Genomic DNA, 58,748 nt, shown 5'->3' on the forward strand with positions numbered 1-58,748 from the left:
GGTAATTCTTTCAGCACAGTTTCTTATTGCCATACAGATTAAAGTTGTGATTTGGTGAATTGGGTTGGTTGTTTTGAGCTTACATTTCATATTATGTATCTCTACACAATTCGAGTATCACCAGAAGGAAGATATCCGGTTCGTTGGAAGGCTTTTTTGGAGACACAGGTCCAACACGCTGAGGGCTGAGGCCCTTAAGAGAACTTTAATGTAATGTCAGTTATCAGTATCATGATAATTTGTTGCTTTGAAAATAGCCATATATAATATAAACTTGGACTAACAAAGAGATAAAATAATATTCCTCGAAGACCTTGAAAGCACTATCAAGAGCGGAAGTATGGTATGAATTGCGCCGGCGCCGGTTCCGAAATTATATATCAATAAAACATTTTTAGATTTTGGCGTGTGACGGCCATATTCGCATTCTTTTATCTACTTTTTACTTAATACTAGTTGCGCTTCGCGGTTTCACCCGCTTTGCTTCGCTCCTGTTGCTCTTAGTGAGATAATATATAGCCTATAGCCTTCCTCGATAAATGATCTATCCAACACCGATAGAATTTTTCAAATCGGACCAGTAGTTTTTGAGATAAGCGCGTTCAAACAAACAAACTCTTCAGCTTTATAATACATATATCTATAGTATGGTATAGATTGCGCGGGAATTTATTGATATGATTTTTTTTTGTTTTATTATTACGTTATTTGTTTGAACTGGAAAGTGGAAATATACTGGAAATACATATGTTGTGAATTTGTCATTTGTTTTTCTTAAACACATGCTTTAATTATAATCTATTTATGTTCTGTTTACTGTGTTATCTACGCGAATACCTACGTTATACTAATCACTACATAGTATAAAACAAAGTCGCTTTCTCTGTCCATATGTTCCTTTGTATGCTTAATTCTTTAAAACTACGCAACGGATTTTGATGCGGTTTTTTTTAATAGATAGAGGAAGTTTTAATATATAATTTATTAAGTTTTAGACAAAGCGGGCGAAGCTGCGGGCGGAAAATCTAGTGTAATACTCAAACTCAATAAGTATAGTTTTGTGGAAAAACAAAACAAGTAGAAAAAAGTCTGCTGCCGACTGAGGCTAGAATGAGCACAATAAAGGGAGTTTTCCATTTTATGTCTATTTCTAAGCAGTAAAAAGAAGTCTCTATGTGTACTGTGTAGTGTGTACCTCTAATTAGTTTTCCTTATTTCGTTTTCACGTGACATGTAAATCTTGAATTCATACTCCTAACAATATGTTTAAAAATCAAGTTGCTAATTTCAATCAAGGTAAAGAAATATTATAAATACAAACAAAAATATTTGTATGAGAACCTGCATTTTTTTTATTTATTTTTTAGTTCGATAGAATAGCAAAATGTGTTGGTATGCGAGAACTAACTAACTCGAGAACGGCTGAACCGATTCCGTTAATTCTTTTTTTATAATATACCTTGAAGTACGAGGATGGTTCTTATAGTGAGAAAACGTTAACATGTACCACGGGCGAAGCCGGCGCAGACCGCTAGCTTAATATATAAGTTTACACCCTGTTTTGTAGGGTGCATATCTATACTAATATTATAAAGATGAAGAGTTTGTTTGTTTAAACGCGCTAATCTCAGGAACTACTGGTCCGATTTGAAAAATTATTTCGGTGTTAGATAGCCCATTCAACGAGGAAGGCTATATGTACATCATCACGCTAAGACCAATAGGAGCGGAGCAATGCGGGTGAAACCGCGGAGCACAGCTAGTGTTTATTTATATGGCCAGAATTAATTGTCTACACAATAGAAAGGAAACATGAAATAACTTATCGTAATGTAAATAGGAATAAGTAGTTTTACATAACAACGTTCGCGTTACTTCGCATCAATTACATAAATCACCAAAGGACAGATAAATGTAAACAGTATTAGCACAATGTAAGAAGCCTTTTAATTAAACGACTTTTAAAAGCATGCTTAATAGTCTATTTTTCCACGACATGTTAAGTATAGATAATGAGTAAAAAAGAATATTAGATTTATAGCCATTTATTATTCAATTGTAGCCATAGGTATTAGGTACATTAAAAAATCGACATCTATACGAATATTATAAAGCTGAAGAGTTTGTTTGCTTGAACCCGCTAATCTCTGAAACCATGGGTCCGATTTGAAAAAATATTTCAGTGTTAGATAGCTCATTTACTGAGGAAGGCTGGCTCTATAATTATAGCATCACGCTAAGACTAATAAGACGGTACCAATGCGGGTAAAACCGCAGGGCATAGCTTGTTTATTATATAATGACTCTACCATATTTATTGTCATAAAAATAATAACATATATTTTAACAGTAAATAAACTAAAACGAACTTGTTTTGAACGCCTGGTTGTTTTTATCTGTGCCCAATCATTATCCATTAAAATGTCATCAGCTTTGACATTCTTATCATCGTTAATAAATAATTAATATGAAAAACAATTGACATATTATTTTGTATGATATTATTTAGATTTGTAATGGTGGTTTTACTAATCTATATAGTTACATACTTCAAAACATCTGAACATCAGTACGTTAATATTAAATTTAAAATATAGTAGAGTCGACTTTATTATAGAGTCGACAAAAAACCTTTTTGCCCTTTATTTTTTAGGCTTACGTATCGGTAATGTTCATAATATTTTTTGTTTTTCGGTAAATAAAACGTATTTTTACGTAAACTCGCTCTGATTCACCTAGAAATTTATAGATTTTTTTGTAAACAACAACAGATCCGACCATTCAACCTCCATGGTACGCCTTTTCGCTTATTCACGTTAATTTCGTTCACCATTCATTACTCGGCTAAAAGATTAACCCCCGCAAATAAAGAAAAATAAACACCTAATGATATTGCGTTCTGACGAAGCAACATACACAATAGGATAATAATCAATCACAGGTGACCTACTTACCGGCAATCGATGTCAGGCAATAAAAACACTTGTAAAGGCACTGTATTATTTTAATAAAAAAACACTAAGACGCTCCGAGATTGACTTTATATTAAAATAGGGTATGGAAATCAATATGTCTGAAAGGACGAGCGTTCTAACAAAATCGCGCTTAACGCGACGGCGTCCATTCAATACTGGAGAGAGACATGCGTATAAACGACGAGCGCGGATGTTACGTGGAGCGCGGGAAAAGTGACGTTTTATGTTTTTTTTTATCAATTGCAGGCATAGGTCTAGTTATCATTCAGGAGATTATGTATGACGATGGAATGGATCGAACCTCTTTATGTAAATGGGCTCTACCTATGATGCTTTTAAGGTTACGTCATAGAGTCATAGGTAGTCAATAGGTATCTCACCTTTTTTTTATAGTGGGGAAATCTTCCAAAGATACCCACGGCCCCCGGGGAAGGAGCCGTGGGTTATGTCGGATTCTTACCGACTAAAACCCCACTGTGTTCCGTCGAGCCGCTTTAATGATGGGGCCGCGGGTATTGATTAGAATTCTTCCGCGACCAATAGGTATCTCACCTGGGAATACATAATATTATGTCATCCCGTGTTTTATTTAATGCAACATACACAATATAGCGATAAAAATTACTTTACTTTCTATTTTTATTTGTAACACTACGATTTTTAAAATTAACGAAAGCTTCATAAAATTAACGTATAACGATATATAATCGAAGACCCAAAAACCGACTTTCCTTTCAAAATAAACTCTTGACAGTTTTCAAATTTTCAGACCAAAAAAATTAGTACCTAAGTAGTTAGTAGTTAGCGAGTAAGATTTTACCGTATGCAATGCAGATATTTATATTTTGTCTTTTCGCCCGCTTTGTCAATATCGAACCGGGATAAAAATATCCTATTCTACCCAATTAGAATCCAATCCACTTGGAAACCCAAAAAACGTTAGTCTATTCTTCTGAAGAAAGCTTCAATAATAAAACATTCGGAATAATAAATATTGTAGGTATACTAATTAATAATATTGAGAACTTTCTGCCGAATATATACTATAACAATGAGAAATAATAATTTTACCTCTACATTTTACGTGTTATGGGTAATAAATAACTTTTCCACAAATCCTACTAATATTATAAATGCGAAAGTTTGTGAGGATGTGTGTGTGTGTTTGTTACTCTTTCACGCAAATACTACTGAACCAATTACAATGAAATTTAGCACACATATAGAGGGTAATTTATTAACACATAGGATATGTTTTATCTCGGAAATCCCACGGGAACCGTAACCGTAACCCGCATAGGGTTTTCCCTTGAAAACGCGGGCGAAGCCGCGGGCGGAAATCTACTAATTTCATATATGATTATATTATAATGAACAAACAATAAGTGATCGTACTATTGGTGTTAGTATTTGAATCCTTACAAGTGATATTAATAGCATTGATCGTGCTACAATAATAGGTGTTACATATATTATTAGTGGATATTGGTAGACAAGGTTATTTCGGCTAGTTTTTAAACGAAGTAAACACCATAACCTAAAAATAAATACTAGACGTAGCCGATAGTAGATGTACCTAAGAAGTAACATAATTAGGTAATAGGCATAAACTATCTCAGTTTCAAAATTTATCCTTTACAAATCAACCGTTTTTGAGTAAAAGAATTACAAATATAGGTACTCTCATACCAACTCTATGAGATAGAATACTTAATGATGATCAACACAAAGTACCGATTTGATAATAAATACAAAGCTTTAGTAAGTAGGTACTTACATTACTTAAATTACATTAAGTAAGTACTTAGATTTACATTCTTAAATCATGCGAATAATAGTTTCACTTGCAGAACCGAACACCATGAAAGAAAACTACTTTTTTTTTTTTTTTTACTTAGGATAGGGAAGCGCTTGACCACAATCTCGCCTGATGGAAAGCTGAGATGCGGTCTAAGATGGTACGCGCTTCCCTAGTAGGTACCGGTTCACTCTTCGCTTGAAGACCCCCATATTGTACTCGTCGGGGAACACAGATTCAGGAAGCGCGTTCCCGAAAAATATTGTAAATTGTACTTTAAACAAATATCGACCGGTCCTTAAATATTCACGCTCAAAGCTCTTGCTTTCCAATCGCTGTCTTTAGTGAAGCGAAGTAGGTAGTATTATTTAATGAAAACAATAAAAAGGATCCCTGATCTTTTTTCAATCCATCTTTTCCACTTTTTAATTAGGGCCCCATTGAAAAGTAATGAGCGTCAATGTTGGCATGAAGGATCTCTACATGTTACCCAAGATACGTGACACGTCCACCCTGGTTGTGACATGCCTCTCTATTGGTATCAGTAAATGTAAAACAATGTACTTAACTGTAAACACATTTGCGGGAATCAGAAGCGTAACTACAAATAACATTTTTTAAAATTTCAAATCTCTAGAAAGCTCTATGTCTGCTTTTTTTCGAAAACGTAGTTAATTCGCGTCTAAAAAATATATAATAGCACAGACTAATAATAATATACTACGTAATACGTATACAAATAATAGTTTAAGTAAAATTTCCTAAATTTTCTTTTTTTTTTTTTGGTTTTACGTGAACGAAGTCTGGATCAGTAGGTAAGTAGTATAACAAACACTCAATTCAAAACACACTCAACTTTAAGTAGCCCTCTAAGCACGTAAGTCAATGTCCTTTCCATCCCTTTTCCATCAGTGTAAATAAAAGATAACGAGTTCACTTACCCTACAAAGGACAATATATTACCAGATGTGGTGCAGAATTATTTGCGATTTTAACCGACCTCGAAAACGAAGGCTATCTGATCTCAAAGAATATCGTACTAATATTATAAATACGAAAGTATGTGAAGATGGATGGATGTTTGTTACTCATTCACGCAAATACTACTTAATCGATTACAATGAAATTTTGTATGTAGGTAGCTGAAGATATAGAATAAGATTATAGGCTACTTTTTATTTCGGAAATCCCACAGGAACGGGAACTATGCGAATGTTTCTTTGAAAACGCGGGCGAAGCCGCGGGCGGGAAACTAGTATAAATATTTTAAGTAATATACAGTAGCACACTTCACCAGTCACTACATATTATTATAATATGTAACATACAAAGTTTATCTTAATATATATAAATCTCGTGTCACAATGTTTGTCCTCAATGGACTCCTACACCACTTAACCGATTATAATAAAATTCGCACACCATGTGCAGTTCGATCCAACTTGAGAGATAGGATAGTTTAAATCTCAAATCGTTTTAGAGAAAGCGAGCAAAGCCGCGGGCGGTAAGCTAGTCTTAATATATATAAATCTCGTGTCACAATGTTTGTCCTCAATGGACTCCTACACCACTTAACCGATTATAATAAAATTCGCACACCATGTGCAGTTCGATCCAACTTGAGAGATAGGATAGTTTAAATCTCAAATCGTTTTAGAGAAAGCGAGCAAAGCCGCGGGCGGTAAGCTAGTATTTTATATATTCTGTAAAAATATTAGGTACAGACAATGGCTTAGCAAATTGCAATTTTAAAACGTCTTCGAAGTTAGACTTTAAAATGTAAGTCAGATCTAGTCGATACCAGACAGCCTAGGGCACGACGTAACCTAGATAGTTTTTAAAAACATTTGCTATGCCAAAAGAACTAGGTAGGTAGGCTATTGCCCCCATTTATAATATTATCTATTTTATATTTGAAATTATACTACAACACAATTCATCTTGTTCATTATTTTATTGTAATGCGAATAAAGTCTTCGGTTTCAGTCAGTTACTAATAATACTATATCCTTATTATCCTTTCTTATATTAGTTATATGTATATATCTTTACAAATAGTATTCTTTTAAAATTAAAAAAAAATCTTAATTAGTTAAGATACTTATGTGAATTTTTTGTAGAAAGTTAGTACTTAGTCTGTGTAATGAATGCAATAATTTAAAAACTTGTAATAAATAGAAAAGTAGGTACTTTTCTTAATAATTGTCGTAATGTGAAAAATCATATCTACCTCAGTAGGTATCAAACAGTTTTGACGCAAAGCCAAGTAGCAAAGGATTGGCTGGTTTAGATATACCTACCTATGTAGGTACTAAGATTTTTAAGACACTTCTTTAAGTGAATTCCCGTGTCCCCTTGTATTGGAGTATGGGGCAGATGCATTATGTATCTTTTTCGCTGATTTATTCGATACGGATAAGTAGGTGATCAGCCTTCTGTGTCCTGCAAGACGACTTTTATAGTACCCTTCTGGATCTGGAATTCCCCATTCTACATTCACGCGTTAACATCGTACCAAGGAGGTGATCGATGAAGCTTCAATAGACTAAAAAAAATATCTAAAGTCTAAACTAATATGTAATAGGCCTTCTTCACAATCAAGAGCGTTGGCCCAACAAACATCGTCGATGTTTACGACCATTACGACGATTACGAATAAACATTTAGGTCCTCTCATTGAGTTACTATGTACTACGTACTAAAGAGGACATCGCTACTACACTATTTGTAACACGAGTTAGAGTCAATCGTCTGAAACCATTTATTTTTATTTTTTTTACATTGGATGGTTTTAATTTATCAGTAAAATTAAGAGGCAGAAACAAAGTGTATGACTCACTAGCCGCCACGCGCCATCCACCGCGCTTGTCGCACAAATTTTGATCGTGGTGTCCTCTCTATACGTAGTAATAATACCTCAATGGGTCCTCTACACTTTCGCGATTGCTTCTATTCGCCCAACGCTGCCCATAGTGAAGAGAGCCCATAATGCTGAAGAGTCTGTCCGTTTGCATGATCGCGCTAATCACTGGATCTACAGTTCCGATTAAAAAAAATCCTTCTGTGTTACATAGCCCATTTATCAAGGATGCTTTAGGCTATATTATATGGTATGGCATTATCATTATTCATCATGATAACGCTAAGCAAAATAGGTAAAACCGCGGGGCAGAGCTAGTCAAAACATATAATTGCGGGCACACCTCGGTCAATCAGATCGATAAATATCAATAAATTTTACGACTGACTACCGGGAACTTGTTTTTATTGCCTAAATTGATATTTTATTGAAGATCATTTTGGCGATGCTATTGCAAAACAAATAAAAAGTAGTTGAGTGCCTATAGTAGGTATGTACTATATAAAAAAGAGTTCTGTAAATGTGTAGATTGCAATAAAAACATTTAAATTTTAATCAAAATAGTAACTAATCTGCAGGCTACGGCAATCTCTCTTATTGAGCCAGCTCACAAGTCACATCGAAGACAACCAAACCCCTACGGAAAATTGGCAAAATAGTACATGCTCTACCTCTGCAATTGCATACGGTGTTTGCGATGGCTAACCATCAGGCGAGCTACCAGCTCGGTTTCCCGCGTCTCGCTCTAACGCTCAAACATTAAAAAAAACAAAAGCCCTGCTTAGATTAAAAATGATATAAAAAAAATACGTGCGGCACTCGAGGAATGCCGCGGTAAAGCTTTGCATAGCATCCCATCGCTGTGCCGGTTGGAGTGGGGGGTGTTAGGTTTTTTCGTTACGGAATTTTTACATTCGGTCGCCGTGCTCAAAGTCTGAGATAAAAGCTATGCAATAGCTTAATAAGTACCTATAAACTATTTTCATTCCAAATTTCATAAAACTCGGTGCTGTTTTATCTTATAAAGCGCAAGACACAGACAGATTTAAATATTACCTATTATGACTATGGATCTAACATATATTATAGTCTAACTGCTAACACATTTGCTGTTGACTGTCGACTATTTTTAAAACAAACATCTCAATTTATCCATTAGCTGCCGTATCATGTTCGACGATTATCCAATAAAAGGATGCAATTGCCGTCAAGGGTAAATACCGCGTGCATTCGCGAAGCATAACATCATTCTATGTTATAAGTAGTTACACTAATGCTTTAATTTTTGAATTTATCGGTTTGCTATTTAATTATGCAGTATTTTTTTAATAAAAAAATTAAAAATGTGAAAATCTGCTACTGAAAGAATATTATGAAATTATCTAATAAATTAAAATACTTAATGCAAATTCGTCTCTTCGGTACAAACATGAAATAACTACATGGCCACAAGCCTATTTTGCAATTGCTTAGGGCTACCTCTCACAAAAAAAGCATGCTATTTATAAATTTCTCAGTCTATATTTTCCTAGACAACTAAAGTCTAAATATGTAGTAAAAATACAAGTAAATACTCCCTTTGTTGAATGGGAATGGTAAAAGTGTTTTTAATGCTAATTGCACAAAAATAAAGGAAGCTTTTATTGTGCAGCAAACAAGGGCAAAAATTAAACATAATATGTATGCCTTATAATAATTTATTTTCATAAATACTTAAAAACTAAACTTCAATAACAGTTCATTCGGCAAGAAATATTTCAAAGGTTGACTTAGATTAATTATTATGATGTAAAAAATTATTAAAAAATAAATTCGAATACGAATTTAATCCTAATTTAAAAAAAAATGTATAAAATTAAGTACATTAGTAAAAAACTTAACTAATGGTTTGGTAATTATTGTTATTATCTTTTTGGTTTAGAAAATTAAGACATATTAAGTACTTTAAAGTTTTTGGTTACATAGAAGTTATAGAAATATGTATTTGGTGGATTTTTCTTATATCTAGAAAATAAATAAAAATAATTCACAATAGTGAACATAGTATAAAAAAACCTATTTTAGTTTGTACAGAAAACCTAAATCTATTATTATAGAAAATTACATATTTTGCTGAATAAATTTCCTTTCATTTATGCAGTTTTCCAACTCATCATGGTATTTGTCAATTTTGGAATCAAACCCTGGACTTTGTATATCACAGTCAAAACTATCTCCAGTTATTATTTTTTCCCTATTTAATGTTGAATCAAATCTGACTTTCTTTCCTGGTGTATATGTTTTGTTATGAGACAAATCATTGTCATTTGATCTTTCTTTTAAAGGTGTTACATTACCATTTAATCTAGTATTTCTTATCGTCTTTATAGTTTCGTACTGTTCATCTTCATTCTCAATCAGTTCTTCTATTTCTATGTCATCAGAATTATCAAGTTTCAAAGCTGGGTTTTCGATACCAGAGTCTTTTTTCTCTACTTTTTCTTTCGGCGGTTTTCTCGGCACTTCATATGGATTTAGAGTCGTGTTGTGTTCAATTTTGTCACCTTTGAATGTCTTTTTTAATGTTTTGAACACTTTCTTTGATAGTTTGTTACTAGCTTTTAGTATGTGATGTTTCAAATCCTTTTTACTGTCTGTTGATTCATTTGATGTGTTTGATTGGAGCATTTTGTTTAAGTTCATGATGTCTAACGCGCTAAATTTCGAGACATCGTGTCCGAGTATTTTGCTTTGCTTATTGTAGAGTGGATCTTCCATGTATTGTATATCATCAATATTTTCGTAAATAGGACTTTCTGGTCTGTATTCTACATTCTCATATTCTGGACAATCTGTGTTCAATGATGACTCATTTACAGTAGATATTGTGCTATTTGTATCATTGACAAATAATCTTCTGGGCATCAGATTTAGTGGTGCAGGCATTTCTATTGGCCTTGTTAATACTTCTTCGTTATATTCCATCTCATGTGTATTAGAATTTTCATTCAAAAATGGATTTTCTCCAATTGTTTCTACATTTACATCTAAATTCGGATCTAGGAACGGATTTGTATTCTTCTTTGGCACAATTTTCTTCTTAGTTATTATTGTTATAGTTTTTATTTCCATTATGTTGCTTTCATTTAAATCATCATCAAAATATAATGACTTGTTGGATGTTTGTGGAGAATCTAGAGCGAGTCTGTCGATGAAACTTAAATTGAGATTTGCTGAATTATTAACAAATAGTTGATTTGTAATATTTGTTTGTATGTTTGTTGTGTTATTTATAACAGAGAGATCATTGTTTTCAAGTTCGTTGTTGGATTTTTGTTCTAAGATTGATATTCCAGAATCAACTTCCGCTACACTGTCATTGAGGCTACAGTGATCCATATCAGGCATTGTATTTTGATCAATAACTTCAGAAGAGTAATTTCTTGGCGGTACGGGTGGTGTATTTATTAAATTTGCATAAATAGGCTCGTCTATTTCAGCACTGCTCTCAGCACTAGTCTTTTTAGGTGTTTCATATGCTCTTATATTCTTATTGACGTTCTGAAGTTCTCTAACTAGAAACTCGTTTACAGCTGCCTTGCTGATTCCCAGGTCTAAAGCGGTGTTCTCAAATGCAGCTATATCACAGCTCATAGTTCTTTTGCGTCTCTTATTAGGTGTTACTTCCATGGCTGTGTTACACATAGGGTCCTCATTGGCGAGCAAGTCCAGGGCAGGGTTCAAGTATACATTGGGTCCGGTTTTGATCTTTCGTTTTGCTGATCTAACTTCAAACTGGTTGTTGTCGACTGGGTTCATTATTTACTGGAATAAATATAATTGAAATGTGAGAATAGAAATTTAATATAGAAAAACTTAGGTCAATCTGTAACTAACATTTAACTGAAAGAGATATTTGCATGTTTCAATTGCTATAAATACACGAACAATGAATATTACATCAAAATCAAATATGTATTTGTAATTCTTTCAAAAACATTACAGGAAAAGTAAACAGTCTAATAAATGTAAAATTTATATTAACTAACAAAGATAGCACAGCCGTATAAAATTGTGTCGATGGTAAGTACGTAATAAGGAAATTGAACACCAAAAGCTTTCGAAGCGAAAGCCTACAAGTGCAATCGATTCACATTAATTAAATTATCTTGATGCATGAAATTCGCACATCAATCTCTTGTATAGTTTATATTTATCAAGTAAAACGTTATAAATAAACAGATTTCATTCATATATTATGCTAAATTTATTTTTTATTTTACGCTCCACTACACTTACCCATTTAAAAAGTTTTGTCCTGTTTTTAAGCCAGAATTCACTTTACAAATAATATAAACACTTTATTCGTATCAAATATTATACCATGCACTTTATTAACCACACTTTTCATTCATAATTTTATACTTGATAGCTTGTTAACAATAAACTTCCTATTTCATGCAATGTTTGCGGCAGGTGTTCAGTGACGGTTATTTTATCGACATGTTTTTATGGAGTTATATCGAGTTTGGATACGAGTACTTTTGACGGGGTCATGTCATCTATCTGATTCAAATAATTATCAAATTCCTACTTTTTGAAAATTAAATCGTAAAGAATATAGTATATTTATGTTTATAAATATATATTGTAATTATTGTTTATCTCGATATTGCTCTTTTTTATCGTTATAGAGTTGCCGTTTACGAAACGGTGAATATATTGCTTTCTAGATATGTTTTTAAATAAAGTGTATGAATGTATCTCAATAAATAATCTATTAATCAACAATTTTTTTTTGTTTCTCACATAAGAATAGGTACCTGTTTTTTATATTAGTTTCATTCCCATTTGAATATTGTGGCAAACCTTCACATGCTTAAATCTGTTATTGTTAACTATTGCATTCAAGAAATAAATAAATGGATTGGGATTTTTACAACTGTCAATCAGTTTAAATAGAGTAAGTTTGTAAAAAATGATATCATATTAATCCAACATCAATAAAAAATGGAACAATAAAACACATGTTTAACGGCAAATAAAAATAATTTATTTTGACTACTATAAATCACAAACTGGTTCCCGGAACCTCTTCCTATGTTGTACAAATTTGATAAAGAAATACCTTCACCGTTTTATTATCTATTAAGTACATTGATATTACAATTAGTAAAATGGTATAGATAGGTTACCAACATTACATTCGAACTTCAATAAATTACGCACACAATTAGACATCAAAGTGAGATGGCATGATTCAACTATCGTGAGCAAAAAAGAGACAGCCAATGCAAGTTGCGGCTAATTAGCCACATTTAATAACTCCCTGAACGATGATAACATAACTACACCTTTTTATTTATAATTTTATTTCACTACAAATTTACGTCTATCTATCATATGTATCGAATTTTATCACAATGTATGTTGATTTTTTCTCTCTTTAAATGCAGAATTTGCATACAATTTATAGAGATGATCTAACAAATAATTTGTATATATATAAAAACAACACAAAACAAGCAAATAAACTTTTTCTTTTGACAAACGCAGTATTTCGAAAGAAACAATTTTTTTAAATCTCCTCTATTATGTACAGTATAGCGATTTCTGAATATTATATCTATTTCATTCCTCGACAAATACTGGCCAAAAAAAATCAAAACAAATATACAATTCACATTGTTTTAACTTGTCTAAAATCACTAACAAAAGAATCACAAAATATGTTATTTTGAGATTGACCGCACTTAACCGTAAGAAGTCCCTTCAAGTCAATTTATAATATTTTTCATATTGTTTTATTTCTTTCTTATACTAAGTACATATGATTCAAAATTGACATTAAAATACTAAAATACACATCAATTTTTCGATATAATAATAATTTTAATGGAATGTTTAAAATTCTGTGCCTCCAGTGAATAAGGGAATAACTCAAAAACAGCACTTTTCAGGAGAGACAAAAAACTATATATCAACACTAAATCTTTATAACTTCAAATTTTTAAGCTTGTATGGGTAAGATATGATGTTAGACTTTAGTTTTACATATAAACAGATATTGTAACAACCCCATAAATATACTTTTTTCGTGTTTTTTTGTAGTTGTGGCCTTATGAACGAGTACTCCATGGAATAACTCAATGTATTCACATAATTTTTTTTTTGCTCTTTGCAATATAACGACTTATGCCCTAAAGCACTATGTTCATAGTCGCATAACACGACTTATATTATTGCCAGTTTTGGTTTTATAGAAATGATGCGACTTATTATGCTTGAAATTTGTGTACTTTATGACTCAATTGAGGCCTTTTAGTGGAACAACCATGCATGTAGTTTGAAAAACGAATAAAATCAACGGATTTTTTATCGTTACTAGATATAATAAAAACAAAACAACATGTAGGTGTTTATGCATTTAACCCTAGAAGTCCAATCTATGTAAATTTAATGTACACCGCGGCGAAATAACTTTGTCTTTTCTATATTTACCATCGAATCGCTTCGAAATCCAGAAACAACTCATTAGCCGTCGAGACCTAGCAGTACATAGTTGGCTCATCCCGGTAAATTCCGCCATTTTATAGTAAAGAGGATGTTGTACGTCATTTTGACGTATAATTGGGCTTTTCGTAACTTTTACGATTGTTTAAATAAAATATCTTGTGATTTATTTGAATATTTTTTTTTCCGAGTCACGTTTTACATATTATATACTATATATTGAGTATAAAATAGGATCCAGAAAACTTTAACACTAGGACGAAAAACCTTCAATTTTAGTAAATGACGATTATTGTCCTCCGCTGGATTTGGTCTCCAAGCAAGAGGATTGGGTGGCTGAAGATGTTGTCTGGAGAAAAACCGAATATGTCATGGTGGTTATACATTGAGGATACAAGCACTATAAAGAGATAAGAGAAGCTCGAAAACCATATTCCTGTATGTTCAGTTATCTTACAGGGAAAGTTATAGGTGGTCAGTGGCGATATTTTACGGCATGATATGGAATTTTAACAATTTCTATATCTTATAATATCAAAATAATATAGATAAATAAAGAAAAAAACAATGAGCCGCAGAGATTTTATGAAAAAATTAAGCACATATTTGAAGGTGCCTTGGATGCAATTAACAGATTTGAAGGTGCCTTGGATGCAAATACCTACGACTTGAAGAGACTACGTGACAATATCCCAATTTTTTCAAAATATATGGTACCAGAGTATCCATAATATGTTTACGATAATGCAGGACCAAAATAGTATCGATATTGCGGATTTTTTTCCTATAAAAAAGGCAAATTACAGTGGCTAAAACGCGATATGAGAGAGAACACAATATTCATAATTGTCAAGACTGGTTATAATTTTTTTTCTATGCGTCTATAATTATAGTATTATTGGTTAGATTAAATTAAAAAAAAAGATTAAAAACTAGTTATTTTTTTTTTATAAAACTTACCCAATTATAAGAAGAAAATATAACATTTTTGTTGGCTTTAGATGATTCAATTATTGTTCTGTATTTATATAAACAAAGAGTATAATATCATATGCACTTATTGTGTTAATTAAAACTGTATTTTTATCTATTGCAAAAAATAGTTAATTTCCATAGAAATATTATTAGTATTTATCCCAAGTTAACTGATAAATACCTTTTTTTTAATATAAAGATTTATTGTTGCAGATTTATTGAAAAAACGATTGAAAAATATTATTATGCAAAAAGGAATACTGTCCGTTGTTTCCGTGCAGTATTCAAATAGACCAATAGCAACACGGCATTAATGCGAAACTGTCTCATGTCGTCACTTAAACCAATGACACTAAGAGTTGTTCCTTTATGCTCATGTTAGAAAAATGACACAAATGCGATTATACTAAAATAATGTTAGCACGGATGGAACAAAATGAATTAAGTCTTTATTCAAAAAGTATAACTACACATACGTCCTTGTGTTCGTGGGTTATTTTGACTCGAGACGAATAGTTCCTTTGCGATTGCCTAAAATGATGGATAAGGTAACTTATACCGTTAATCACACCCTACTTATACCGTTTGGGTCATTCGAAAAAATGGGTTAGGATGCAGCTAGAGATATGACCTTTTGATATGTTGTGTATTTTGACGAGCTGAATCCAATGGTGCAATAAAAACCAAAGGGAATAACTCGTCTTACTCCCTTATTCACTGGAGGCACAGAATTGTAAATAATTACATTTTCAATACTTCACACGCCATCTAGTGTCAAATTTAGTAAAGCTTGTATTATGGAAACTAGCCACGTACAATACACATTCTTTTGCTATTATCGAGCCCATATCTTTTAGTCTAATAATATTCAAACAGTTATGGTCTTACCACAAAACAATTTAAACAGTTAATTTAAACTTCAAACCAGAGATCTGTCACTTTAATATTTGTCTTTGTGAAATACGACAAAAACAGATTTATAAAAAGGGACAGATCCCTGTTTTAAAGTAAGACTGTGTTTAAATTGTTTTGTGGTAATACCATAAATGTTCTATACACCCATCGACCCCCATATAGACCTTCTAGGCTTCTATTATTTATATTTGATACCCATGCATGTTATACTAGAAATAGAGTCTATTATAGTGCATTGGAATTTCGGAAGTGAGTTGTTTCGGAATTTTTTTATTGTGAACTGTGAAGATATTGAAATCTTTAGGTTTGATAACAATAGCATTCATATTTGTTTTATCAATGATAGTTGCGAATTAATTTCACATTATTTTATTTATCCCGTAATTCAGAATTACCGCAATGCACCTAATCATTATCAAGACTTTTAAAACGGTTTACTAAATGGAATGCTATTTTATAGTAACACATAAAAAGGGCAAATGCACATCTGTTTCACTGATCAATATCAGCCAAGAATATCAGTCATCAAATGTTTAACAGTGGTAACTTCTATGCTACCAATATGAAACATTTTTGACAATTGCAAGGGATTCAACTCGCACTCTATAATATAAAATATAAATTAATAACATAACCACTTAATAAGTTTTAAAACAGCATCAAACCCTTAAGTAGACCAAAGTGATGTCACATAAATTGTATATTACTTAAAATTAAGTACATAGCTGCTATATCAGGCTATCTAGCGGGAATAAAAAATATATATTTTATTTAATATATCATATTTTATGATTTTTATGATAAAATTTGTACAACTGCCACTTTTACTTTTCTTTACATAATTATGTCATGTAATTTTTGTATAAAAATATGTATAATGTATAGGATGACGTACCTGACTAGCAAACGAACGGACAAATACACATTTTATGAATTTCTAAACACACTTATGTAATCTATAGTGCAGATCGTAATAATTGTACTCTATGCGTGTATTTTAGCCTATAATTAACATCTAACACAGCGCTATGGCAACATTAGCATTAATTGACTTTGTTTCGAAATTGGAATCCTGAATATTATTATGACGTCATATTTCTTTCCCGCGTAAATAGAACACTGTTTGAATTTTGAGTGACAACAAACATGAAAGACGGTTATTTTTATAGTTTAAGAGCTAGCGCGCAAGAGCAACTTTTGTCTCCGCGACTATTTTGTCTCTCCCATCAACTCTATGGGCTAGTAAGAAAGTGTACGCACGTAGTGACGCAACTTCCTATGGAGTTGATGGGAGAGACAAAATAGTTGCGGAGACAAAAGTTGCTCTTGCGCGCTAGCTCTTAATGAATAATAAAAGAAAATAAATAAATTACATTTTAGTTGATTAATAAAACAAAATGGTAATTACAAACACAAATGTACCAAATGGAAGACCTTTGAGCAATAGAGAGCATCTGATATAACAAAATACTAAATAAATTAGTAAATAAAACTGTTCTGTCAATAAAGTTTAAATTTGCCTTTGAATAAATAAATTTCTTGAGTTTTACCGCCTGCTTATAGCCGTACATACCACAACTTAGCTAAAAACGCACTTTCAGCGCCAGACACTAACAAGCACTACTATATAATTAGGAATATATATATCTATGTCATCATCACATACAACAACCGCCGCGTTTGAAACGCCGCGATCCAAACGCTGCGTTCCAACCGTCGCGTTTCAAACTAATCAATATCCAAATTCTTGAACGCCTTTTCCATATGTTTTTCCCGTTTCTTATCAGGTAGGGCGTTGACCCTTTGCTGTTCTTCGGCTGTGAAGTAATTTTCCATATCTTTAAGTTGTTGTATGCACTTCATATGCAGCGTCCTCGTGTCCGGGAGTAAGCCCCCGTAGTCTGGAGGGAGGGAGGTACGGGGGATGACTGTTTCATAGAAACTTTCTAGGTCCTCGTTCTTGTGGTGGAATTTTATCTGTGAATGTGAAAAAAAGGGGGTAAAACGCGCGTTTTTATGTGTAAGTATGTGGTTTGTATGTATGTAGTATGTATTTGTTTACGGGCAAGTTCACAATTTTTAAAGGGAATTTTAGCGGATCTTGTGAAAATCGCGCTTAGGTATACTAAGTACAAATGTTGCATTGTCAGGTAGAATTTATGTCACTCATAATATGTGACCATGCCTTATGGCCTGATAATCTGTACTGGGATATTATAACCTAATGAACTTTTTAATTCATAAAAATATTTTTCTAGGAACATAGTGAAAAAAGATTCATTTCCTTTTTATTCTCCTTAAGCCATCTATTATTACCAATCTAATTTCCTTATGTTTTAAAATTAAATACATTAAGTTACCCTTCACCGACATACTAGATAAATAGAGATATGTCCAACAATTGTACTTAAAGCCACATTGTGAATTTTCACACCTATAACGCATACGTTATAAAACACGTGTGCAAACCTTGTCATATGAGTATGCAAATAATCACAATATTGTAGAATGAATTGAGAAAAACACAACTGTGTCTTCATTTCCATACATATTTGAAATATTTTGAATGGTATATAAATATGTGTTCTCTTGTACTTTGAGTGATTTTTCAAAGGTGCTCTTATATTATCTATGTTATCGGGAATGTTAATTCTATTAATTAAGATTATAGTGGTTAAATACTAAATAGTAATTGTTTTTAATTTTAATGATGTTGATGTTTGATTGATGAGATTTGTTTTTGTTAATTTATAAAAGAACACTGTCGAATAAGGTTAGAATCCTGTAATGATTGTAAGTTCTATGTGATGCAAATAAATAATTAATAAATAAAATATCTTGTATATGGTAAGAATGAATCTTACTAATAAAAGAAACGGGTCATGTAAATATTTATTTACAAGCATATAAACATATACTTATGTGCTTTTTTGTGAAAGCATTATCTGTTTAAAAATACGTTGTCTTTGTTTATTGTATTCTTATCGCTTCAATAAACTATGGCATTCCATCAAGAAAAAACAAATTCGTTCACCCATAATATTGTATGTGGATTTGCAGAGCTATTTTTAGCTAGTATTTTAGTAATAACTAAGGATCATATATTATTATAATTAATTAAGAATCTTATTATATTACCATTGAGGTATTATTACTACGTATAGAGAGGACACCACGAACAAAATTTGTGCGCGGCGCGGGGCGCCTAGTGAGTCATACACTTTGTATTCTGCCTCTTATTACTTATAAATTCAAACCAATAAATGTAACAAATAAATATTGTTTATATTATTAAAAAATATGAATAAACTTATCAATTAAAACCAATCAATGCAACAAAAAAAAATTGGTTTGAGGCGATTGACTCTACCTTGTGTCACAAATAGTGTAGTAGCGATGTCCTCTCTAGTACGTAGTACATAGTAACTCAATGTATATTACTTAGGAACATATAAGTCGTATATTAATGGGTATCTAATATCAGCTAATAATTCATAATCTTCCAAACGGAAACAGTGCCTACATTATAATTTAACACTCCCCTTACCATATCAAAGAACTTCTTATCCAAGAAAGGTCGAATTAGCATCATCAGCTTATCGACCACGGGCTCAGTGTTCAACACATGTATCTCCTTCATTCGGACCGGCATCGCTTCTTGCACGTATTGAAAGAATTTACGTAGCGACCTGAAAAATAAAATTGTACAATTCAAATAACTGTGGTATAGGACTTGACAATGGAGTATCCCCGTGGCGGAGAGACGCCCTTGCGCATGTCGCTACCAGGGTGAACCTTCAGTTCAGCCCCGCGTCCGCGTTAAAATGTAGTAGCCCTTCTGGCTAACATTGAGAAACACCACACAAAAAAAAATTGACAATGGAAAATAGTAGTGATGCAACGAATACTACTTTTACGAATACGAATACGATTATCAAACCTACTATTCGGCGAATACGAATAAGAATACGAATATCTCGCCTTGGTATTAAAAGGCTTATTTATTTAATGAATGTTTACTCTTCTAATAATTAAAAATTACAATAGGCAAATTTTTATTTAAAAAACATAAAATTCGTAGATTTTCTGGTTTTAGGCGATTTTTTTTTCAGTCTGGATGTTTCCTGCCGTTGAAAAAAGTCTTTCCGAAGCGACTGTACTGGCTAGTGGCTTCAGTGAAAAATATTTTTTGCAAGTTTTTTCTGACTTGGAAAATGGACATCTTCTCGCCAAAAGGCCATTGGATCAGCAGTCTCTGCACACGTTATATTTTTACGAGCGATTTTTAAATATGTAGTAAATAGAGTTGCGTACAAAAATATTCTTTTTTAAATAATCGTATATTCGCCGAATACGAATATTCGTTAAATGTCTACTATTCAGCGAATACGAATATTCGTATTCGTTGCATCACTAGAAAATAGTCATATCGTCTTGACATCAGCCATGAAGAAAGGAATATAGAAAAAAAACTGTGATACATCAAATTTCCCGCGGAAATTCTTGACATTAAACGTCAGTGTTTCTTGTGTTAATATATAAGTTAAATATAGTACAGTAAACACGACGTGTGGCACTCGGGGACTGCCGCCGTAAAGCTTATTGCATGCTATGCCTTCAAGCCACACCTCCGCCCGTCGGAGTGGGGAGCGTGAGGTTTTTTCGTTACGGAATTTCTCGATTCGGTCCCCGCGCCAGAGGCCCGCGATAGAAACTATGCAATAGCTTAAAAAAATAGTGTTGCCATTACTCAGTTCTATTCTAGCTTTGATATCGTTTATTTCTTGTGTTAAATATAGTATCTACGTACAGTAAAAATCAAATATTATGCAATTTTTCATATTCATAACAATTTTTTCAACAAAACACGGAATTTTAGCAAAACCTAATAACTAAAAAAAATACCATTTTGATATGATTTTGATAAATGTTTAACGTAATAATTTGATGTTTATCGCATACAAAACGATGGAAAATTCTGACATGCCGCTATAAAATTTTATGTTATTTGATATGAAGCTCATAAACGGTTTCCAATTTAACCAAGGGTGTGATTTTTCACACTCATAAAAGTAGGTTTGCTGCAAAATGTCATTAGAACATGTTTTTAATATGATTTTATACTTCGATAGGAAACATTACATTATATGTTACGTAAAAAGAACTATATGTAAGTTTTGGGTGATTATTTACATTCATGAATATTACTTTTTATTCTAGCGATATTATCTAAAATATTGTAACATATACTGAATATAAAAACATGAACGCATAATATAGTAACAACATAATATTTCGAAAGCAAAATATTAAAGTAAGAAGAAGTACCTACATAAGTGGTAAAAAAAATTACGTTTCAACTTTCAGTGGCATAATGAAAAAAAAAGCTGTAGCATTTAAAAAAAAAGCAAAAATACATTTAATTTATGAATATTACACACATGCGTGCCACAGACTACATAAATGATTTGACATTGACAGTTGGCGGAAATTTTTTCCGTGTCGGTGTGGATTTAAAAGCTAAGCACTTTTTGATGGTGTTTACCTTTGTCTATCCTTTTGAAAGCTAGAATAATATTATAAATGAATTCATAAATACATACTATACATAATAATTATTAAACATTATATAATACTTTTAATACATAAAATAATCATAATATTAAAAAAGCATGGTGCGTTAGGGTATTTCAAAACAGTTACTCTTATGCTGTCACTACATAGTATAAAACAAAGTCGCTTTCTCTGTCCCTATGTCCCTTTGTATGCTTAAATCTTTAAAACTACGCAACGGATTTTGATGCGGTTTTTTTTAATAGATAGAGTGATTCAAAAGGACGGTTTTAGTATATAATTTATTAGGTTTTAGACAAAGCGGGAGAAGCCGCGGGCGGTAAGCTAGTATGAAATAAAAATAATGCAGAATAGCTCTTATATATTAAAAAATCTACATCCTAAAAAAGTCCTTGTTTAAAGACCGATAAAATCCTTGTTAAAAGACCGATCGTAATATCATCAAGATGTAAGCGTTATCCTTTTAACGTTTTCACACCTGAACGGCTGACCGGATTTGGATGAAACAAAGTATACCTATTGATCAGGAAAACTTACAAGGGTAACATAATAGTGATATAAATTTATATGCAGATTAACTTTTCCGCAGTTAAGTGATCCCATACAAAATCACTTTTATTTTTAAACAAAACATTTAGAACATTCGCAAAACAAATGGCTGGTCTATTTATAAATGATAGATACACCCAAAATATGATTAGGCTGGTTGCAGAGCTTGACCGACCGTCAGTGCGTGCCGTCGGTCCTGACAATACGCATCAACAATTGTATGACTATGACACTAATGCGCATGACAATACGCGTGCGTATGGTCGGTCTAGCTATGAACGGTTTTATGAATTTCCATACATAATATGACAAGCGCGACTGACGTACGCACTGACGGTCGGTCAAGCTCTGCAACCAGCCTTAACTATTTCGAGTGACGCTGATCATTACCTGGCCTAGATATAATATACAGCAGTATTATTGCCATTGTGGGGCAGCGACGGCTTATCGACGTAATTTTTCCATGCTGGAAATAATACTGCTACTTCCATTTAAGATATCATGGTATGGAGTCTTGTCATATATTATACTAGCTGTGCCTCGCGGTTTTACCCGCTCCTGTTGGACTTAGCGTGATGATATATAGCCTCCTTCTTCTTCTTATAATATTACCCTTGTAAGTTTTCCAGCCTTCCTCGATAAATGGGCTATCTAACACCGAAAGAATTTTTCAAATCGGACCAGTAGTTCCTGAGATTAGCGCGTTCAAACAAATAAACAGCTTTATAATATTAGTATAGATTTTGAACTGATTCCATATTAAATGTCTAAATAATATAAATGAACTTACGACAAGCTTATCCTCGTCAAATGCGCCAGTCTGACCCCTTGCATATCAAACAGGAATATATAACCAGGCTGTGGACCTCTCTTATATAAACAGGCATCTGAAAACATACAATTTAAATGAGTTCCTTTTGAAAATCACCTGATTTGTTGTTATATTTATATAGCATTTGGTTACGATATAAATTATAAATAAATTGTTTTATTTCAGGACATATTGTGTTCCCAGGAAATTACAATGTAATATAAGTGTACAAAATTAAAATTAAAATTAAAAATAATTAGAGCATCATTTATATTCCCTTGGCTTCATAGGTTTATCCCTAACATAATGTGATGCATGAACAAAGGATTGACACAATAGTTACAGACAGCCACCAGAATACCATTACTGGAGCGTCTAATTCTATCCCAAAAACTTGCGATTTAAGATCGCATTATGGCCCTGAAAGTTACTTAATGGGAACGCAACAATATAAATCCAGTCAATCCATACTAATATTATAAATGCGAAAGTAACTCTGTCTGTCTGTCTGTCTGTTACTCAATCACGCCTAAACTACTGAAGCAATTTGCATGAAATTTGGTATGGAGATATTCTGATACCCGAGAAAGGACATAAGCTACTTTTTATTGCGAAATATGTACCACGGGCGAAGCCGGGGCGGACCGCTAGTAATATAATAAGGTGTCGATAGGTTATCAACAACATTCGATCTTCAAAAGCGACACCGCAGACATAAACAGACAACTAAAGTGACAACATATAGCTGGAATAGAGCATCATGACCATTATCACGACCTCTCTGTCAAGAGAGCACGACTAAGAAGAAGAAAGTGAATAAAGTAAATTCTGGCTAATTAGTTGACGTGCGTTGAACCAAAGAACAAAACACCCTTGTAAACCCTAAGCACTTTTTATAATAGTGGGGAAATCTCGCATAGCGGCACAGATATTGGATACACCCGGATGGAACTGTGTTTATGGAATTTCTTGCCAGTTCTTCTCCATAGATACTTACTGCTTTCCGAATCGGTGGTAATTGTTAAAAATATGGAATGACGATACGAAAGTGCTTCTAAAAGAAGTCTAATTGAATAAATAAATGTTTGAGTTTGTTTATTGTTATTTCGGATTCCTACTGAGTAAAATCCCACACTATTCGTCATTACATAAAGGTAATGCGCACTCATGATTGTGCATCATGCATGTGACCAAATCTTTTCTAGGTTTACACGTAGATCCACGCCTACACTACGTCGCGTCGGTTGAGTATCCCAACGTTTTAAGCGAACATGTTAAAACTCCCTTGAGAGTTTCTATGTTGTCTTAAAGCAGTATTATTTAGTGTAGGAAAGGGATGGCATTAAACAACCTATATAGCTCTGTCACTTTTACATAGTGGATTAATACCGCTTTAAGACATCGTATGCAGGCTGTATACGGACCCGAGGGGTCGGCTGTTTGTGCAACCGTGTTAAAAATTTAAGGAATGTATATTTAATTGAAACGACAGTTACAAGGAAAGAAACGTATTATTTGCAATGGCCATTATATTATTATACAGATATTCGCATTGATAACAAGTTTTGACATTACGCCATGCATTGCACAAAAATTACAGTGAAAAATTGGGTCAGGTATGTATCCACCTTGATCATCTTCCACGGAAGGTCACATCTTATATACTGTAAATATAATATCTTATATGATAGGGTTGTCAACCCTATATTCAAAAGAGATATTTTTACAAAGATTAGGGGTTGTTAAAATTAATAGTTTGAGCTTTGTTGAAAACGAAGTAAGTCAAGGATAATTCGATATTAGAAATATCAGCAAATTTGTAAATAATTGTATTAGTAGTTATTCTTGAAACGAACATGTCTTAGAAGCAAAACTTTTGAAACCTTTATTATAGGAGACCTGTGTGCACAAAATTTGGTGCAAAATCATGATTGTATTTTTGTCAAAATCTCTTCAAATGCCCAGAACAACACTCCCCTTAATTGCTTGATTAATAAAGGAAAAAGGTTTTTTCAAAAACCCCGCTTTGCAAATTGCAATTTTATTAGCAAACTCAAAAGTAGCAACCCTATAGGGCTACATCGACCGGTTAAGCATTCATGTGAAACCCGTCGACCTTGCTAATCGATCTCGCTAGATTCAATGGTTATAGTATTTAAGTATAGTAATAAATAAAACTTTTCAGGGTTCCGTAGCAACAAAAACATTTTTTTTCTCGATACGTTATGTCTATTAATGAAACGCCAATCAAAAGTATAATTATAATGAATGCAATAGTAATGCAATAGTTGTAATTATTCAAACTCAAATGCCAATCAAATTATACATTTTTGTAAATCGGATGACAGCCTCATCAAAAGTAATCTGGGCAAATCAGTTTTACAACAGTAAAAATGATTAAATCCATCATACCCTTATCAAAAATTAACGTTAATTTATAATCAAATTTAAAAAGTTGCAATAATTGCAACGTGTTAAATATATTATTAAATTAATGGTTTTAGCTATTAATTATTGGTTCTTACAACTTATAAATTATAATACAAGTTGCTATACAGATGTTAGGCATAGCAGACGAAAATCTATTTCGAAAATTCCGTTATTTAGAGCATCCTTATTCCTTAAAATATTTTAATAGGTATGTGTATGAATAAAAATAGAACCGAATACAATAAATTAATATTTATTAACATAAATAGGTATGATACATTGGGTTGTTTTACATATTTTTTTTAATTCAGATGACCTTAACCCGAGTTTATAAAAACGACAATCAGGTTTGCGACCTTTTTTGCAGAACTCATATCGTATTGTATGTAATTTATCTATACTAATATTATAAAGCTGAAGAGTTTGTTTGTTTGTTTGTTTGTTTGAACGCGCTAATCTCAGGAACTACTGGTGGATTTGAAAAATTCTTTCGGTGTTAGATAGCCCATTCATCGAGGAAGGCTATAGGCTATCATCATGCTATGACCAACAGGAGCGGAGCCACGTGGGTGACACCGCGGAACGCAGCTAGTAATTACCCAACTCAAAGGAAAACTATGGGAAAGAGATATTTCTCTGCGGTAAGAAGAAGCTTACTGCTTATAACATAGTATGAAGTTTATCCTATGCTTATAATGTCACTCTCTATAGCATGATGCAAAAATCATATCATAAAATCACTCCATTGCGACGTAAAATAATAAAACAATATTGTCCCTACTAAAATTATAAACTCTGTCTGTCTGACTTTCTGTTACGCTTTCCCGCTTAAACCTCTCAACCGATTTTGATTAAATTTGGCACAGACAATCTTTAGACTCTGAGAAAGTACCTTTTATTGCGAAATATGTACCACAGGCGAAGCCGGGGCAGACCGCTTATTTATAATATTAGTAAATTGATATAACGTTGGATATAACTGAGGAATATATGCTATTATTATTATCTATTGTAGTATTGAATTTATTATTGTAACTGATCACATTTGTACGTATCATTTTCATAAACACGTTTAACTTGTTTTGTTTTATATTTATGACGTTATCCTTGTTTAAAATTATAATTTTTAAAAGAATGGTAGCCGGTAGGGCATCACAAAGTTCCCTCTCTTATTATGTACCTATGTTAATCACGCACTAGCGGTTAACCGCGGGGGCGGCTAACCGCGCGGTTAGCCGTTTTCCCATTTTAATATGCAACCGCTTTTATGATTAGTGCGTACAATCATAAGCGGTTGCATATTAAAATGGGAAAGCGGCTAACCGCGCGGTTAGCCGCCCCCGCGGTTAACCGCTAGTGCGTAAGGGCACTAAGGGCACTTTAATGCCATATCGTAAAGAAAGTTGTCAAATTATTAGTAAGTATAATAAGTAATAAGGTTGGATTTCACCAAATATTTATATAATATAATATTTTCACAGCTATAATAAATACACTAATTAAAATAATGAAACCATTATATAAAATGTAAAATAAAATCTTTAACAATTAAAAAGAAGTTGGCAAAAGCTGGTTATAAAAAATTGTTAATTTAATTAGATATCTTAAATGAGTACTTATAATAATTTAAAAAGAACATCTTGGCGAAAGTTGGCTTTTAAAAAATTATAATAATTAATATTTTATAAAATTATATTCTTAACATGCAGCCAAAAGATGAAAGAAAGAAAGTTGAATTAAATTAAAACTACAGTGTTCATTGCGGTCATAATTATAATTTAGTAGCCAACTTCTGGCGAATTTTCAAGATTTTTCTTTATGAAAATCTTATATATATATAAAATTCTCGTGTCACAATGTTAGTCTGCATACTCCTCCGAAACGGCTGGACCGATTCTCATGAAATTTTCTGTGCATATCTGGTAAGTCTGAGAATCGGCCAACATCTATTGTTCATATGTACCACGGGCGAAGCCGGGGCGGACCGCTAGTATTATTGTAATTTTTTTTTTATATTATTTATAATATAACCGACGTTTAATACTATAAAAGAACAAGAGAAGACATTTTTTTTAATTTGAAATTACAAATTTACACTGCATAATCTATACCTACTAATATTATTAAGCTGAAGAGTTTGTTTGTATGAACGCGTTAATCTCAAGAACTATTGTCCGGTTTGAAAAATTCTTTCGGTGTTAGATAACTCATTTATCGAGGAAGGCTATAGGCTTTATACCATCACGCTACGACCAACAGGAGTGAAGCCACGCGGGTGAAACCGCGTGGCGCAGCTAGTATAAGAACATGTATATTGTATGTAACCAACTCCTGTCTCGATTATATCCCACAGTAAACAGACAGATTTAATTCAAACTTTGTACACTTATCAATAATCGGTGGCAAATGGCTATACAATAATTTCATGAGTTGATTTTTTATAAACTATATATTTTTTCATGTGTTTGATGGGATTTTTTATCATTTGGTCCCTTTTTAAAGCTCTGGGGTGGTACTTCCCTCCCCAGGAATGCTAACCTTTTTAAAGAAAAGCCTTATAAAAGCATTATGTAGATTTTCTACTCCTACACAACTGCGTGAGATACTCGGATATTAGCTACCTACTCTTTTAAATCAGCTGATCGATTCTAAATAAAGTTTGACACTAATTATAGTATAATCTTTTTATATACGCCGACAACTAGGGCAAATACGGTGACGTCAGTTCGCATATTTAAACCAGTTAGTATTTAAGCTCATAATTAAATACCTACTAATAAAGGAATAACAAAGTAGTGCTAAATTTTTATTAGGTTTTTTTATGAAGTGATAATGAACGTGCGCATATATATTTAATTAATAGCTTCCGCCCGCGGCTTCGCTCGCGCAGTAAAAGAAAAAACCGCATACCTAGTTCCCGTTCCCGTAGGATTTCCGGAATAAAACTTTCCTATGTTCTTTCTCAGATCTCAAGCTATCTCTGAAATCCAAATTTGATGTAAATCCATGCAGTACTTTTTGAGCCCAGTCATACATACAGACAAAGAGACAAACAGACAAAAATTATAAAAAAAAAAAACTAAATTTTTGGATTCAGTAGGTAGATAGATATCTATTGTAGATCATGATTCAAGTATTGACTTAAAAAAATATTCTATGTACAGTTTTGACTTTCCTACGATTTTATTATATACTAGCGGTCCGCCCCGGCTTCGCCCGTGGTACATCAGTACATGTTTACGTATTCTCGCAATAAGAACCATCCTCGTACTTCAAGGAATGTTATAAAAAAAGAATTAACGAAATCGGTTTAGCCGTTCTCGAGTTATGCGCTTACCAACACATTTTGCGATTCATTTTTATAGTATAGAAAATGTTAAGATTCTTCTAAGAACTATATACATATATACTAATATAGGTATATAGTTCTTAGAAGAATCTTAAATTAAACTATTAATTGTTCATGATTTAATTATCATAGTTCGGGATACATCGCCCATTTTTGCAAGTGACTACTATCAAGCTGATTTTCCGTTTGTAGCTTTATTTTGATGAGACACCGAATAATTTCGTGTACGAAACTCTCGATTGTGGTAGCTAACAGAGATAACAAGGATAAAATTTTTTGATTTGATGGTTCTCAAATATTTATTAAGGTTTATAAAGTTAAAATATTCAGTATTAAAAACTACAATAAATCAAACTTGACTACAAAAATGTGAATAAAATATGAAAATGTTGCTATTTCATATTTAATTTAGTACGAGGAGACATATTATTACATTTATTTTACCTTAGCAACAATTTATTTTAAAACTATATTAATTAATATAGTTACTTACTTACCTAGTTTAATAAACTAAAAAACGACCATATGCTCGTGAAATCATTGTAAGTATTAGGTATATTATTATGTATTGTCTCCCATTCTTGATAAGTGTAAAAAGTTAAAAAAAAAATCTTTATTTCACCTTTAGATTAGGTATACAATATTGAATATGAGGCTCTGGCTCTCTTGCCTGGTATTGCCTGTGTTATGAGAGCCAGTAAGGGACTGGCTAATAAAGAAGTTTGAATTATCTGTCCGCAAGTGGGTCAAAATCGAGTCTAAAAGAGTCGGTTACATACAAACATACAGAAGGAGCTAATCTCTTATTCGTGTTAAAAATACTAAAGGATTCGATCATAAGGTGGTATTGGAACCGGTTTTTTAATACTTACTAACTGCGCTCCGCAGTTTCACCCGAGTGCTGATGTAGCCTGCCTTCCTTGATGAATGGGCTATCTAACACCGAATAAAAAAAAAATTTAAATCAGCGCGTTCAAACAAACAAACAGACTATTCATCTTTATAATATTAGATTTTGAAGTTATTTTGAAACAGATAAATATACAAACAGACAACAGGTTACTATGAAAAGCCACAACCGACCTTCCGATTTCTCCGTAGACCGTTACGTAGTCGGGTACCTAATAGGATAAAATTCCATATAGGTACGTCATAGTTCATTAATATTGGTTTTATTACGCACAAGACTAGTTTTATGAATAAATTACTGTAACACTAAAGATACAAAGAAAATATATTTCACATAAGTACGAACAGAATAGGTATGTTATATGTATCTAAAGTCTAAACAATCTCTAAAGTCTATTCACTCTATAAATAATAGGTATACTAATCCACACTTTAATATTATAAATGCGAAAGTAACTCTGTCTGTCTGTCTGTTACTCAATCACCCCTTAACTACTGAACCAATTTGCATGAAATTTGGTATAGAGATATTTTTATACCCGGGAAAGGACATAGGATAGGTTTTATCCCGGAAATCCCATGGGAACGGGAACTATGCGGGTTTTTTTCTTTGACTGCGCGGGCGATGCCGCGGGTGGAAAGCTAGTTAACAATAATTATTGAAATATTCAATTTCGACATCAACATAACGAATTTTGAATACAAAATATTAAAAATAAAAATAGTTTGGAAAATCCAAAAGTGCACGCCTCATAATCTCATCCTTTACAATAAAATTGATTATTTATAAAGAGTACGTGACTATAAATATAAAAATGAAATAAAATAAAACATTTGGAAAAGTAAAGAAAGCGGTACCGTAATAATTGAGCTATTTTTCTTGTGGCCCCACCTAGATGTGAAACTGCGCAGGTTTAAGGGACTGACTACCAACTTATTTTTTTAACCCTTGGCTTATAGTATAAAGAATCGAGTTTATAATGGTGAATTTTGAGTACACTATAAAAAAAAAAAAAGTCGATATTTTTTTTGTTTATTTAATAACAATTAAACCACATCGAATCAGACCCTGAAAAATGAAAGGGTTCTATTCCTGAGCATACTCAAGCGTAAGAGAAAAAAAAAGACTCGATTAGTAAAGTATTTCGGTCGCTATCGTGTTAACAAGAAAAAGGATCCGCACATACAGACACACGGACGTCCAAGACAGAACTTTTTTAAACTGTTTTTTAACTAGTTTAAATAACAAAAATGACATCAAAAATATCATGAACGTTAAAAATAGTGTTTTTTCTTAATATGTGTGTGTATGTATTATCTTACAAGTGCAATGTATGATACATAAAGACATTTTAAGTTTGAAAAATCAGATGTTTTGCGCGAAGTGACAGTAGTACCCACCTCAACGCTTCGCTTATGAGGCGTGCAATATATAGGTAGCTAATTGATTTTGTTTTGGCTAACATCCAAAAGGGCTAGACCGATTTGGTCATAACTCTCAGTAGCAAATATTTTATTTTTAAAGAACTGTTGATAGTTCAATAGAGGAATAGGTAGTTATATTATTCACTAAAAAATATAGGTAACTAAATATTGGATTCGTGAATTTCTACTTTTTGTTGCCTTAAAAACCTCGGTATTTAAAGTAGGCTTCATAAATTAATTCATATTTTGTTTTTATAAAATTTCCACTTTTTTTATTTTATTGGGTTTTACGAAATGGAAAATTCAAAATATAGATACAAAAATTTTTTTAAGTAAACTTCCAAGGGTACAAAGTTCTGCATCAAAGCGTCTTTATAAACATTTTACTTTATTACTGATGTGGTATAATATTTCATTTTTTTTTATTACTAGCGATCCGCTCCGGCTTCGCCCGTGGTACATATTTCGCAATAAAAGGTAGCCTATGTCCTTTCTCGGGTATCAAAATATCTCCATACCAAATTTCATGCAAATTGGTTCAGTAGTTTAGGCGTGATTGAGTAACAGACACACAGACAGAGTTACTTTCGCATTTATAATATTAGTATGGATAATGACAATCCATACATTATTTTATCATAAAATACAATAAATATACGTAAGTACACACTTATTTATTTATTTTAATAATAAAGCAAAAACAAGTAAGTAACTAGAAATTATATTTGTTTTTATTAGTAAAAATAAAAGTCGAAAATAATTATATTGACTGACCGGTTGGCTTGGTTGGTAGCGACCATTGAGGTAGTAACCTCTTCCAAGCCAGAGGCCGTGGGTTCGATTCCCACCCAGGGCAAATATTTGCGTGTTGAACATAGATGTTTGCTCTGTGGTTGGGTGTTAATAATCTATATGAGTATTTATTTAAAATTATATATATATAATTATATGTATGTTTATCAGCCATCTGGTTTCCATAACACAAGCAAAAGCTTATAAATATGGGATCAGATCGTGCCGTGTGTGAAAATTGTCCTGAAATATTTATTACATATTTACTAGCTGACCCGACAGACGTTGTGATGTCTACGCGCAAATTGTCACGCCCGTGAAGTCCACATTTTCTTATTTTTTTTTTCATTTCTTGGGTTTTACATAAGAACCTTCCCCTGACAATAACATCAAAAAATAACATCAAAATAAGAATTATCGGAACCGGTCTAGCCGTTCACGCGTGATGCCGTGATCAAGGGAAATAGGGATTCATTTTTGTATATAGAAGAAGATTATATAATTACTATGTATAATATATTATCTGGTACTCACCCACAGTCATAAAGAGCAGCTTGCAGGCCGGCTCGAGGAAGTACTTCGAGGGTTCAGTGTTGTATAGTCTGTGGAATATTATGTCGTAGCCCTTGCACGACTTGCCCGGCAGCACGGAGTACTCTCTGAAACAACAACATCATCAACATCAACAACAACAATATCGTCACCATCATCATCAACACAAATGTCAAATCTATTATCGAGTTGGTGTAACAAAGTTTTCACAATATGTTTTCGTCGCTATTTGTCTGACTGTTAAATTTTTCTTAATGTGTGTGTTGACCGACTCCTTGGTACAAGTGAGCGAAGAACCAGAGACGAAGATAAAGTCTCGGTCTGACAGTACACAGAAGGATGATCACCTACTTGTCCCTAAAGAAAATTGATCAATGAAACAGAGGTATGCATAATGCATCTGCACCTTAAACCATGGGACTTGAGTAGTGACCATGGCTCCTATGAAATTCTAAGTTCTATTTTTCATTAAATTGGAAATTTCGCCTAGTTTTTTTTATATTTTCATTGTGCATGTGTAAATCTTTTGATTACGGATTTCAATTATTAATAATGTATTATGTTAATAAACATTATCTTCATGATATCCTTAATTCATGATCGAATATTCTTAATGACATTTTTATCTAACAGATAAATCTGTTCATTGATACTGCAATTATTTTTTGTTCAGAATATTATTCCCAGTGATATACTTATTACATACGATTTTATAATCCACTGTTATCTTACTAAACATCTAAATAAATATTTTATTCATAATTATCTTTAACAACTGTTAGGTATTATTAGCAAATTGAATACCTTATATTGAACGCTTAATTTCAGATCTACCTAGAACGTATTTTTAATAAGCACTAAAAATCACTGAGAACATTAAACCAAGTTTAATGCTCTAAGACAAATAAATACGTGTTTCAATATCGTCGTCTTTGAGATCCCACTTGCCTACTAAATTGTCTTCACCAAAAGTTCAAACAATTATTTATGTAAGTAAGTACATAATTATTTTTATAATGAATTCATAAAAATAATTGCATCAAGATACAAAATTCAATAAAACCAACCAAGATTAATGTAGAAAATATATATTGAAAAGGCCCCATAGACCCAACCTACCTATCCACCGAACACCTCCTTTCTTTTAAGTCCCATATTTTGCAATAGTCCTACATTGGCCGCGGACTGCCCAGGGCTGTATCTCTATAGTGCAGTCATGGGCAGGCTGCGGCTGGTGTCCCATAACACATTAAAATTCTCTAAAGGGCCTCTGCGTGTTGGATCTGTGTCCCCACGTAAGCCTCCCAAAGGACCGGGTATCTTCCTTCTGGTGATACCCTTGTATTATGGATAGAAAATATTAACCAATGAACAAGTTCTAGACAGGCAAAAAGCTAACAGCTCAGTCTTGCAATGAATAAATATCACACCTTCGACTAAGTAAAGGTCATCTTGTAATGATATTGGACGTGCAAATTATGCCCGACAAAGGTCACGTTCTAATAGACCATCTTCACAATGGGCAGCGTTGGCCCAATAAATGATCGTCTATGTTTGTCGCCATTGACGGCGATGATGAATAAACATCTACAATGACGGCTGATCATACATTTGGGCCTACAATATCGTAATTGCCTCTACTTGCCCAACGCTGACCATTGTGAAGAGGGCCCATAACATAATAATTTTGACATGACGACATAATAAAATTAGCAAATATGGGACCAGAGGCATATTACAAAGGATTTATTAAATCTTAATATATATAAATCTCGTGTCACAATGTTTGTCCTCAATGGACTCCTAAACCACTTAACCGATTATAATAAAATTCGCACACTATGTGCAGTTCGATCCAACTTGAGAGATAGGATAGTTTTTATGAAAAAAAACGTAAACATGTAGGTACCACGGGCGAAGCCGGGGCGAGCCACTAGTAAATAATTAAAGGAATGAAGAAAATTGTGACCAGATTAGTTATTCTATTCCGTTCTTCTTAGACGATGCTTGCTCCGGCTTCATTTGGGTAGATTATTATTTAACGTTAATTAAAACAAGTTTTACATAATATCTGTATACGAACCAATCAGTGACACCATTCGTAAAACATTGCTATGAGCTTTTCTATGATCGAAGCTTTCGAATCACGCAATTTAAGCACAGGCTTGCAAATTGATTGATGATCCAGAAAGTTTTATCGTATAACCCAGTTTTGCACATTAAATCTGAACCGATTGAGAGAGTTGTGTCGACGCGTAACTTAGGAGTCATACTGGATGATGGTATGCGTTTTGAGGACCACGTTCACGAAATAGCGAGGAACTGTTTTTACAGGCTTAAAATTCTGTATCAAGTGCGTGATTTTCTAAGTGAAGATATACGTGTGAGGCTTTGTGAAACTTTGATCTTATCAAAATTTTATTATGCAGATGCACTATATGGGACAAGATTATTGGCAAGAACCGAACGCGTAATTAGGAGAGTCCATAATGCTTGTGCGCGTTTTTGCTATTGTATCCCTCGAAGAGCGCATATCTCTCAACAAATCCAACTCGCTATTTGTGACTTTCAGGAGAGAACTACATTTTAGCGTACTTTTGTTCGGTGTTGTTAAGAACGGTAAACCTGCGTACTTGCATCATAAACTTGACTGGGCCAAAAATGATTATAATACTAAGTTCGCTAATTCCGGAAGCAATAAGTTATCGCAACATTTCTCTTCGTCATTTCGTGGTAGTTTCCGTTATGCTGCTTCAAAGTGCTGGAATAATTTACCTCCCCCTTTACGAAATCTTTCTTCAGTGCCATGTTTTAAAAAACGTCTGAGGTTTTTGTTGCTCCAGCATCAGAAGCAATTACCGATAGGAGTTCGGCCCGTCGCCACATATTTGAGCCATTGATCATTTTAAGGTATTTTATTGTGTATTTATATAATATCTAACACTCTCCCACTGTTCGCAAAATAAAATTAATGTGCACATTATATTTTTTCTTTACCTATGCTACATAAACACACTTTCATAATTATATGTATCATTTAATACTGAATCATTGCATCTGTACAGTCACGTGGTCTCCTCTGAAAATCAGTGCAGCAACACATTTTAAATAATGGTTGCTGCTTTGCTGACGGGGAGTCCTTTTTGCCTCCATTACTATCTTTTTTTTTCTGTTTTGTGTATTAATTACTAAGAGTTACATGGTGGCAAATAAAACGATTTCTATTTCTATTTCTATTTCTATTTCAAATTGCAATTACAAAAACTATGAATAGTTTTCTAAAACACAAATATTTTAGCTAACTAGGGTCTATCCTAGCTAAAATATTTGTGCGCTTATACGATGGACATTGAAAAAAAAATTTGTGCGTGTACTAGTGTACACACGTAAGAAGTAAAACTTCTTAATGACCTTATTTTTCAAAAAATAATTTACTATATGCAACTTTACAGAAATACGTCGAATCACGCGTGGTAGGGATAAGAAAAAGATGGCGCGTAACGGAAAAATGTCACGCGTAACGAAAAAATGTTACAGTAAATTTTTTTCCAACCCCGATAAAGAAGTTTCACTTCAAAAATTATCTTTTGCCATTATAGTAATTAGGGTCGTGTTTTAGCAGCGAGTGTTAATTATTATTGTTTTAACTGTGTTATCAAGTCATATTTTTATTTAAGTATCTATTTTAAATAGAGATAAAACGATTAAATAAGTAAAATATTCCACTTGTGGTTCAATACTGAACAGTTCAACAAGGTTCTTCAAGGCTCTAACAATAAAATGGGACTTGATAATTAAAACGACTGTGTTTATTACTTTTGTATTCGTTGATAGATTCATATTTTATCAAGTAAATATTAAGACTTTAGTATCATCATTCATCATGTGTTTTTTTTTAATACTTCTTCCAATAAAAATAATTCTTGAATTTTGACCTATCAGGTACCTACTACCTACTTACTTAGTCATGTGTGGTCAAACAAAATTTGCAAAAAAATCTCAAAATACTACCTATTTATCGTTCCATTATTTATTCTGTATAATTTACCTCTATCAATGAATATAATTACAACATACTTCATTGTAACTTACGAATGCTGTGTTTTACTGCAAATATATTGCTTTCCCTTTCGCACTTACTGCATATTATGGGATTGCAATGCGACAGCAATACATTGCAGTCTTAGTGAATCATAGTGCGTATGGCGTGATAATTTTTCCATAAAATACACAGAAAAAGTCGGAAATTCATTATGATGTACCATTATGATATACACATATTTAAAATGCAAAATATTTATTTAAATATTGCAATATATAAAATTATTTTATTTTATCTTATGTAACTACGAAAAAAAATTTATTTTATAAGTAATCTGTGTAGTGAAATACGGACATTTAATGCAAATATCTATAAAAAAATATTTTTATATAATTAATAACAGATATTTATACGAGATATAAATTTAACTAATTATTAGATACAACTTACTTAACTAAGTAAATACTTACATAAAATATATATTTTTTTAATTTTATAATAATTAGTGAAGTGAGATATCGGCGATAGGCCTAGTATTTATTTTTATAAAGCGTCGTAAAAAACGTCGGGAGGGTGGAGATATTTATAGCCTCTCCAGTCTCCACCCAGTAAAGGGGAAGGCTTTGAAAATAAAAAAAAAAGTCACATGATAAATGGGCGCAAAAAGCGGCACTTTGATATTTGATATTTTTATCTTTACAACAAATCACGCTGACCACTCGAATCTCAGTTTTATGAAAACAAAAAATTGATCACATTCATTAAACTGTCAGATTTTTACATTTTTTTTAAAAACAAGTAATTTACACAGATATTAATTTTTATATGTATTTGCGTTTTCGTGATATTGCTATAAAAAGTTACCTTGGAAATAACTTTTTATATGTATTTTGAAAATAAATAAATAAATAAAATCTTTATTTTGCTTTAAACATGGTATTCAATGGTGATACAATTATATTAATAAAGCACAAACATGTTCAGCCAATACAAGCATGCAAAAATAATTAGGTACCATAAAGGAGTTAATGGTCTGTTCGGGTTGAACTTTCCATGAACTCCTTTATGGTATAGAAGTTTTTTTCATTAAGCCAATTAAGAAGATGTTGTGATGATGTGAATCGTGCATTCTGCCCTACATTTGAAGAACGTAGTAAAATCGTGCCCATTGAAGAAAAGTAAAGAATTGGACATACCTAACTAAACAAAAGGAAGAAAAGTAAAATTTTAAAAGAGCAACTATGCAGTTCTTGCCGGTTCTTCTCCTACTACTGCTTTCGGAATCGGTGCTAAATGTTAAAAATATTATGTTACTAGCTTCCGCCCGCGACTCCGTCCGCGCGGAAAAATTAAGATTTATTTTTTTCTACGTATTTTTCCGGGATAAAAAGTATCCTATTTTATGCCCAGGATAATAAGGTATAATTATACCAAGTTTCATCGAAATCGAACCGTTACTTTTCACGTGATGCCTGAACATACAGACAGACAGACAGACAGACAGACAAAAATTTTTTTAATCACATATTTGAGTTTGGTATCGATCCAGTAACACCCCCTGCTATTTATTTTTTCAATATTTTCAATGTACAGAATTGACCCTTCTATAGATTTATTATATGTATAGATATAGATGACGATACAAAAGTGCTTCTAGAAGAAGTCTTGAATAAACAGATGTTTGAGTTTATAATTTACTAGCTTACCGCCCGCGGCTTCGCCCGCTTTGTCTAAAACCTAATCTATACTAATATTATAAAGCTGAAGAGTTTGTTTGTTTGTTTGTTTGAACGCGCTAATCTCGGGAACTACTGGTCCGATTTGAAAAATTCTTTCGGTGTTAGATAGCCCCTTTATCGAGGAAGGCTATAGGCTATAATATATCATCACGCTAAGACTAACAGGAGCGGAGCAATGTGGGTGAAACCGCGGGGAACAGCTAGTAAATTATATACTAAAACCTTCCTCTTGAATCACTCTATCTCTTCTAACCTTCTAACCTTCTATTCTCTATCTATCTATTAAAAAAACCGCACCAAAATCCGTTGCGTAGTTTTAAAGATTTAAGCATACAAAGGGACATAGGGACAGAGAAAGCGACTATGTTTTATACTATGTAGTGATAGTGATACTTTGTATTGTTACCTCTTGATAGAACAGCATTTAATAATAATTTTTAAACAAAATCTTGCTAGCTCTTCTATTCCCTTTTAAATTAAATTTTATTAACTACATTGATGAAAAATTCTCATAGCAATATTTTTGAAGTAAAAAAGTCAATAATTAGTACCTACCTTAAAAAGAAAAATTTTCCTCGTTTAAATTCAAAGAATACATAGCATATTAAACATAAGTTATTGTTATCTCACTCTGTCTACATAAAGTTACTTGAGTCATCTACCTGTTGGTGATAATTGATTTTAACTTTGTAATACAAAGTGACACCACGACACTGTCCTTCTCGAGTATAATATAATGCAGATAATTTAAAATAAGGTTTGCAATTCGATCTCCTAACAGAATAAAAGTCAGAATAAATGAAAAAAGTAGGAACTGTAACATTTTCGAGGGACTCCTACAAAACGGTCGATTTCCCTAGAGACCAATAGCTGTAGTTGTATACGTAGTATATTATTATTAGTCTGTGGCTGTAGGAATCGGAAGCAGGATTTTAATATTTTTTTTCTTTATTAACAAAACATTTTACATAATATTATAATAAAGGATCGTGTGTGAAGTCCCGTGTCCCCAAGTGGGATAAGGGGCAGATACATTATCCATATCTACATATGTTTCACTAATTGATTTTTCTTTAGGGTCAAGTAGGTGATCAGCCTTCTGTGTCCTGCCAGACAGAGACATTTTTTTTTAATTCGTCTCCACCAGGAATCGAACCCAGGACCCCTCGGTTCTACACTCACGCGTCAACCACTGTACCGAGGAGGCGGTCGAATAAAATAAAGGATCGAATTTCTATATATTTTCTATGAGATGATTAAAAATGCTTTGATGATTTGTCATCTCATTACTGAAGAATTATTAAAAATGGTTCACCCAGTCGAAATCTGAGGTAACAAACCCAAAAAGATACAGTCAGATTGCGAACCACCTTATTTTTTGAAGTCGGTTGAATAATGATTTTCATGTGTAGCAATGAGTTACTAATAGGTGTCAAATGTCAGTACACAAGTACGAAATTAACAAAAAAATTAATTTTAAATAATAAATACGGAAAATCTACGTCAAACGTACGCTAGTTTTTTCTGCAATGTAAAAAAATTACAACACAATATAGGTATAGTTTTTTTTATTTCTGTAACATCGTGATTTTGCATTATTATCTATATGTTATTATTTATTAGCTATTAAACGTGGTTTGAACATCAAATATGTATAAAAATATGGAAACAGCAAAAGCGAAAAATTCAAATTATCTTTGAGTACAAACATAAAAAATATTTTTTTAACTTTATAATTCCTTTCTAATTGTAAGCATTAATTACTTAATTGGTACAACTTTTAATGATGGATAATTGTGTTTGATTTCATCTACGATATTATAACAATAGAATGGTATCCCATATTATTGCGTATTTAGTATGAACTATAGTCGGCCGGTGAATGGTGGTTGATTGCAATCTGCACCTATCATCATAATTATCCATTCTATTACCAATTTGTTGACATTTTGATATATTAAGTTTGACGAAAAAAATGGAAAAAAAATATCAAGGTAATTTTATAATTTCGATTGTCGTAGTAGATTTGTGTCCACTTTTTTTGTCCCTATGAGTACCTAAAGTTTTTGTCAGTAGACAAACAAATTTGAACCTTAACTTTGCTACCTTAATTTATAACATATTGAAAAAGCTTTGGTTTTCTTACAAAAAAAAAACAATATTATTTCGATAAATGGGCTATCTAACACCGAAACAATTTTTCAAATCGGACCAGTAATTCCTGAGATTAGCTCGATCAAACAAACAAACAAATAAACTCTTCAGCTTTATAATATTAAGTATAGATAACAATGCTCAGGAACAGACATCATCAAATCAAGGATGACCAAATACTCGAATCTTTACTCTCGATCTCTCACCAACACTGGAAATTGCCAGACATTACATTGTATGCAATTCAGAGTTGACCCGCAAACAGACTACGCGTAAAACATTTCAACCGTAAATTTTTGCAACATCCTAGTAAAAAAGTGACCATCAGACGGGACGGTTCCTCTTCCGTAATACCGACGTCATAGCACTCATTTATATTCCATGTCTTATCACAGATAATATTATTCCTAGATATAAAGACAAAAAATTTTACAAATCTAATTATATTTTTAACAACATCCGGATATATTTAATTATTTTTCCCTACTATGACTTCTTCTTGTTATTAATTCTTATGTGTGTTAATATTAATTCTAAAACGTGCTAAAGTATACACGGTTTGTAACTACTGCTGCAATTTTTAACTACAAAACAAAAATCAACGAAATCGGTCCAGCTGGTCCGCGTTTTTATGTGGCCAAGTCATAGTGATTCATTTTGTTATGTAAAGAATGAATACCACCGATTCAGAATACTTAATATCGTATCATTTTTATTGGTTCGAGTATATCTCTTAGCAAAATATATTTGACATTTTACTAAAAAATATGCGTAAGCTGCATTAAAATAATTAATTGTTTTAACCCACTTTCACTGTGATACAAATCCTTTGCCCTGGTTTGAAAAAATTTGAAAGCGGACATTACGCAATATAAACTTTTTATGTAACTTGTTGATTATTTTTTAAGATAATAAATACACATTACAAAACATACAATTTCGTATCTCTGTTGGAGAGTAGATTATTCGTATAATTTATTTTAATTATTTCTTTGCTTAGGAAAGTAACACTAAAAAAATTCGGGCAACTACACGTCATAATAGTGAAAAAAAGTGGAAAATATTTTTGGTAATTTTGTTTACAGAAGATGCCTCATAACATTAACAATTGTAATCATTAACATTATCTATGCATAGATTTTTTTTGTTTAATAATTTATGTCGGAAAAATCAATTTTTCTTTCCCAATTTTTTGTACTTTTTTTTTTTACAAAAGTTGTAAAAACAAAAACAGCACTTAAAACATATTGCAATTCACGGAAAATACAAATACTATTTGAATTAGACTGAACAAAAAATGGTCATTTGTGTCAAAAGAAAAACACATCAGTAACTATGTATCTAGTTTTTTCTGTTTTAGATTATCATTTTATGTATGTTGTATCTTGCAAAAACAGCTGATCTGATCTGGATGAAATTTGTCTCAGATATAAATCTAAATATGGATAATAATTATTTATTATCTATCTCTGAGACAAATTTCATCCAGATCTCTATCTGTATGTCTGAAATAGCCAGAAACAAAACTAAGGTCAGTTATTATTTCAATTTATATTTCCTAGGTTTAAAATGCAGCAATTAAAAACAAATCTATAAGTACTAATATTATAAAGCTGAAGAATATTTATTAGATGCTAATTACAGGAACCACACGACCAAATAGAAAAATGATTTCACTGTTAGTCAATTTATCGGGGAAAGCTATAGGCGATATATCATCACGCTAAGACCAATAGTAGTGGACCAATGCTGGTAAAACCTCAGTACACAACTAGTTAACCATATACAAGTTATTTATATTACAACAATGAAATAATTACTCATCCTTGGCCACTGTAATTTTTTTAATAATAATAGTAGGGCAGTAGATGTGTGATAGTCACTTAAATCAAACAAATTAAGTGATTAAACTTGAAGCAGCAACAACAATAGACTTAAAAAACCTTTTAACTTGAGTTTTTCTTGACAATTTAAGTCTGTTATTATAAACTAGCTGTGCCGCGCGGTTTCACCGGCGTGGGTCCGCTCCTGTTGGTCTTAACGTGATTATATATAGCCTATAGCCTTCCTCGATAAATGGGCTATCTAACACCATAAGAATTTTTCAAATCGGACCAGTATTTCCTGAGATTAGCCCATTCAAACAAACAAACAAACTCTTCAGCTTTATAATGTTATAGTACAGATAGGACGATGGAAATTTTTCATTTATCAAATGAACCTTAAAAAATCATTAAAATTCAATAAGATTTGATAATAGAAAAACAGCACTTATCATATTTAAGGGAGAATATATATAAGTAAATATAAAAATAATTTTTAATAAAAATTCCTTGGAAACCATTTGCAAAGAAAATATTTACTTTTGAGCTATGAAGATGTTGGATTGTTCTGAACTAAAGAGCTAAAGATTTAGTAAAGTTTACTTTATGCATGCTGAAGGTGATCAGAAATTACTTATTTTTTTATTTCCATAATTTTGTGATTATCTGTAATTTAATCACTACATAGTATAAAACAAAGTTGCTTTCTCTGTTCCTATGTCCCTTTGTATGCTTAAATCTTTAAAACTATGCAAGGGATTTGGATGTAGTTTTTTTTTTAATAAATAGAGTGGTTCTCAAGGAAAGTTTATGTATATATATATATATATATATATATATATATATATAATATAATAGGTTTTAGGCAAAGCGGGCGAAGCCGCGGGCAGAAAGCTAGTACAATATATTATACATAACACATTTGAGAATTAATAATTAACTAGATGTTCCTTCATAAATATGTAAGCCAATATTGCCAAAAACTTGCTTCATATTACAACATATCACTATTTATACAAAAAATGGATACAATGTTATATTTAGCAACACTGGCTGCCAAAAATGATTTACGTATTTCATATGATAACTTACAAAGCTTCAGCAGTCGCCTTCACATCATCCAGCCCCAGTAGTCTGTTATCGAAAATATCTGGTGTATTCTTCCTTAAATTATAATATCTCTCTATACATGTCTTCGTTTTTTCAATATCACCATAGCAAGCGTTGTAAAATAAAAGAAGTTGTTTATTTGATAAATCTTTCGGCACGTATTTTGATTTATCCAATTTTTGTGTCCATTCCCGTAATTCCTCTATGTGTTCTGGTGAAAATATATCCATAGCGGCCGTAGCGGCATCATAATCAAACTCCAAATCAACACTCATTTTTTAACGATTAAATAAATCGGAACGATCGCAATTCGCACTATTAATTTTTAAATTTTCACACAACTATCACAATCCGTATCAATTTGACAACTAAATAATAATTAATTTTTTAATTTGAATTTGAAACCTCAAGTCAACTGTCAAAATGTCGTAATCATGAATTTGACAGTGACAGCTTGTAACAGCTGCAGGTTACTGGCATTGATAACAGAAGCGATTGTAACGAAGTTGTAAGCACAATGGACATGATGAGTGGACCAAGATGTGGACTTGTGTGGACATAATCAAATGGGTATCCAAATATTTTGCAATGAATTATAAACTGTATTCAGGACAAAAACAAAGTAATAAAATGCTTCGCTGTGTATGTAATATTAAAATATACCCTCACACTACAAAGTTTTTCTAGTGTTCCAGCTGTCTAGACATTACATAGAGATCTAGATGGCTAAAAAATCGTTATATCATTATAGGTGGGACTTAAAAAATATTACATACTTCAGCATCGTATGTAACATTTTCTATTTTTTCTTAGATAATTGATTTTACCTTAAAAGCTGAAATTACAACGACATTCACGAGTAACGACGATTTTTTATATTACTTTATTGATTTGCAGTGATACGGATCTTGTTATAATAACAACCAGAAGCAAAATAAGCAGATTTTTTATAAAACACAATAAAACGTTGATTCTGTTATTATGTCCAATTATTTTAATCCCCATCGTATTCATAGGTGATAATAATGTAAGTATTCAACGTGATTCAGAACAAATCGCTTACATTTTAAATATGTACATAATAATATGATATGCACTTTATTTATTTTCAGACTTACCTATCATTTTACGTATTTCTCGTATCAGCAGTGTATTGGACTACAAATGTTTTGCACCCATGTGCAACTGCAATGCTATCTTTTGCATTGCTATTAGTAACATCTGTATTTAATAAAATATTGTTGCAAAGTGTGAGTAAAATAGTCAAAATATACAAATATCTTTATAAGATAACTATAATAGTCTCGAAGCAGCTCATTAAAAATTAAAATAACCCTGTGTTTGTTTGTTAAACGTATCTATTGTTGATGTAACAGAACAGTAAAACCACAATCATATTTAAATTTTTTGGTAATTTAATGTTGCGTCTTATTTGTTACAGATAAAAATACATAATATTGTATTAGAATCATTTGGCGCTATGTGTTTCATCGCAGCTGTAGAACAAAGTAAAATACATAAACGCATTTCGCTTAAAGTATTGATCATTTTTGGATGCTCCCACTATAGGTAATTATTTATATTTATCATATCTCATCTTAATTTAATATTTCTTATTTGATAAAAGTCTATTCCAAAAATATATTAGGATATTAGGTATTCCAACAAAGCGACTTGTCTCCGGGCGGCGGAAATATTTTAATAATAATCTTTTGACACTTTCAGAGAAAAGAGCGGCAAAATTGTGAAAAGTTTTTAATATTGTTGTATTTTTTTTTTCTAGATTAAGTTTTCTCCTGTTTTTTACAACAATGATTGCATCGATGTGGTGTTACAGTATAACTGCATGTGCGCTTATGATTCCATTAGTTAAAGCTATTCTAATTGAATTGGAAGAGGTATGCCGTTTTATGCTATAATTATGATTTTTTATTTCTGTGTTTTTAATAATTATTTTACAGCTAGGAATCGTGGAGGTCTATGAAAATGCGAACAAGCTAAGTAGTTGGTATGTATTATTTGTAGTAAAAGACATAAATAACTTAAGAACATTGCAAACTTATATCAATTAAATAACTTTGGTTAGGTGCAAATGCATAATATGCAATGAAAATGAGTGATGAAAGATACCTAATTTATCTGGAGTAGATATATATTTAGTTGTTAACTTATTATATACCTACTTTACTTTTACATGTTTTAAATAGGTAGGTATGTACTAACTAATCTTGTTTTATTTTTCCACAGAAATCTCGTACCTAGCGATATTGTTACTTTTTATTATCTAGGTGTCGCCTATTCATCATCAATAGGTATGAATTTCATTTTGTTTCCTATATTTGTTATGCACGAAAATCGAAAACGCTCATTGAACGAATACCTACTTAATTGTTATCAATCTTTAAAAATTCGTTTTATAGCATTCAAATACCGATTTGATCGATATTTTGCTATTCTTCCAAAAAAAATCTTATTCGCAAAATATGTCGTTCTACGATTTGTTTACGTATTCTTGTGAATGTGAGTAGGTAGAACGCGTTACGCGTCATGGCTTTTTCTTCAATGCCACAACGCGTCCGCGTCGCTCGTGATGATTTTCCTAAGAACCAAAATTGGAATATGGGATAAGGCACTTTATTTATTTATCAATTTAATATGTACCACTAACCACACCAAGTAAAATATTTACAATTATACAAAACGGTTTAATATGGTAGGTACATAAGGCGGCCTTATCGCTTACTAGCGATCTCTTCCGGACTGCCCAACTGCCCAAGGCACTTTTACCGTGACCATTGAGTTAATATGTACTACGTACTACATATTAACTCAATGACCGTGACCACGTTATTTTTTCTATTTTTTCGCTCAATGAGGGTTTTTGGTCTTTGAGCGTAAACTAAAGAGAGTAAGCGGTTATCTTTTTATTCTAATTTAAGGTACTATGGCTACAGTCATCGGTAATGAAACAAATCAAATTTTTAAAGCATACTGCGATACGTGAGTTCCTAACATAATACAATTTATTCATATCATAAAACTAACTGTTCGCCCGCTGCTTCGCTTGCGTGGATTTTTTATTTCTTGGATTAAAAAATGTTGAAAGAGTCGGATTTATTTGTATATCTACACTAATATTAATCCCGGAAATTCCACGGGAACGGGAACTATGTAAGTTTTTCTTTGAAACCGCGGGCGGAGCCGCCGGCGGAAAGCTAGTTTTTAATAATTAAGCTGATAATAAAAACGGAAACAAATATTATGTACAGTGAACTAAAAATCATTAAAATCGCACCACTGTTTTTGAGTTATAAGTAGTTAGATTGTTAATATTAAAAAAGTGTATTTGTTCCGAAAAGAAAGTATTTTTTCCACAATAAAAATAAAATATATTTTATCTTTACTTACACGACATCTTCATATTCATGCTAGCCTGGTACAATGTTTTGGTTTTCAGGCTGGTAATGTAAACAATGTTTCCAATGACACGCCCCGTTCGTTCCTCTCACTCGTTTAGTATATCCATCTCAACATAAGGTATAGATCACATTACGCGACATAGCGAGAAAATAGTGCATTATCGGAAATCTCTTGAAATTCCTCCTAACCTGGTGCATTGCTTTGAAATTCAGTCCGATTTGATCCGCTTTTAATACGGGTTGTTTTAAGTTTTTATTATCGTAAAGTAAACAACATAACAACCAATCAGCGGTCGAGGTGTGATCCATCTAATGCCATTTCACAATTTATTATAATATTATAAATGCGAAAGTAACTCGTGTCTGTCTAGTCTGTCTGTTACTCAATCACACCTAAACTACTGAACCAATTTTCATTAAATTTGGTATGTAGATATTTTGATAGCCGAGAGGCTTTTTATCCCGGGAAAATGACGCAATCCCGGAAATCCCACGGGAACGGGAACTGTGCGGGTATTTATTAGACTGCGCGGGCGAAGCCTCGGGTGGAAACCTAGTAATACATAATATATCTACCTATAATAAACGAAAATTGATCCGTGTGTTTGGGGATTACAATTTTTCGGCAGTTTACAAAATTTTGGAGTTAGGGCTTCGTCACACTTGACGGAATTTCCAACGTGGATTTTCCGTGACAGAACGCTAATAAAATATATATAATAACTAAACCTCCGCGATCTTCTAAATATATTTTTTTTTTATATAAGGGGCAATCAAGTGTTATTTTAGTATAAGTTAGGTACCTAGTGTTCTATTCATTCATAATAACGCCAAAATTATTATGAATTATTCCATAATTATGTAGTGATGTAAGCGCAATACAAATTTTCCTATCTACCGATACGAGAAAATCGCTACACCTACGCGTTTAGCTACTATTATGTATTCTGTGCCTACGCTCTACGTAAACAAGTTTTTCACACAAGCATCCCTTAACTTTATTTCACACATGCACAAAACCACCCTTATTGCAATAAAACTCTTGTGCATTCATGTTACCCTGGTATCGAATGTTTTAGTTTTCCAGATCGGCCCAGTTCACACGACGAAAATATTATTTCGATTTTTTTGCATACAACGCACAAAACTACCCTTATTGCAATACTCTCTCGTACATTCATGATAGCCTTGTATCGAATGTTTTGGTTTTCCAGTTAGGCCCAGTTCACATTATTGATGAAAATATTGTCTTTTTTTATATCGACATTTTAAAACGTGACAAATGTGGATTTGAACAACCGGTAAAAGCAGCTAGTATGACATGTGTAGAAAATCCAACATCACACCTTTTTAAAATAATATACCTATCACACAATAAAATAACTAGTTAGCCGCTCGACCCGGCTTCGCCCCAGTTGACGGGATAAAAACATCATAAAATATAGTATATTATGGGTTATCCACCAGGGATAATGTAGGATTCTAATAAAAAAAATATTTTTTTTCGGTTCAGTAGTTTCGGAGCCTAATCAAACAATCAAATCTATCCTCTTTATACAGGGTGTAATCGTTAAAAACTTTAAACTGATATCTTCCATACAATTTATTTCCCATACATTATGTATTCATAGCATATTTTCAAAGTGACGTCCTCATTGTGTAATACAATGAGGCGCTCTATTTACAGTTTCTAAATGAACTTCCCTTCAAATTTGCGAAGTAATTAAAGCAGAAAACCAAAAAGAAAGAAAAATCTAAAATCTTTCATATTAAATGTAGTCACATGGGATATTCAAATATCATACTAATTCTCGTTTTATTTTTAAAAATGTATTCTGGCCATTTTACTCATTAGGTTAAGTACTTTCGATATCAGTTTAAAGTTTTTTGATATTTGTAATAGTTACGGAATAATCGCCTGTGCATACTTAACGATTAGGTACATCCTGTATATTATTGTAGAAATCTTTTAAAACTTTGCAGGATATTCCCTCTAGGGCCAAGGATGGAGTTCCCTCACTTCATGCTCCTCACCTTCCCGGGAGTACTAATGTTACAGGCATTCCTGTATTTCTGGATGAATTTCTATTTCTTGGGAATGTTCAGGTTTTATCCACACAAATGTTATAGGTTTTTTAGTCATAATAAAGGGTTTGTAACCTCTATTTCTTTCGATAAAAGATTAAGCAATAATATTCATAAGAAATCTCTCACGCGTCCTACTATAAAATACAGATTTAGTTACGCGCAAATAATGTGCGTAGGACGTGCGAAGGAATGTTTATATACAAAAAAAAACATTGAAGTTTTAAAGCTGTTGTGATATCAAAATAAATCCGAAAAATGAAAAAAGATGGAAACCACAATAACAGTCTTCTTACTTTTCAATAACAAGACTCGCTAAAATACTTACCAATAAAAATACTTTTTCACGATAATTTAATATAATATTATGTACTAAGTAAAGGATGTATGAATTAATGTATGAAAATGAAAAATATTTTATTGTTAACCTTATAGAAGACATTTTACAAAGTTTACAATATAATAGAACAATGTACAGTAAGCGGCCTTATCGCAACAATGGCTTAGTCGTATTTCCATGATCATAATATTTCAGAATTCAAAACAGATCCGTACCATCAACTTGTATGTCTGAAGAGGAGACCCAATATGTTCAGACATTGCTAAATTCCCAGTACCAGAAAATGGGCAGAATATCATCCCATGAAATGGTAGGTATATGTATATTTATAATATATATCATGAGATATTTCTCTAGCTACCTATGTTATTTTATTGTTATTTCGTGATATAGAAGAATTTTTTTATTATTATTTTTCTCTTTATATTTATTTTTTTTCCTCTTTCGAGGGTAAGATTAAAACCAATACACGGGCCTGAACCAAGTGCATTGGTTTACACGATACTTAAGTAGATGTGGGTGTATTGCTAAGAAATTTTCTTATTATTCTTTATTGACATAATTACACAGGTCAAACTAATGAATCCTTCGGCTCCCAAACTAGTATAAAACTGTCTCAGGAGCCTAGAAGAAAATGTTAACTATTAATAATTACTAAATTTAAAAATTATGTACAAAACGTATTAGTTCAGAGAGCCTATGGAAGATAAAAAGATAGAAATTCAGACGTATATACTTAACGCTAAGTACCACTTTAGGATTATTAAAGTTTTGTTTATCTACATATTCAATACTAATATTATAAAGCTGAAGTTTGTTTGTTTGAACACGCTAATCTCAGGGTCCACGGGTATGATTTGAAAAATAATTTAACGGTTAGATAGTCCATTTATCGCTTATTAATTATTTAATCATCACGCTAACGAGCAATGTTGGTAAAACCGCGGTGCACAGCTAGTAAATAAATAAAGTTATTTTTAAGTAGGTTATAAGGAACGAACTCTTCAACTTTATAATATTACCTAATAATAGTTCAGCTTTATAATATTTGTATTTAGTGATTAAGTACTAAAATTAAAATGTTACAGATTTTATCACTCGTGCTGATCGCAACTCTGGCTTTACAGGCTCTATCTAGCTTTGAGTAGCAAAGCGATAAGGAATTATTGACCAACATAAAATTATGTACTTACTTGACAATGATTTGAATAGGTATAGAAACAATCTTCCTGGAGACAGACAGGCAGGCAGAGTTATTTTCTTATTTATAATATTAAGTTAGCAAAAACACAACTGTTCAGGAGAAATAAAAAACCGATAATTGACTATAACTTGCCAAGCAATAGACGTAGACTAGAGAGATAAAAAAAAGGCTCAGTGGTAGCTAATTTTTAACCTTTTATTTTGTATCAAAATATATTAAATAACTAATAATATAATAATAAAACAGACAGACAGACAGAGTTACTTTCGCATTTATAATATTAGTATGGATTATTCATTTTCATTGATAATTGAACGAAGTAATATTTTTTGTATTCGTCCTATTAATTTTTCTATTCACAGTATTTTTAAAATAACATCACCTTCAATGATTGCGGTCGCCATTTTGTTTATTATTCCAATAAATATGGAGATACCTAGAATATTCCGGTGAACTAGTGCTTCATCGGGTGGTTATATAGGTATTTATTTCTTGGTATAATATCTAAGAACAATATATTTAAGTACATAATATAATATTATCTGTGATTTTATCAACGTTTAAAGTGCTAATCGCCGCGGGGAAACTTCTTCAGGCGCATTGAGAGTTTTTTCAAGGTCGCGACATAGCAATACCGTCACGCCATAGAGTAAAGCGACGTTTTTGGCAACTTTGAATCTTGCCAAAGAAGTTTCACTTCTGACACGTGTGCTTGGCACACACGCTCTTTTTTTAATGCGATTGAGTTCTTTAGGTACCTAATAATACAAAAAGCTTGATTGGTAAATAAGCTTTCTTTAGGAAAAAGGAGTTAACTGGTTTCATTCCGTACTTTTATAACAATTTTTTTAGTTGCAGCATCCGAGCAGTCTACAAACAAAGAATACAAGACATGCCTCACTTGGTCTAATGTTAAGGACAGTGTGCAGTGGAGTATACTTTTTGTTATTGGTACAAATACAAAATTGTTTGATAGTGTGTATCTACTGTTAAATTATAGATGCAGCTAAAACTCTCCCAAATATTTTCCAGATAAAAATAAGCTATACCAGTATATCTTTTTCTCAAGTTTTAGCGAGACAAACAAACAGATCATAACTATTTAGTTACGAATGAATTTAATATTTGATATTACGAATGAATTTAAAATTTGATATTTAAGTTTTATAGCATTCAAATGTTTTATTAATATGTATACCTAAATAGACAAATAGACGGAACACGGTAGATAAGGCAGAAGACGCGGGTTCAAATCTCGTCTTGTTATAATTTATATTTATATAAACAAATGTATGTTTGTCTGCGTAAGTATTTGTAGTATCTCCATTTGATATTACATAATTCCACCCTATAAATAATTTTAAATCAAATTTCAGTAAGTACTGACGCAATAATCGAAGCACTAAAAGAGAGTGATATGTTTGAAGAATTTGAAAAGTTCCTAATTCTATTCAAAGGCCCGACGTCCATAATTGTCTTTGTTATTATAATCATGTGTAAAATATTAACGGAATTTGTGAGCAGTTCATGCTTGGTGTACTGCATAATGCCGCATATAGCTAGAGTGGTGAGAGGGACCTTATATAGTACATATTATAATAAAATCGTATTTTTTTTAATAATACTTGGGGCGTGAATTGATGCCGAAGACATATAGTTTTTGGAATTTTTGTCTGTCTGGGCTAAACCCAAAAACTCACTGATACTGCATGATTGAGAGATTGAGACCTGAAGAAAGAACTAGGATAGGCTTCTATCCCGGAAATCCTGCGGGAACGGGAACTATGCGGGTTTTTCATTACAAGCCTAGCGAGGTACAGAATAATGTTCGTAAAGAAAATTGACCAGAGGAACATGTTTATATTGAATACAAGCTATTTCCATTTTTTTCCTAGCTTCTTTTATTTAAATGAAATATTTTGAAGGCTTGATTTGAGTGTAAAGTGAAAATGTGGAATAATAAAACACTTGGCATAATGGGTTGGCAATGTTGCCACAAATTGAATATAACGATAAAAATATCTTTTCAATAATAAATTTCCAGAGCATAACACTAAAAATAAATCCCCACTACTTGATGTCAAGTGCGGTGTTGGCTAGTTGCCTCCCATTTCATTTGATTACGGGAACTCCTGCCAACGCGCTGGTTGCAGCGTATGGTAACATTCCTCGTAAGAAAATGGTTAGTTTTACAGAGCAAGTAATATAGTAAGTCTAATGATATTTTACTGCTCGTATTGCAAAAAAATGTTTGTTTTGAGAATCCGCTAGGTATGAAAAAGTATCGTATGAAGTTGATTTCAATATGCAATAGGATGTGTAACTAGTTAGGTTTAGGTATATAAATAAATAAGTAGATTTTTATTTCAGACGCACAATACATAGATACATAGCTTCTCAAATATAGGTATACAAATATAATATATGTACTTAAAAATCATCATTCAACAAATCTGCAAAGTATCATGAAAAAATAATAATATGTATCGTGGCAATGCTCTTATTTTGAAAAGTTTTATGAAATAACCCTTATCATTTTATTTTATCTAGATGCTGGCGGGCACTGGTCTTTCAATCATCGGGATTCTAGTGGTGTGGTTCACAGTCACCGTATGGTCCAGAGCTATTTGGCATGATATAAACATTTACCCAGAATGGGCGAATATTCATCAATTTATAAAGAAATAAAATATGTAGGGGGAGTCCGGGAGAGTTGAACCGCTTTTTACTAAAAACTCTATAAAATCTGATCAGTGACCTTGAGAGCTTTAAGATCTTTACCATATGGAAGCCTTATTATCTGGCTAAGATTTTATACCATTTTGAAAATAAAAATTACAAGGATAAGAGAGTAAACTAAGTTGTAATGAAAAATGAGTTTTGATTCAAGTCTCCCCAACCGGTGGGACACTTGATCATAGGGTGCGGGACACTTGCCCATACCTTTTTAGAGAGGAGAAATGAAGCAAATAAAGCATGTTACCTACACATAATTAATGTATTATTTAGACACGTTTAACAATAACTAAAATATTCATAATCACCTTCTAAACAAATTAGTGAAAATAATTAACCAAATGTTTTCAGAGCAACTGCATAACATAACATTCGTTTTGATCTTTGATCTGCTACATAAATCTACAAAACTAATTTAAAGACATTTGTTACTATAACTATCAGTCTCAAAGATTAAATGTGGCACATGTAAAATCAACATAGGTTTAATAAGTGGTAATTCAATGAAATTGGCGAAGTCAAATGCTAGTTGCATTGCTTGTTTTCTGGTTAAGCCATAGTGCATTTTGCAGGTCAATGAGTAACGAACGAGTAATGTCTCTTTATTTACATTGAAAATCTGGGAGCATTTGTATTGGCTCCTCTTGTCTTGCAAAGGTGTTAACTTTTGTTCATCTAACATGTAATACCGTCGTAAAATGGTTCTGTCTATCCCATACTAATTGATTGAAATTTGACGAATAGATCTGCCACTCTTTATTTCTCTGTCTGCATTTTCAATCTCAGACTAAGTAAACGGTTTCCTGTGACGACTACCTTCCTTAGGCTTATTAGGCTTATAGGAATTTTCTTTCTGAAACAAAACAAAAACTAACTTAAATAGTGCACAAACTGCAAAGGGAGAGTTGAACCACTGTTTAAGTCTCCCGACTGCCGACTGGTTCAACTCTCCCACACCCGACTCAAGGCCATATCTTGATTTTTTCCAACAAATCCACTATCAATTGGAGAACAACACTGAACGTACGACAAAATATGATAATCTAGTAATGCAATAACGTAGGTGTTTGATACATACCTTCTTAGATTACAAAATAAAAGACAGGTGGAGCGTTGCCGAACTAAACCGAATAATTTATCGTCATTTTCAATAAAGCTATGTGTGCTGTCATTTCGCCGCTGCACTGTACGTACACGGTGCTTCTGTGTGCGTGTAATGTTGCCAGATATTGAAAAATTTCCCAAATTTTTCCCCGACTACGGAAAAAAGAGTGTTATGTTTTTCGAGTTTATGTATGTATGTATAATATTTCTTTGACACGCCCTGCAGTATAAACCGTTGGACCGATTTTGAGTTGTGAGGTTTCATTGCAATGATCTGAATTATTATGTTAGTGGCGGTAGTGACGTAGGCTATATACATAAATGAGAAGTCAAGTTTTAATTTTTATTTAAATTCTTTTATTACATAAAAGACGTACCTGCCTACTAAAGTTATATATGGACAAAATAATTGTATTCAATTTTTTATTAAATAAATTACATAAAAAAGTTTCAATATTAACTATAATAATTATATTATTTTTTATTTTTCATAATATATGAATACGAATAGCGGTTGTTTTTAGTCGAGAATACGGGACATTTTATTTTCATCATATCCATCATGGAGTTCACATAAATCGCTAGCGAAAACGACTATGACGTTTTAAGCTTTATAAAAGTAACAAAATAATGTATTATGCTTATTAAAATAATCTAATAATTATCATGAACCTTTAGTGCACTATACAAATAATCACATTCACGATCGAAAAATCCAACAGCATTACCTACCCTGAAGATCTTTTAACCATTTTACCGTTTTACCAATAAAAATGGCAAATTCATTTTCAAAATACTGGCAACATACGAAATCAGCCAAATTATCTACAGAAAACCTGTGAAACGATGTTTTATCTTTTTTTTTGTTTTCGGGAACAAATTTTACAGCGTTTTATTATCACAAGACGGCATTTTTTTACTTAAATTGCAAACCCTTTTTGACGTATTGCATGACACTATATGCGCTATAGCACTGGTGCAGCGACGTATTTGTTTTTGATTTCGTATTTTCTTTGACAAGGGCGACGGGCGGTTGTCATGCTCCATCTGTACTTTATTTTGTAATCTAAGCATACCTTCATAAATGCGTGCATAGCAATTAAAACAACAGATCCAAAAAAATTCACTCCGCGACGATGAAAATACTTTTTCGTAACTCACGGTCAAATGCGTCTGTTATCACTCAAAATTTCGAGTTGCTTGTGATTGGCGGATTATGCGCGTTCATTTGTTTGCCACTTGGCGTAATTTGGCGCCTAATTTAAAAAGTTATTGAAAGTGGTTCAACTCTCCCACCTGGGCAAGTCTCCCGGACTCCCCCTACCTATAGTTAATTTTGAGCGTTTCATTTTTTAACCTACTTACACACATACAATCTGCATAGTTTAATAATTTTCTGTCTGTCTGACGTCTGTTTTATTTTCATGGCTAAACCAAAGCACCGATTTGGATGAAATTAAAATCCAATTAACGTTGAAAATTCAGAGCAACTAACCTAATCTAACTATGTTTTCAAAAAATAATTTAAGAAAATGCACTCTAAGCGAACAAAGTCGCCTGATGCGGGCACCAACTTTTAATCTATTTTTAACGCAATTTTTTTTTTTTTTTTATTAGACACACCAATAATGACTCAATTAATACAATTTACAGAAGTACATTAATCATTAATTCCTAAACTGAATTGGCCATAAAGCAGGCGTGTACAACAATTATAAAAAAACAGGTCTTAAAATTTTTCAGTTTTAAGTCTAAAAATACATAGTTAATCAAATTTATCATCCATCGAGAAAAAAAAAATAAGTACATAGTTATAAAAACATAAAATTCATTACACTATTAAAAATTTATCAAGAATACATAAAATTAATACTACAATAATAACATGAATAAAATTTTTGAAATTTTATACATCCATGAAATAAAAAAAATAAATATGTAAAATTCAATTAAAACATGGCTAAAACACATAAATTATAAAATAAAAACACATAAAAGAAAATTAGAACAATAAATATACTACACTACACTTTAACACCAATAACACCGGTACGTACCTATAATTATAAATTATATGTATTTTAAGTGTGTATAATTAATTACATTAAAAAATGATGAGGGATAGAATCTGCGAGCGCGAATCACGAGTCCATCGAATTGGTGGCAAATGATTTGTAATTGTCACAATTTTTCAACAAATTGCTACCTATCTCTTGAGTACCTAAATATAAAAAACTTGAGCGATGTCAAGGGACATCCGGATGGAACGAAGTGTTAAGTTAGAGAGAGACAGACAGAGAACCACTCGCACGCCGCACAAGTCTAGCAAAAAGTTGCGTGACTTCTTTTCGTAAGAATTTTTTCCGTCTAGCCCCCTTTCACAACGCGCAATAAGGAACTTCGTTCCAATAATTTTACGGTGACATTTATTTTATTTATTTATTTATACATATGTTACCTCGAAACAATTTTGATGAAATAATCCTTGGTAATTGAAGAAAAAGGCATTATCCTATTTATAAAATGCAGAATTCTTAGTCTAATATAATACAAAATAAAACACAAATAATTTTATATATTTTATTTATTAACAATTATTTAACAATATCACTATACCATTATTTACAAAATGACATACAATCTATTTACAAATACGAACTGTAATAAATCCTGCACCTACACTTACTCGTTGAAACCAGGAACTAAATATTTCACACCAAAATGCTTTTATACAAATGCAATATACATATGTTATTAAAAGCAGGCCATAGTACCTATCATATAAAATTTTATAACTTTTGGTTCGTGTTTCGTGACTCCCTTGAACATAATTTGAATTTCTCAGTAAGTACTTATAACTTAGGTATATTTGAAAAATACTTTTTAAAACAGGTTTAAAAGCCATATTTCCATTATAATAAGAAAATTGTGTATGAAAGAAAGGAATTAAACTAACATTATCACGAGTCACCAAGTTAAATCGAATAATGGCACAATATTTTGTGATAAAAAGGCACTTTTGAAAATTGTATATTTTTATTTTTTATGTAACTATTTAAATTTGTATATTTATTGTATTAAGTGTAAATGCATTACAATATTGGTATTCATTATAAATATCTCCTCCGAGTAATTTAAAAAACTTAGAAATTGCATTTAATTTTAAATTTTCATAATAAATACATTCGAAGTACGCTCTGTGTTCCTTTTAATTAATAAAAGTTACGATTATTATAAGTTAAAGATAGATTTACTGGCAGTAAAATTTTATGAATTGTTCGCTGAGGTCAAAGAAACTTATAGTGCCACATTAGAGGATATAAGCTTCTTGAGTGCCACAAACTTATCTGACCCGGTGACAGTGTCACTGATGTCGCTTTCTTTTTATTTAAACAAAATATTCCCTATGAAAAGTCTGTGAAAATGTGACATTTCAAAATGGCGGCACGTAGTTCCAGTTTTTGCCACCGGGTCAGATAAGTTTGTGGCACTGTACTGTTATATCTCTTTCATTATATTATGGTGCATTTACATCAAACGAACATAGAGCTAGAGCAAGAGCATTCTTTCGTGATCTTTTAGTATAAACGAAAACTCGTATTCAGCGTTGTTTAGTATTAGAACATTGCATAGAATCTTTTAACGAAGAATTTGGCATAGTGAGGTCAGAATAAGCATTAATTACTCGTTTGATGTAAATGCACCGTTACGACAGAAGAAACATTGATATTAAATATTTGGGATTTTAAATATTTCAATAGTGATATTTTTATAAAATAATAATTACGATTTTTTTTAATAAAATGTTTGTTGTATCTGTTTGACGTAAAAATTAATTTATATTATTAAGCCCGTAGGTACTTAATAATCTTATTTTATTACTAGGAACTACAGATATATTAAACATTAATCTAAATTACAACTAAATCACCAAATCCACACCCGTGTTTCCATATTTTTATTTTAACACATTAATAAATAAAATATAGTTGGTTAACTCCATTTTGTATACCCGCTAACAGGTGCTATAAAAATATATAATAAATGTCTCTCCTTAACGCATGGACCAATTTACGTGTGATTCTATAAATAGAATTGGTCACTAAATCGTTATGATTATTGAAATAAAAATTAAGAAATTAATATTTTGGGAATATAATATTATAAATAATATATATTTTTATGTGTATTGATCTTATTTTTGCATTGTATAAAATTATAGAGTGTAGAGGTAAAAATAAATTATTTATAAAATTAAGTTTTAATTAATTCAACATTTTTCATTTTCTTTTTATGACGCTTACAACTTCTTGTAAGTCGTAAAATTATGATTTATTACAATTATAAAATTGGCAATGAAATTAATGTTCTTTATTTTAAAGAGATTCACGAGATTCTCTATCAATATCTTTTTTCCCGCCTTTTTTGTAAAATCGTATTTTTTAATTTATTGCCGACATTAATATTCTCGACAATTACATAATTAACATTTTGTTGTCACTTTTACAAGCATTTAAACACATACGCTCTATGAGAAAAATTAAATAAAAAATTCAACAAAAAAAATATCTTCTTAAAATCCATCC

At 32.0% G+C, this 58,748-nt stretch overlaps 4 protein-coding genes and 1 long non-coding RNA gene across 6 annotated transcripts; 2 read left to right on the forward strand and 3 right to left on the reverse strand.

The window, feature by feature from the left end:
- Positions 1-9,532: 9,532 nt before the first annotated feature.
- LOC123700289 lies at positions 9,533-11,463 on the reverse strand. The gene has a single exon (XM_045647467.1). The coding sequence runs from the start codon at positions 11,429-11,431 to the stop codon at positions 9,734-9,736; it is 1,698 nt and encodes a 565-aa protein (XP_045503423.1). The 5' UTR covers positions 11,432-11,463; the 3' UTR covers positions 9,533-9,733.
- A 4,730-nt stretch (positions 11,464-16,193) lies between these two features.
- On the reverse strand, positions 16,194-43,654 carry LOC123700274 (alpha-tocopherol transfer protein-like). 2 transcript variants are annotated; one of them, XM_045647447.1, is made up of 6 exons: positions 43,257-43,654; positions 32,389-32,513; positions 22,929-23,025; positions 21,561-21,581; positions 19,563-19,704; positions 16,194-17,992 (listed from the first exon to the last, which is right to left on the reverse strand). In XM_045647447.1, the coding sequence occupies exons 1-6, from the start codon at positions 43,547-43,549 to the stop codon at positions 17,744-17,746; spliced, it is 927 nt and encodes a 308-aa protein (XP_045503403.1). In that variant the 5' UTR covers positions 43,550-43,654; the 3' UTR covers positions 16,194-17,743. The 2 variants fall into 2 exon arrangements, with proteins under 2 accessions (XP_045503403.1, XP_045503404.1); XM_045647448.1 differs by lacking the exon at positions 21,561-21,581.
- A 739-nt stretch (positions 43,655-44,393) lies between these two features.
- Positions 44,394-45,346, forward strand: LOC123700439. The gene is made up of 4 exons (XM_045647649.1): positions 44,394-44,524; positions 44,716-44,843; positions 45,058-45,172; positions 45,236-45,346. The coding sequence occupies exons 1-4, from the start codon at positions 44,465-44,467 to the stop codon at positions 45,344-45,346; spliced, it is 414 nt and encodes a 137-aa protein (XP_045503605.1). The 5' UTR covers positions 44,394-44,464.
- Positions 45,347-51,838: 6,492 nt separating this feature from the next.
- On the forward strand, positions 51,839-53,010 carry LOC123700440 (protein I'm not dead yet-like). Its single transcript, XM_045647651.1, has 3 exons — positions 51,839-51,889; positions 52,367-52,504; positions 52,873-53,010. Exons 1-3 carry the CDS (start codon positions 51,869-51,871, stop codon positions 53,008-53,010), a joined length of 297 nt encoding a protein of 98 aa, XP_045503607.1. The 5' UTR covers positions 51,839-51,868.
- Positions 53,011-53,301: 291 nt separating this feature from the next.
- On the reverse strand, positions 53,302-55,313 carry LOC123700275. The gene is made up of 2 exons (XR_006752607.1): positions 55,239-55,313; positions 53,302-54,136 (listed from the first exon to the last, which is right to left on the reverse strand). It is a non-coding gene; the product is annotated as an uncharacterized LOC123700275 (long non-coding RNA).
- Between the last annotated feature and the right edge of the window lie 3,435 nt (positions 55,314-58,748).

This window comes from Colias croceus, chromosome 19 (assembly GCF_905220415.1).
Source record: "Colias croceus chromosome 19, ilColCroc2.1".
Taxonomy (NCBI): domain Eukaryota; kingdom Metazoa; phylum Arthropoda; class Insecta; order Lepidoptera; family Pieridae; genus Colias; species Colias croceus.

Bases quoted from the DNA above. Each gene is read 5' to 3' on its own strand.
- LOC123700289 (XM_045647467.1), bottom strand. From the start codon at position 11,431: ATGAACCCAGTCGACAACAACCAGTTTGAAGTTAGATCAGCAAAACGA.
- LOC123700274 (XM_045647447.1), bottom strand. From the start codon at position 43,549: ATGAGTGTTGATTTGGAGTTTGATTATGATGCCGCTACGGCCGCTATG. The intron at 23,026-32,388 runs GTGAGTACCAGA...GTATGTTTTCAG, and splicing joins GCTGCTCTTTATGACTGTGG to ATGCCTGTTTATATAAGAGA. The intron at 19,705-21,560 runs GTAAACACCATC...TTTATTTTTCAG, and splicing joins TTTCAAAAGGATAGACAAAG to GTCGCTACGTAAATTCTTTC.
- LOC123700439 (XM_045647649.1), top strand. From the start codon at position 44,465: ATGCTATCTTTTGCATTGCTATTAGTAACATCTGTATTTAATAAAATA. The intron at 44,525-44,715 runs GTGAGTAAAATA...TATTTGTTACAG, and splicing joins ATAAAATATTGTTGCAAAGT to ATAAAAATACATAATATTGT. The intron at 44,844-45,057 runs GTAATTATTTAT...TTTTTTTTCTAG, and splicing joins TTTGGATGCTCCCACTATAG to ATTAAGTTTTCTCCTGTTTT.
- LOC123700440 (XM_045647651.1), top strand. From the start codon at position 51,869: ATGCCGCATATAGCTAGAGTG. The intron at 51,890-52,366 runs GTGAGAGGGACC...ATAAATTTCCAG, and splicing joins TGCCGCATATAGCTAGAGTG to AGCATAACACTAAAAATAAA. The intron at 52,505-52,872 runs GTTAGTTTTACA...TATTTTATCTAG, and splicing joins ACATTCCTCGTAAGAAAATG to ATGCTGGCGGGCACTGGTCT.